At 41.0% G+C, this 72,089-nt stretch overlaps 4 protein-coding genes across 6 annotated transcripts in view; 2 read left to right on the forward strand and 2 right to left on the reverse strand.

The window, feature by feature from the left end:
• Window positions 1–5,309: 5,309 nt before the first annotated feature.
• Window positions 5,310–12,561, reverse strand: rab5ab (RAB5A, member RAS oncogene family, b). Its single transcript, XM_080039702.1, has 6 exons — window positions 12,380–12,561; window positions 10,569–10,789; window positions 9,294–9,445; window positions 8,264–8,386; window positions 7,857–7,950; window positions 5,310–7,203 (listed from the first exon to the last, which is right to left on the reverse strand). Exons 2-6 carry the CDS (start codon window positions 10,732–10,734, stop codon window positions 7,088–7,090), a joined length of 651 nt encoding a protein of 216 aa, XP_079895828.1. The 5' UTR covers window positions 10,735–10,789; window positions 12,380–12,561; the 3' UTR covers window positions 5,310–7,087.
• On the forward strand, window positions 12,410–18,414 carry efhb (EF-hand domain family, member B; the record flags this gene model as incomplete). The annotated part of the gene is made up of 13 exons (XM_080039642.1): window positions 12,410–12,472; window positions 13,249–13,308; window positions 13,869–14,012; window positions 14,235–14,403; window positions 14,551–14,664; window positions 14,813–14,942; window positions 15,067–15,147; window positions 15,244–15,311; window positions 15,406–15,560; window positions 15,822–16,020; window positions 16,198–16,413; window positions 17,655–17,836; window positions 18,268–18,414. The coding sequence occupies 13 exons, from the start codon at window positions 12,410–12,412 to the stop codon at window positions 18,412–18,414; spliced, it is 1,728 nt and encodes a 575-aa protein (XP_079895768.1).
• Window positions 18,415–20,582: 2,168 nt separating this feature from the next.
• LOC307259318 (m-AAA protease-interacting protein 1, mitochondrial) lies at window positions 20,583–25,419 on the reverse strand. Its single transcript, XM_080039117.1, has 5 exons — window positions 24,906–25,419; window positions 24,383–24,454; window positions 23,845–23,971; window positions 23,238–23,382; window positions 20,583–21,175 (listed from the first exon to the last, which is right to left on the reverse strand). Exons 1-5 carry the CDS (start codon window positions 25,314–25,316, stop codon window positions 21,091–21,093), a joined length of 840 nt encoding a protein of 279 aa, XP_079895243.1. The 5' UTR covers window positions 25,317–25,419; the 3' UTR covers window positions 20,583–21,090.
• Window positions 25,420–55,562: 30,143 nt separating this feature from the next.
• The window catches only part of satb1b (SATB homeobox 1b), a 62,747-nt gene continuing 46,220 nt past the window's right edge, over window positions 55,563–72,089 (forward strand). For 2 of the 3 annotated variants that reach the window (XM_080039781.1, XM_080039783.1), the window contains exons 1-2: window positions 67,884–69,187; window positions 71,174–71,412. In XM_080039781.1, the coding sequence (XP_079895907.1) occupies window positions 71,199–71,412 (214 nt within the window). In that variant the 5' untranslated portion in view covers window positions 67,884–69,187; window positions 71,174–71,198. Of the gene's footprint in view, window positions 55,737–67,883; window positions 69,188–71,173; window positions 71,413–72,089 lie in introns of those variants that run through there. The other variant, XM_080039782.1, reaches the window with a different exon arrangement.

Raw genomic sequence — 72,089 nt, forward strand, 5'->3', positions numbered from 1 at the left:
TTATACATAGTTCATAAAAGCGAATTTGTTGCCACGGAAACTGTGGAAAGGTGGGCTAACAGCTGAATTCAGTTTGAGAGACTTTGATTCACTCAGACGAGCAGAGATGGACTTTATTGCTATTGCAGTGCATTGTGCAGAGTGTGAGATGTGAACATCATACAGTATATCAAAAAACCCTTTTCTAACAGCTTCAAAATTCGGTCAACAGGGAGGTTCTTCAGAAAGTTCCCTTTGTGAGGTGTTATTCTCATAGAAGTAGGCTACAACTTTTGATGAAAATAACTTCAGCATGCTTCAACCAAAGTGATGGATGATCTGTGGTGGTCTGAAGTGCACTCAAAAGCAACAAAAATTAATGTCCATTTGGATTCCTGCCACCTGGTAAAAATAAGTCTTACATGTTCAACCTCTTGGCTCCGTTTTGAAGGAAATATCTTGATGAATGCTACCAAAAAATTCTGCAGACGTAGAGTATGTGTGAATTTACCAGCTGGATGCTAATTTTGTCCCCTTGGCCATTTAGCACAGGACGAGTAGAATGCATCCTGTTTATCAAAGCTTTCTCTGTGCAATAAAGTTGGAAACAGGTTGATTAGAGAGAGCTAAACCAGTAAAGTAAAACATTAAGAAACAATGATCTGAAATATGCTACACTTAAACAAAAAGAAAAAAAAACATAGAACTGAGCGAAAGCCTTTTCTACTGCCTTCCATAGGATGAACCACGTGTCTCTCTCTGGGCAGAAATGTGAAATTTCCATGATCTGCTGTTGCACAAATGATGTGGTCTGCCTTAAAGATCAGGGGTTAGAATCTCCCAGTGGAAAAAAAGATGGAAATCTCAAAAAATTGTGGTCGGGGAAATTTCACTTTACGTTTGAACTTCTCATCAAAGAGACGTGATTTAACTTCCTGGACAAAGTAGATGGGCAGCTCTCCCAGTAAAGCAGCAGTGTGCGACAAAGTGACTCAAAGGGGTCCAACATTTGTTTTAAGCTTTCTCTGGCAACGTAAAGGCTCCGCTGAGATGAAAGAGAAAAAAATGCCAGCTCAAAAAAGTTGCCTCGTGCATCTCTGTGGTTGGTGGAGGTTCTCAAAAGTGACAAAAGGGGCAAACTGTGGGAAGGCAGAGTGACATGTAGAAAGATGTCTGGGAATGTCATTAAACAAATCATCATCCTATAGGTTGTAAAAATAAGGTTGGAGACATCTTTCCATACAATCAACTGTACTGTAAGATTATATACTAGCTTGCAAAGTTTAAAACAATATTTCTATTATTTTCCAAAATTGGGGGCTCCATCAACTTTGAAATAACACGCACAAAACAAAACATTAATACATATTTTTGAACTGAAATAATAAAAAGTAAAAAAAGTGGATAAATAATTACTGAATATTTTCTCAGTATTACGTTTAGTTTTATTGATCCAGGTTCAAGGTCCATGTGTGCTCTGGAAACAGCATTAAAGAAAAACAATCTAACCATAAGCCCCATTTAGTAGCTCTTCACTGGATTTAAAAACAATCATATCCCATAATCGACAGCTTCATCAGCGGCTGGACTTTGCCCAGTTGTCATGGAATTGTGTTCCATTTTTTTCAGGGCACTTTCCGTCTGCTGATGAAGACGTGATATGATTTAAAAACTCAAAAACAAAGCTCCAGATGTTTTATGTTCATTTTTCCAGTTCAAACATTTAAGTTGCCACGTCAATTCAATGGAGGTCAATGAAGGTGAAGATCTCTTTATGGTGCTCACAGGGTTTCGAATTTATAAGATTTTTAGTTTTTTTTTTAAATGATATATTTTTAGAAACAGTGCCCCTGTCACTCAAGGAAATCCACAGTGAGAAAAGTTGTCATGAAGCAACTACTGAAGACATAGTCCCTCTGAGAACTTTTGAGTGTGTTGTGTGGATTATCAAAAGTTGGTAGAAAGAGATGAATTTTTCAATGCTGCGATCACCAGAAACTAAATCTTACTCTCCATTACTGGGGTTATGGCAAACATATCAAAGCTGTGCAAACCCACCATATCTACTAAAAACAAGTCAGAAAAATGTGTTTGTAATTTGGGGAAAACTACTTTTTAATAGAGGACACTGGATGATGAAGGCTACAAAAGGTATTGGCCATTGACAATGAGTGTAATTGGTTATTGATCGTTGCGCCGTAAAGCCTCATGACTCCCATCTATCTCTCGCGTTGCGTCAAGTGGTGTGTGGGCCGGCGTGCTGGATGAATAGGCTGTGGATGAGGTTGTAAAGACTGCAATTGACGTTAGCAGGAGGCCGTTTGTGTCCAGAGATTTGAGTCTTGGCCAAACACGTAATCAGGCCGACAGAAAGTTCAGAGGACTCGTCTCTTGAGAACAGGGGAGAGTGTGTGCAGTCTCAGGGTGGAATAGAGCCAAGAGCTGAAGAGGGGAGGTACATATCGGCCTTTAAATACGGGGCCTGGAGCTGTAATTATGTGAAATATGGCTCACATTTTAATGACTTATTTCACTGACTTTTACTGTTTGTCATTTGTACTGCCGGTTGACTGACTGAACTATATGCTGGAAACCTGTGTAGTTCAAGGGGATGAATAAACTATCTATCTATCTATCCAACCATCCATCTTACAGTGCTCGACCTAAAAAGTGGAAAATGCGGCTAGTAGAGCTGAACTAATGGTTTTCATTATTGATTGACTGAAGAACACAGTGACTTTCAAGATCAGTTTTAATCATCATGGCGAGAGTCGAGAGATATAACTCAATCTGTACAAAGAGTTGTATGTCTTCTGTGACTCTGGAGGAGCTGTGTGAAGTGAGCAATGGCCTCAAGAAACCACAAGTATGGTATTTACAGTTTTTCTCAGTCGCTTTGGTGCTTTTCTCACATCACTATTAACATTTGCACAGCAGTTAGTGCATTTCTCAAAACAATTAGTGCAAACTGCAAAACCTAGTTGATAACCTGCAAAAGTACGTCACTTGCTCAAAATGGATAGTCTATTCCTCAAAAGCAAATTCATGTCAATGAAACTGCCAGTGTCATCAAAATGAGAAGTCTTGACACCATCGTTTATGAACAAGATAGTCAAATGGCTTTGTCATGTTTTCATTATGACAGTTTATGCTCTCAGTGTTTTCCAACTCTGTGACACTATACCTGAAAATGCTAAAGACAGCACTATACACCACTTGAAAGCCATTTGAAAACTACAATAAAGTTACACATTGCTGTAGTTAGGGGAGTAAGTGAGTACAAGACACTGAATATGTATATTTCGCATTTTTACTGTATATGCTATTTGCAATTCTACAGCATTGTGCAAAAGAAATACACTTCAGTCACTTACAGTATCTCACAAAAGTGAGTACACCCCTAACATTTCTTCAAATATTTCATTATATCTTTCCATGCGACAACACTGAATAAATGACACTTTGATACAATGTCAAGTAGTCAGTGTACAGCTTGTATAACAGTGTAAATTTACTGTCCCCTCAAAATAACTCGACACACAGCCATTAATGTCTAAACTGTTGGCAACAAAAGTGAGTACACCCCTAAGAAAACATTTCCAAATTGGGCCCAAAGTGTCAATATTTTGTTTTGCCATCATTATTTTCTATCACTGCCTTAACCCTCTTGGGCATGTAGTTCACTAGAGCTTCACAGGTTGCAACTGGAACCCTCTTCCACCCATTCATGACGACATCAAGGAGCTGGTGGATATTAGAGTCCTTGCGCTCCTCCATCTCCCGTTTGAGGATGCCCCAAAGATGCTCAATAGGGTTTAAGACTGGAGACATGCTTGGCCAGTCCATAACCTTTACCCTCAGCTTCTTTAGCAAGCCAGTGGTCGTTCGGAGGTGTGTTTGGGGTCGTTATCATGTTGCAGTACTGCCCTGCGGCCCAGTTTATGAAGGGAGGGGATCATGCTCTGCTTCAGTATGTCACAGTACATGTTAGAATTCAATGAACTGTAGATCCCCAGTGCTGGCAGCACTCATGCAGCCCCAGACCATGACACTCCAACCACCATGCTTGACTATAGGCAAGACACACTTGTCTTTGTACTCCTCACCTGGTTGCCGCTCCACACTCTTAACACCATCTGAACCAAATAAATGTATTTTGGTCTCATCAGACCACAGGACATGGTTGCAGTAATCCATGTCCGTAGTCTGTTTGTCTTCAGCAAACTTTTTGTGGGGTTTCTTGTGCATCATCTTTAGAATAGGCTTCCTTCTGGGATGACAGCCATGCAGACCAGTATGATGCAGAGTGCGGCGTATGGTCTGAGCACTGACAGGTTGACCCCCCACCCCTTCAAGCCCTTCAGCAATGCTGGCAGCACTCATACGTCTATTTTCCAAAGCCAACCTCTGTGTACAACAGCAGAGAATTGTATGAAAGCAACTGATACCAAAAGCATTTGCAATTTGTTCAGAGGAAGGAGAAATTGCTACTATGATGTGCTCAGATGACTACATGTTGCGGAGGTTGAACTAATAGTTATGATAATTTTCATTCTGATCTGAGAAAAGCACCAATGCAACTGAGAAAAACTGTAATAGAAAGCACGCAGGCTTTCTGTGTGGTTTTCAGGCCAGAAAGGTCTAAAACTATACCAAGCTAAAGCATAGAGAATTGTAGTGTGCCTTACATGAGACACATCTTAATTAAAGTCAATATGTATTTGCCTGTGCTGCACTGAATTTGACCACTCTTATTGAAAAATCTCTTCTTTGTGGAAGTGCGATACGTTGGAGTATTCATTTTTTATAATTTAATTGCTTAGTGTTTTAAATTGCATTCAAACTTTTTTGAACCATTTACAATTTTCTCCAAACTGCTTGTTTCACACGAATATTTACAATGCCGGTATCAAATGTAGAATTGAACCAACTGATATTGATGATCTTGTGATTTCCTCTGGCGCCACCATGAGGCCAACATTTATGGCTTTGAGTGAAATGTGATTTAGTACACACATTCATCTAGCACCCTCGTGAGGTCAAAACTGTCATCTCTTTGTGGCAAAATACCTGCAAAACTCATGAATGTCCCATCAGCCTCAGCTGAACTGTGTATGTTTGTTGCTTATTGGCAAAGTTAGCAATGTTTTACTATGAAGATAAACACGAACACGGTAAAATTACGTTCTAAAATCAGCCTGTTAACCTTGAAACTCAGGTCTGTACAGATATTGTGGATGTAACAAGAATCTTGTATCTATATCGTTTCAAAACTTCACTTGTAACATGTGATGTCACACTGACATATCCAGAGCAAAAAGGCGTACAAGAGACCTCTTTATTGAATTTATTAAGTTGTATTCAGACACTCAAAAACTGTTCAGCCCATCACTAGTAATGCTGTTTTACATCATTAAAATTCATTGAGCTGTAATAGAGACCACCAGTAAGGTTAATTCTGCCACCTGCTTATAGCTGTAGGTTAGCAAGTCCAATACAGTCCGTCATATAAAATCGAAGGGCAGTCATTAATTAAAACATGATCAACACTGTGCAATGCAATAAAAGTTCCTTTCAAACATGACCATGAACCATTTTTTTTTTCTGAGAAAAAGTAACAAGACACCAGAGAGGGATTTTGTTAATAATAACACTACATATACCTAAGAAGACCACCACTGCTTAACATTTGACCAGTTTGTGACAAGGTCTAGGATGAAAATATAAAATAAAATAAAATAAGCAGACCTATTATTGAACTGTACAATTGTTCGGAATCTCTAAATAATTTCCTGGCGAGCCTGTGAGCTCTGCAAGCTGTGTTAAAGAAAGGAGGAAGAAGACAACATTGCACCCTAGAACAACATTAGAGTATAGATATTTTTTTTCTCCACAGACTTATGACAATGGGTAATAGTCCAATTTTCTGTTGTGCTGTCTGCACTTTTTTCAGGAAACAATCCTCCCCCCTTTGATTAAGAAGGATCCTTCCAAACTGATACATGTTGACTACAGGCCTGACTTAAAAACAGATCGGATTTACAAAGACACAAGTCCAACATTTAAACAGTTGTGTCCAAAGTCCAAAATTTAACATGGGAATTCTGTAGTGGACTTGGTGCAACATGAGAGCATTTGTTAAATAGTGAAAAGCCTGATTTGAAATCGTCATACCAGCCACACCTAAAGGTGTAACCCAATTATCCCAATGTATCCCACACCACAACGACTATATATGGCAATGTGAACTGAAGTCCATATTGCTCTGTCTGCATATAATGAGAAGCCAGATGTGCATCTTCCATACTCTCCAAAATACAACTTTTTTTGTGTGTGTGTATTTTCCAACTTTTTCAGAAAAATTGGACATTGCTAAATTCATTTTCCGCACTTATCCATTTTGAGTCTTGGATGAAGACCTCTTCTTGTGTAACAGATGTGAGAGAGGAGGGAGGGATTCTTGCTTTTTGCACAACAGTCATTTCCTGGCGCCGTCTCCGAGCGCTGATGCCTCGCGACAGACAGGATGAGAAGCCAGGCGTCTCCAGATAGGGAACAATTTGTTTTTTTTTCTTCTGATTTGTGAGCACAACTAAAACCCAGCGCACAAAGAGCATTTTACAGGCAACGTCATTCGCAATCCAGTCGACCCTGTGAAGTGGCAAATGAGGGCTACACCTTCTCATCAACAAATCACACTTTTGGAAAATTTCACACACGACACAATCACACATTCACGGGGGGTTCTCGCTTGCTCGTCTTTTTCTTAAAATGGGGTTTCGTCTTTCAACTGAATAAGACATACATTTTTTTTTTTTTAGGCGTTGTAGTGATACATGCATCCATTATACTGATATACACTTCTTAAAAAAAGTTATTTAAAAAAAAGAAAAAAAACATAAACGAAAAAAAAAAAGGTATTAGAAATGCAGCTATACAGAGTCTTTTAGCTATTCCAGGGGAGTGAGGGAAGCCAAGGAGCCCCGATGTCCAGACGTTGTCCAGCGGAGCGGGATAAAGTGAGAGAGAAGGAGGGAGGGGAAGGATGGTGTGTGTGTGTGTGTGTGTGTGTGTGTGTGTGTGGAGAGGGAGAGCAGGTAAAGCTGGGTTAGTTATTGCAGCAGGTACGGCCTGTGGGTTGAGCCGTCTCTGTCAGGTCCACTCCTCGGTTCCGCCCGCTGCTGGCTCCGGCCGCCTGGGGCTCGTTCTTCGGAAGCTTCTTTGCTGCAATGACACGGCAAAGAATGACATGGCAACACATGACATGGCAACAAGATTATCGATTACATCACCGTGAATACATGAGATAACCGCACCTACGATTACATCATTCATTCTTAAGAGAGGCTTATGGTCAGCCTATTACAGTCACTGTATTGAACTTGCAAATGCAATTGAACTTTGTCCTAGTCGGAAGTGGGTATGAATGCATGTTTTGAATATATGGAGAGGGAAATGTTGAAGCTAAAACAGGATGTTAATTTGCCCTTTAAATATACTTTTCAATATTTATTTTGAGATACGAGTACAGTCTATGACAACAAATACAATCCTAAAATAGAGAAATTAGCCAGACCAATGCTGTTTTTCCATTCTCAGTATTTGAATAAAAAAACAACAATGAACTGTCTTTTTTTTTTTTTAAACAAGCATGTAACACTAACAATTTTGTCTCACAAAGATCCCTTTAAGGCCCTGCACCCACTCATTTATTTTGAATAACTTTGGAATTACGTCATGCCACTAAACTGTTTGCTGCTAATGATAATAATAAAGATGTCCCTGTCCCGCCCGCCTTAACAGGTGAGTGAGGGAGCTGTCAATCAAGCCCAGTCTGTATATGGAGTGTAAGATATAAGATAAGACTAGACACTTACCAATGGCCATGAATATCTCGTTCACGTTCATAGAGGTCTTCGCTGACGTTTCCATAAAAAGCAAGCTGTTGTCATCTGCGTACGACTGTGCGTCCTGTGAAAGTGAAACCGAGAACAGGAAGTTATTAGTTAAAATGACCTCACACTTTAACCATTGCCCATCCATTTATAACAAGTGGAAAGCACCTTGCAGTTTGCATTGGAAAGAAAACTGCATGTGGAGGAAGCAAAGTAGTAAGTTCCAAGTAGTAGACAGGACCGGGGCCAATCAGGAAGACAATGCGTTTCATAAATCAGTCTGGGAATGTTTGATTTGAAGTTTTAAAAAGAGGCAATTACACAACTTCCTATCCACTTCTATTGACCTCCAGACTAATATATTAATCAGGATTTAAAAGAACACAAACCTGGAAGTCCAGTGCTCTCTTGTTTGCGAGATCAGCCTTGTTCCCGGCCAGCGCTATTACAATATTTGGACTGGCTTGTCTCTGAAGCTCTTTAACCCAGTTCTTCGCCCGTACAAATGACTCCTGGCAAACAAAACAGGGAGGGGTGGAGTGGAAGGGGGAGGAGGGGTTGACTCAGTTTAGTGAAAATAACAATGAGATCCATGTGACCATGGGGAAAATGAGTACAACAGGAGCCTCCCCATGATGCCTAGGCTAATAGGCCTTAGCTCATCTTTTGACCAAGGCCCAGAACACAGACTCAATCATCAACAATCATGATAATCATGGGATATGAAAAAGATTGAAAAAGCTCCAGAAAGGTAGACTGAAAGCAGCTTTTTGTACAGTATGAGAGGCAGGGTTACATTGCACTTTAGTGTAAGTTATGCAGTGCACACACTAACAAAAACTATTTGAAGCTAACCTTTGTCTAGATTACTCTTTGTTCAATACTTTGTCTTTAAAATAAGATTTATTCAAGTTAAGAAGCGTCAGGAGGCCCTTCATACATTTCTATAACTGTAATCCGTCAATCCCCTCGTCCTATTTTTGTGAACAATGTTTTACAAAACAAGTGAGCACAGTCTATCTTTCAGGTACAGTTTACACATAACAAAAAACTACAAATGCTACTGTCAAGGTTGTTAGGGATGTATGGGACTCTTGCTGTTATAGACTATGTGGAGGTTAACAATTCTTATATGTTCTCTTTATTATCAGAAATCTATCAGCACATTCTGTATAAATACATATATTTGAGAGTTGTGATGTTTAGTCATTGATGTACTCATTAGATCAATATATATTGTCTACAAACGTTGTTTTGTGATGACTCATCTTTAAACTTCTCAAGTTACCAAAATAAGGTTCTTTTTTTAGAACAATGCACACCTCCACTATCCTCTCATCATTAATAGCAATGTTGTTCCATCTTTGGTTGGGGAAGGCAGCGATGGTAACAGAGAGAAAAACCTGGCACGGTTCTCACCTCATTTGTTATATCGTAGACCACGATGGCTGCCTGGGCACCTCTGTAGTACATGGGAGCCAGGCTGTGATAGCGCTCCTGACCAGCTGTGTCCCAGATTTCAAACTTGACTGTTGTGTCGTCCAAACATACCGTCTGAGTCAGGAAGGCAGCTGCAGGGGCACAAGGCAAAAAGAACAACCAATGACAAACTGCGCCTGTGGCCACTGAGGTAGACAGAATGTGTCACTGTCAGGGGATTTTTTTTTTTTTTTTAAGACTGATGTTGGAAGCACACACCAGAGGATTATCAGGTCGACTCTGCTGGTAATATCAAAATAAGGATGGGACCGATATGATCAAATATGGGTTTCAATTCCAATATGGCTGCAATCCACTCATTGGATATCTGAATGATGCCACTGAACCACATACCAATCCAAATTACATTTAATTCATTCATGATTTTAACTGTGAAAGAAAGAAAATCTATAATAAGACCATTTATGTGACGTAGCATTGCACACATTCATTTGAATGTTTCAACCTGTTTTCATTATTGAATATTTTTTGCTCTTTTAAATTAGATTTGCTGCTGGTGTTTGCTTGAGCCTTCATAATCTTAGAAATATTATCACCACCAAGAAAATAAATAAATAATAATAATTATGATATCGGACAGTGTGGGTATCGGCCAGATATCAGAATAAAGTTGCGAATGAAAATCAGCATCTCTATATCAAACAAACTTGTTACATTGAACATCCACAATCTAGATGGTACTAAAACCAATACTGTCTTTATTTAGAAATACCCTGTTCACATTCAGTGAATCAACCACAGTAACACATGGAAACTGCCCAGTACAACTCATGACAAATGACATGCTTTGGGTCAGAAACCTTTAGGCGTTCACTGTCGACTGATGCATCTGTCCAACTGTGGATTTACTAAGACTGTCTTTTTATGTTATTTTTGGGTCACTTTTTTTTGGTTCTTCTGCTTTGTTGGTGCCCGATCATCTCTCTTTATGATCAGTACCGTCTGCAGGTGTTTGTATTTGGCCTAAGGTAAGTCTAAAAATGAAGCATTGGAATGTATATAATTCCTTACACCATAAATTATCCAGTGAGTTTTGCCAAAGGGCAATAAGTGAGGGATTAGGTGGCTGATAACAGACTGCTTTGAGCTCATGTAAGCTGCTGGACATACCAAGCACTGGGCAAACCAGATGTCCAGGTATTGGTGTGTAAAATGATGCCAGTGATATACAATTTTCAAGCAACATAAACATACCTCCGATTGTGCTCTCTTGGAATTCGTGAAACTGTCCCTTGACGAAGCGCAGTACGAGACTCGACTTCCCCACGGCTGACTCTCCCAGCAGCACCAGTTTGAACTGGCAGATCTTGTTGCCTGCGTTGGGCCCATTGGGTCGCGTGGCTCCGCCTCTACCTGCCATGTCACACTGTCCGGTCTCAGGACGCTGACGGTCTGCGCTCAACGGACGAAAATACCTGAGCAGGAGAGGGAAAAAAGCAGAATCATTCAAATCTAAAAATCAATTTTTCCAAAATAATGTCTTAAAAGCGTTCCCAAAAAAAGCTGGTTAATGTATAAAAAAAAAGACATGGTTAATGTTGATGAAATTATTTCTTACAACTCATGCCAGTGTACTGTTAACTCAAAACCATTCTTAATAAAATCCAGAATACTTCTCTTTTCCGGACAAAAACAAGGACTGGAGTTCGGCACATGCATTTCATGCACTAAAAAGCGAAGTCATCTGTTAGAAACTTAAATGTTTATGCACAGAATGCCACACTTTGTTGGCAGAGATATTCAAGAATTTCAACCTTACAGTTTTAAGCTGTTGTTGTTCTAACAATATGTCTTTTGAAACCAACCAGTAGAAATCCATAGGAAGACATGTCACAAGTGACCATGTAGGGACATGTATGATGGTTGAAAACTGTACACATCAACTCAACAAGAGATTCCCACTAACTACAACACTTTCCTTTCCAAACAGTAGTTGCTTTCCATAACAGCTGAGCAAATAAGTGTAACAGGTACAGTCAAAACATTATAGGGTTGGGCAGATACAGTCCATTTCCGTCAGTTATACACACATATTGAACAGATACACCTTTCCTAGTTGCCAAAGTTTCTGAACTGTACCAATTAATGGCAACTTTTAGAAATGCCAGAAAAAGTGAACCAACTTGTGTAGATGTGACAATCTGTACCAAAGAAACTCCTGGCTACTGCTGCTTGTAGCTTTAAGGTTTGTGAGTCAGGCTGTCACAAAGTGGATTAGTATGACACGGGTCTGAAATGTTCCAAGGTTGAGTTACAGGAAGTTTTCCTTAAAGATTTAGGGTGAAAAAAATAACTATTGACAACACAACAACACATTCTTTGTCAAAGTCGCACTTTTCTCATTACGATCAAGTCAACAGAGAGCCTTAGTTCAAATACAATTGGTCAACGTGGTCGAAATCGCATTACGACACACAGTTAACCACAAATAACCTGTTATGTTGTTGTTGTCTGACAGGAATTAGCAGAGTAACGACTGCTATCGTTAGCAACATAGCTACATAACAAGTTCAAAATATATATCTCAAAGATATATCTGCCCGTAAAAAAGCAACATTTAGCATATGTAACGATAGCACCAATCTAGGGAGAATCGCAAACACCTAGATCTAACATTTGTACAACGTTTTGGGATTTGCCAACACACAGATGATGCAGTTTAGGGTGTGTACACAGCTAATGACAGCGGGCTAACCGGAGCTGCATGACGTTCATTTAGTGAACTACCAAATAAATCACTGGACAAAACAGAGTGGCATATGTGTCGTTAGATTAAAGATTGAGTTGACGTTAACGCGTTACGGGTCTAAACATGACAGCTGACCCGGATTCACCAGCCGCAGCTACAACGTTAACTCACTGTGCTAACTAGCTCGGCCCTTCTAGTGTCGGCTAGCTGACGTTAGCTCGCCCAGATAATAGACACTGGGCAGGCTAGTACATTTAGCTGCGGCCGCTTCGGGAGGAGCCCTCTGGATAGCCATTAGCTAATATTAGCTACTCACCTTCCACAAAGAGCAAGCTAGTTAGTGCGAATGGCGTCCGCCAGGATAGTGTTTGAGGCGTTAAACAGTGAATCGAGCGCCCAGCCAGCTACTGTAACACTGGATCTCATAAAGCTTCGCGATGTCCCTTTCCCACTTCTCTCAACTTCCCTTTTCGCATCGTACGAACTAGAACGGCGATGACGGATCGTATGACTGGAACTGACAATCTAACTACGTCATGCTGCCACGGACCAATCACGTGGGAGGATCTATTCCCAATTTACTGGTGTGACATTCTCCAAAAAAATAAAATAAAAATCGTGTGGGTCTGAAAATGTGTGCAAAAAGATAACAAAAATGTAGAAGTGCATGGAGATTTGTAAATATGTAGAGAAATGGGATTAAACAAATATCATATCCTAAATTGTTTTAAAAAAGAAGGACTTAGTAGTTATTAATATGCTGCATAAATTTATGTATTTTTCATCAAAAGTACATAAAAAAAAATCATCTAAAATAAAGTATTTTTTAAAAATTTGGAATCGAATGGCTGGTGTTGCTAGGAAACGGAACACAAACAGGACAGGTGCACTGCTCAGCTTCTGACTGAAGCGTTTGGTGCAGCAGAAAAAAAGTTGTGTCAAACTTTTACCAGACCTTTGGTTGCCTCTTGCAGCTTCATGAACTTTAAGGATGAATATGATTGAAGGAAATACCTTGTACAAACCGAAATATGATATGTGTCCACACATTCCGAGGGTAGGTCGGCTTTAAGGCTAGCTAACGTTGTGTTAGCTTACTTCTGTATACGTGTAAAAGCTGTGGGGTGTTTTAAAATTAGCCAACATCTTCGTCTTTTACTGTATATTGTTTTCTTTTAACACCAGGCTGGTAAACTACAACCTGCTGGAGACAAGGCTGTGGCCTGCTTACAAGAAATTAAAGGGGTAAGTCAATTTTCAGCAGTTTAGTTATTTATTAACTTAGCTTATTTATTTTTCTCTGTTTGCTTTTTTCGCAAATCAAAGTATGCTTGTATTTTGACGCAAATAAACACAACGTTCTCGTTCTGTAATGAATATACAGAAACACCTTTTTACACCTGTTTTTGCTTTGTGTTCATACACCAGGACATTCTGGCAAGAACTTTACAGATTTGATATTGATCTTGCTTTTTATTTTATTATTATTAAGATTTCAAATTAGTGTACGAAAATGTGTGGCTTGGTTTGGTCAAACTCCCAAGCAAAGAAGACCAATTTTTTAAATGTATAAATCTGATATTTCTGATAATGTTATTGCCAACATTTGTCATTCATAAAATGTTAGTTTATCTATAGAAAATAAATATTTGTTCTATTCTATTATTTTACTAAATCGACAAACAATAAGGCATCATGACACCTACCTGTTTGTTTATAATCCAGTGTGCCCCTACCCTTGGCTCTTGTAACTACACTGTCCCTATATGTATCTGTGCAATTCTCTAAACAATTTTACTTTTCAGCCTCCAACCCCACCAGCGGTAAGGAAAGTCCGCAACAGCACCCAACCTGAGCTAGGGGCTCTCAGAGTGCACCGAGGGAAAGCAGATGATCCAGATGTCGCCAGCACCCTTGTTCATGGCATCAGTACCAAATCTTCCATCACTGTGAGTACCATACATAATCTTACATCATGTGTTACATGTTGGCATCTTGAGATGCTCCCGACCTGCTACATTTTTACGAAACTTTGCTGAGTATTTGTTCTATCATGCTGGACATGCCGTTGTTGCACAAGCTAACTTTGCATTTCTATAAAAACAAAGTTTACAAGACACATTCCCAGAATATAAATAATACGTTCTCTCATTTTAACCGGATTCCAACAGAGCGCAAGCTTGCTAAATCCTCCCCCAAAGACCTTCTTCCAAAATAAGTTGGAAAAGCTCAGTGAAGCAGTGCATGCCTCCAGTCATAAAGCTCCCCCCGGAGTGTCGCGGGCTCAACATTTGGGATTTGCGAACGACACAACTACATATGGCATTAAAACAGTGAAAGGTAAGTGTACCTTTAAATACAATAGAAAATAGGTTTCAATCTGGTAAGACACACATGCACATGACATGCAAATGTTTATCTACTTTTGTACTTTTAGTTTTTTCTATATTTACCTTGACTTATTTTCTGATGTTCCTTTTTGTCCAGGTTTGGATGATGTGCGTGGAATTATTAACCCTTCAACAACAGCAGAGGAGCTGGAAAAGGAAGTTCAGGAAGGACACAAGGATTACATTTATAGCCACAACGCCTATTTTGTTGGTAAGAAGAATGGAAAATAGATATCATGTATAAGGCTTTTACTGTCATTACAAAAAACTATTTGTTGAATTTTGTTTATATTTAAAAAAAAATTATTCTGTGTTGACCCTTTTTTTACCGCAATTATAATCACTTTGCCTTACATCAGGTGAGCGGAAAGATAGGAATTACGACTGCAATCACTACAGTAAAGACAGCAGGTTTGGGATCCACACACCTCATTTCAACGATGGCCGTAATATATGCAAAACTCTACATTGGCTGGGGGAGACACAGAAGTAAGTGTTTGTTTTGTTCATTTTTACATTGGCACTACAGTATGTATAATTTAATTTGTGTGTATATTTAACATTAGGGGGGAAGACATTTTCCTGAAACAGCCCTCATATTATTTTGTCATAGGTTTTCCAATCCAAAGACTGTTTGGAAGAGATCTGGGAACAAGGACCCAGGAGAGCCACAAATTGGGAAAACGATCAATCGGTACGTTTCTGTTGCACTACGAAAAATTCTGTGACTTCTCACTACTTTACTAACTAGTGTTTGACTTGTGTTTTCTCATTAAACCATTCTTTTCAGGAGAGGAAATCCCTTGAATGTTCCACCAGATCACGCCTTCGGAAAACGCTTGCCACTGGATGAATATGGTAGAGTTCATGTAACAAATCTTCAGATTAAGTGTGTCCTGAAAAAAACAGTGGTTAAAGTAATGGAATGACACTTTGTCTGCTTCCTGTGCAGGTGTGGGAGGGTTAATCCACCTCACGGAGCCGGACATGTTCATGAGAAGACTAGACCGCCAGCGCTGTCTGGTCAACGCAGTGCGAAACCACCTCAAGAAGATCAACTTCCGCCACTTCTCCTCCCTGCTGAATGCCTTCAGACATTATGACAAGGTACAGCTGGAATCACTGCAGGTTGATCATAAAATAATAGGAACATATCAAAGAGATCAGAGCACAACACTTTCACACAGTGGACATTTTCTCTTATCATAGCAAGAAAAGCACATATGTAACGCAACAGTGTTGTTGTAATTACTCAATGGGGGAATTCCTCTTGGGGGCAACAGAAGTTACACACTATAGCTTTAAGAAATGCCCCGTAATTCTTGATTAGCCTTTCTATGTGTGTCTTTCTGTTTATGTTCACACCAGAAAGGCAAAGGGATGATTGACAAAGAGGACCTGCAGGCAGCGTGCAAACAGTTCCAGTTGGGCGTGAGCGAGCAGGTTCTGGATGACATCATAGAATACTGTGACATGGACAAGGACGGACTTATCAACTTCCTGGAGTTTGCTAATTTCCTCAGCTGGAAGGGCAAGATGGTGATAAACAATCGTGTTCTTAGGAATGGTCAGTTAAATTAATTTTTAGTGTATGGGATGGGATGGAGAGCAATCTAGATCTTTCACCACTAGAGCATGTCAAAATACTCCTATATTACACACTGTACTTTTAAAAGTGACTCATTCAGTAATAGATTGATTGTGGAGGTTACAAGTTGGGGCTAATTTATTTTGTCTCCTGCAGTGCATGAGACCTGCGTGGCTCTCTCCAACACAGAGAGGAAACCTTTGTCAGAATCCACAACGCTTCCTGCCTTGATTAAGCCTGAATACCTGGAGCCTGTAGAGCGAGGTACCAAACTGAGCCTCAAGACCCTGTGTCGACCCAGGTTGACCAAAGACCATTTCAAGACCTCCTCCTCCCTCATCGGGGCTGGCAGTGAAGGTCCCGTCACAGCAAGTAAGTCGGAAATAGAGATGTGTAGTGAGGTTGTGTTGCACTAGATCAGAATTCACACTGTTTATAACCAAACAGGTAATATCTGTTAGCCTGGTGCTACCAGACCATCGTACTTCATTTCATTTGTAGAAGAAGGTCTGGAAGTGCTGTAATTGGCAAACGTTCACTCACTTGGAGGCGGGTGTCTGTTGAAGTTTAAAACTATTGGATCTGCCCATTGCCACTCTGGATTAGCCAACCAATCGCATCACGTTTGGTCAGACGTATGTCATGAGCCGGCTTCTGGTGGTGCGTTTCAGTTGTACAGGGAACTCGGAAATTTCTGACTTCACTACATATTGTAGTTTATGGATCTACCGGTACCTGGCAACGGTAACTTGCTCGAGCCTAACGTTTAGTTATTTGGATGAGAAAGGTTGTAGGCGTCCATACTTTCCCGAGCAGATGCACTGGAACACAGACAGGTCGGAACTCGGAACTACCAAGTCGGAAATTTCCGATTTCCGAGTATAAAGGAACGCAGCATTCAACTGAAACTGGAAAGCGACTTCGATGTCATCGTTCTCAGCCACTCGCTCTGTTCGCTGATTGGACCGGCAGAAATCTGCCTGAGCAGGAACCCATGTTAAACACCGTACACCCAGACTGACTACTGAAGTGAAATGAAAATTGAGCGGAAGTAGGTAGGCGGGCGGAGCCAGGCTAAATATCTGTGGGTGTCAACATGGTATATTTCATTTCATTTAACTTTTATTTATCCTCGAGAGACCAATTGAGGGGTGACCCTCATTTACAATGACGTCGAGATATTGAGAGCCACATTATGCAGAGTTCAGAAAAAAGTGAAGTTTAAGTAGGAAATAACCAAGTTATGCAGATATTTTCTTAAGGACACATTAAAGGTGGATCGGCTTTTCTGGAGAATGTTTGTTGACGAATGTTTTTGGGTCGAAAGTTAACCAGTAAATATTTCTTCACAATCCGCTACCTGTCCATACTGAATTTGATTTTCAGAGCACACACAGTACGGACAGGTAGCCTATCTTGAGGAGATATTCACTTGTTTTGACAACAAGCATTCTCCAGAATCACTGACTTCACCTTAAACTACTGTGACTGAACTTGATCTGTTTTTCAACTGATATGTAACACTTTGATAAACGCTAATTGAATGTACATATTTTTAATTCACTCCAATATGATGAAAATCCTCACTCATCATGTGATCTCTGTTTACAAAGGCTCACGGACCTGTGGTGTGCCCTCTGTGCGGTTCGACCTTCCTGCTCCACTCATAAAGAGAGTCAGTGACCACGCCAACTACGGAGACACATCCACAGCTCGAGATCTCCTGCACCCGTCATTCCATTCAGCTTATGGTGTTCATGAAAAGGATTTTTTCTGTCCTCGCACCAAGAAAGAGGTGAGCACCGTGCACAAATCAAAGGCATAGTCTATCTTAATCACAAAATAAGAAAAAAACCTCAAGTAACTCATTTTATAGGTTTTTATATTCATAGAGTCTCGGCAGCAGAAGTTCATAAAATGATAACGCGATATCATCATATGATCACAATAAACTTTCACTGACAGTTGATAAGGTGTAATATTGAATAATCGCCAAGTTGTTCTTAATATAAATGTACTCTTGAATAATTGTAGGTAATTTTGAAACCACATATTGTATGTACTTTCCATGTATACACATGCTGCTTGTAACGAATATAGTACGAGACTTCGTTGTTTAAGATCAATATAAAATAAGAGCCAAACGGTAAATCTCACTGTTATATCTTGACCATATTTTAGTGAAATAGGTTTCTAATACGGACACTCTCATCCTTCTCTTCACAGATAACAGAGATCTTCAAGAATGTGGGTGTAGATATTTCTGAAGAGACATTTGAAGAGGCCTGGAAGCTGGCTTCCATGAAGTATCCGGACGGCGAGGTTTGTGTCGAGGTTTTCCGTGACGTACTAAAGGAAATAAAAGCAATGTAATACTTCTTATAACCATCTATGACGTGTCCCCTCATTGTAGTCAATATTAGTTTGATGGGGATGAATATTAAGTTTTCACACGATAAACATAATGTAAAAATACTTCTAATGCAGAATAGAGTCTTTATGCAGTTTTGCTTATGCAAGTAGGATGTTTTTTTTATTTATATAGCTGCTCCACCATAGGGGAACAACCAACATGTTTGTAGCATTTGAAGTAGCCATTAATGCATCATGGATCACATTCTACACCAATGAATACACTTTACCTTCACCGCTTTGAAAAAATAACACATGCAATTCTGATATAAACTAGGTTCATATTTTCTTGCACAGCAGGTCAGCATTCAGGTAAATCACTAAACGCCTGTGTTGATGGTACAAAGCAGAATGTCTTCATCACTGTCATTGTTCACTCGGATTGTTTTTTTCATTTTCCCGTCTCAAAAAAGTACAAACACACAGTGGAGAATCTTCTGCAGATGAGACTGAAAAGTAAATAAAAAGTTTTGGTCAAATTTTTTCTCAATGAAGTGCCTGCACAAAAACAATATTCACAAAGGGATTTTAGATGCTTTATGTTGCTGTCAAGCCAAAGTATTCAGTTGTCGGCACAAGACGCGATATTAATCACACCACAAACTCAGAGATAAACATGTCAGCAAACAAACTATGTTTTTCCTCGCTACATGTCTATTTATGGAGAATCAATTTCTCTATTAAAATGAGAATTTCATGTACAGAAAACAGCTTATTTGTCCTGTCAACGTTTTCTTTGTTGGAAGCAACATTTCATATGTTGTTGGTACACCTAATATACTGCTGTGAAATCGGTTTAATTCTTTAGCTGATTGCTTTGGACTTAATAATAGCCAATGTGACTGTCTATGCTGATGAATGACCCACGTAAATACTGAGGCTTTTGTTCAGCGTACCTTGTCATTTTTTTCTGCCAGAGTATTAGATGTAATTTTCAAGCATATTTACCGTCTAATTCTAATTAATCAACCTTAAAATGGGTGTCTGACAGAGATAGTACAATTAATTTACGGCTTCTTTGAGCTGAGACACGTGTAGACATGCAAATAGAAACACTGACTCTTAAAGATGTACAAGGAATTGTTGGCAAATCTGTTTCGCTAACAAGATTAATGAAACCGGTTGGCGCATATCCTCAACTGATCCACGTGTCGGAACACAACAGTAAAATAACTAATGAAAAAACCATTCGCTTTTTGTGTATTCACTTGTTTTTGTTTTCTTGTTAATTTCCATTAAACCGAGTGATGCACAGGCGTGGCAAACTGTTTAATGTGCTCTCACCATATCCATGAGCATATTGACATGTGCTAAACTAACCGCACTCATTTAATCTCATTATGACTCCACTGGAACCAAAAAATAAAAAACCCACGCAAACTTCTCTCAGACCACATATATATACTGTGCAGCAACAAATTTGAATAATCCCCAGCGTGTTTCATTATGCATGAATTAGCGGCCGCTAATGACAGAATCCTCTCTGTTTGTCAGATATGTTGTCAACATTAATAATATCGCAGCAAGCTTTAGCAGAATGGGATGACACACGGGCGGTATTCACGAGCATGTCAAACGTGATGTATATGGCAAGTTCCTGGCACTGACCGGGCTCAGTCACGGGTTGCGTTTGAGTTAGTTTGGAATTTTCCGGTAGAATTTGTCATATTTTCACTTGGTGTAAGACTTGCGTTGTGATTTCCTCGATCCATAAATAATAATAATAATAATTAATTGAGTACTTTACTTGACAGCCATGTATCATAACTTACACAATCACCTTCCTACTTGCTTGTTATCACCAGTAGCAGAACACTAATATATTTGATCCCTTATAATGATGTATGAATCATGCGCAGAGAATTCAGTCACTGAATACAGGAAATGTAGCTTTAATTCTTATGCAGCCGGTTGCTGTTGAGACCAGAAACAGTGTTGAAAAGTTCCGGACTAGCAGTAAGCAGGGGATGGACTTCTTTTTTTCCACTCTTCCTCAACCTAAATTAAGCATTTATTTAATCAATATATAAATAAAACAAGAACATAAAAAAAAAAACTTTCCATTGTGTCACCTATTACAATAGTTGTACTGTTATATTGACAAGTTGTGGAGTTGGTGTTGTAGTTGGTAATAGCTGTGGTAAAGGAAGGGTTTGAAAAATAACGATCGGGAGGGCTTTGCTTTGGAAAAACGGAAACATAAAAGTTCAGTTTTCTTTTTATGACAACACACTCAACAGATAGTTTTAGCGAAATACAGTTCAAGAGTCTTCCTCAAATGACTTCATTGATCTTTCATATACTGTATCCAAGTTAAAATAAACCTGATTGCATTCATTCAGAGAACAGGGTAAAATGACTACAGCAGGCTTGTTAAGGCTTCAAGGAGTCTGAGGACGAAGTTCAAGTAGGAACATAGATTTATTTATACACGTCTGAGGTCTTGAGGTGATATGGCTCTGGGTCCCGTGCCATCTGGTGATAATAACTGTGTCAATCTGCTGTTTGCTTTATCTGAAGTCCAGTTTAATGTTGTCCTTTATGGAAAAGTAGATTCAGCTTATTCAAATCACTGCTTCCCCGTTGTGTCCCGAGTCCGGACAATTGACAAATTGCCGTTTGCAGTGTCACGCCAAATCACTCTGCCGTTTTCCAGTGCCAGTGCCAAACAGTCTTGACCATCCAGTCAGGAGAGGCTCCCGTCGTCAATTCCCGTTCGAATCTGAAAGAAAACAGAGGTAGACAGTAGATAGCTTGTACTCATTTTAAAACAGGAACCGCTCCCAGAATGGTGTCATTTATGCATACCCTGCGTCTCCTCTTAAAAGGTGCACTATAGAGTTTAAGGGGAGGGGGATATGTATACATTTGAAGAGCCTGCAGTTAGTTTACAACACATATTTTCACTACATGCAGTTCTTGGTACTGAATAATTACATCATCAATAAATCTAAATTATTTTGAGGCACTTGGAACCAAATGTATGACTAGAAAGTCTTTGTCAACAAAACTGTGGGCCCTGCTGCAGTAAACAAAAACAGTGATACACTTAACTGTTCGGTTTGCTTTCTAACTTCAAAAGGTGTTCCAGGGATCTGATTTTCCTGTCAGCAGAGTTTATTTATTCAGTTATGAGAATATACATTACAAATGTTCAATCCCCTGACTCACCCAAAGTTACATGGTGCACCTTTAAAAATAAAGATAGGGAATCCTGAAGGAAAAGGCGGATTTACTAACATTCAGCTCAAACTAAGTTCTGCTTCCTGTCTCACCTTGAAAAACCAATGGAGGTGCTGATTCTGTAAATGCCTTCCTTATCTGGCCAAATTGTCTGTTAGCTAGCCTTTGGGATAACACTGAAAGTGTAACAGGCTTTCTCGGAGGGGATCCTAAGACCCTCAAACAATAGGAGAGAGAATCCGGGCTAACTAGATAGTTGCAGGACCACATGGTATGGCTTTTCTCTACCCAGTGCCCACCTAACAGGATTACTGACTGAAAAATGGAAAGAGGCTTTGATTGTTAGGTGCGCTGGGAGAGAAATTATTTCCCCTTTCTGCTGCGGTGGCAAATTATATCAGTGGCTCTTTAGGCCCCGGATCAGAACTACTGGATGTGTTGCACTGACAGAATTTTACATAATCAAGAACTGGATTCTTCACTTTTTGATAAGCAGTCAAAGTTCCAGAGTACATAGCGTTGCGGGCTTGTCCTAGCTGTTAAATGTGATGAAATGGGTGAACTTCATGTTAATTTTCAACACGGATTCATTCAAATGTGACATTCCAGCTAGGAGTCACAGTTATTCCTTGCACGGTATTTGGCACCTGGTGTGTTGGCACTGCTTAGAGCAGCGAAAAGATATCAAAAACAAAGAGCGTTTTTCTGTTCTCTCACAGGATGAGATATTATTTATCCCTGTCAAACAGCGATCACTGATCAGGCGTGGAAAGATGAGACGTTTGGACGGGACTTTTGTTAACGTGTACTTGAAGTGTTTTTGCTGGATCCTGGACCCATCCAGTTGGCATTAATGAAGATTTCAATATAAAAGGAGGGAGACAGCTGGTCTGATTGTTATTGTGCTAGCCTTGTAATATAATTAAAAAAAAAGTAACCTATGTTTACATTAATCTGACGGCCTTCCGTGACTACTACAGTGAATACTGTCAAAAGAATTGTCTCTTGATCAGCTTACTATTTTATTTTCTTCCAATCTCTACCTACTTCTATTAATTTGTCTTACTTTGAAGTGCATTAGTGGCACTCCTCCAGTGAAATAAATGTGTCACTTTCATCATTTCCCCATGTGAGGCATTAAATATTAGATGAAGTCACATCCACCCACACATGACACTTTGGAACATTTCTCCCGAAATTATCCTTTTTCTGAATATATCTGAAAAACATTGAACTCAGCTCTCACTGTCAGATGTGGCTGTTACCCGCCCAAAAAAAAAACAGGTGTGCCATATGTTGAAGAGCTTGCAGGTAACTTTGAGCTTTTGCCAACATATAATTATCTCTCTAAGTAAATATTTGTACCGATTTAATTGCGTGCGCTATATGGAGAAACAAACCAAACAGCAATTTTGGCACACAACACCCGAGCAAATTAATGATCAAAAATGAGCTTTGAGCAAAAAGAGTCAGCGCACACACTCTGCATGAAATCGATTTAAAACATGTTGACGCTAAACGAGGAAAGATTTGATTGTAATCCATACTTTTGGACGCATGTCATGTTTGCTACGTGTGCGGCTGACAGGCTGAGTGCTTACTCATAGACCGCTGTCACTATTTTCTTCTGTGGGCTGCCATCGTCACTAGAGGACACTTTGAAGATCTTTGCGCCCTCGGGGTCGTCGGGGCCTTCGACTGCTGACAGGAGCCAAAACCTCATGACCACGAAGCAGAACTTTCTACCTAGAAGTACGGAAACAAGAGAATCCAGCAGAAGAGTGAGAAGGAGAGAAAATATATTCTAATCCTTTACAGGCGATATTTCTCTGCGATTGCAGCCCTGGTGCATACCTGTTTACAAAGCCTAGGCTTTGTATTCACACCATTATTTTTCAGCGCACATACTATGCGGCTCTAAGATGTTTACTGATTTTGACGTCAAGGGATTTTTACAACTAAGCGTTCTCTAGAATGGCGGACTTACCTCTTGGTGCACCTTGAAAATAGTTATTCTTTAAAAATACACTATATTGGCAAAACTATTCACCATCCAAATAATTGAGCCAATACGTTTGGCAATATAGTGTATATTGTTTTTGTTACCATTTGATCAAATAACTAAATGGTGCTGAAAGCACGTGTCATTCAGTTTTCTCAGTCTGTAGGCTTCATGTAATGCTTGAGGACTAATAGTGCAACATTCACCGTATTCATCAAAGACAACGGACACGTCCTCCGGCAACACAAATATGATGTCATCCATTGCGACAGCAAGCTGCCGTCTCTGGGCATCGGTGAGAGACTTGCACTTCGTCCCAACATATTCTATCATCTGAAATGACAAAAGCGATCATTAAAACAGAAACAAATAATATCTGATCCTTGATTGTTAGACCCTAGGCCGAATTATTACATTGTGGACTACCACTGTTTTAGTGGTTTCAGTTGATTTCTTGACTGTCGATTGTATATTGATGTTTAAAGGTGCAGTGTGTAATATGACATCATCAAGAAAGTTACTACTTATGGATAGATATTATAATTATTTTCTTCCAAGTCTGCTATGAAAAAATTCCCAAAATTCTACACACTGCAGGATTAAGTTGAAATTGCCCAAAAATAAAATAAACTTATTTATCAATGTAGGTTATTCCTTCTACTGGCAGGCTGTGAACGCTCTGTAAAGCGCTTGTTTCCCACATTTGAAAATGTCTTAAGTTTAAGTGTGTGTGCGATTTGTTACCTCATTGGACACCATCCCCACTAGCCTGTGGTATCTGCCACTGGACATCATGTCGGATACATGGACCAAAGCCTGGGATGGATGAGGAAACAAATGAACAAGTTATTTATTCTCCTGTACTGTGGATGTTATTGCCTCATGGCATTCCCCCTTTGCCATATCCAACTCAAATGTGTTTTGGGCTGCACTGGTCTTGCAAACTGTTCAAGCCAGACTGGGAACCTTTGCCTTGGTACTAGAAAATGATTGACAACAATAATAACAATATTATTTTTTTAAGTGCATATCTAATTAGCCCTACTATAGGTTTGAAATCTATGAAACCCCCTTTGGCCACATCAAAGCCCAAGTGTTTACATCTGAGGAATCACAGGAAGCGTTCAAACGATTTTCCATAAAAAAAGTCAAAATAAACGCTATTGTTCTGGAGATAGGAGGCCTTTTATCAACACGTGGAGAAAAGTTGCCTAACAGTTAACTATTTAGAGTAATAAGACCTGTTTGTGTTACTGCCAATAGTTACCTGCCTAACTCCTTTGTGAAACTCGTCTGAGTTTAAGTCTAACTCAAAGTACAGATCGATGAGCATCATTATCCCTTTGCACCGGATCCATGTGATCGGGTCTGGGATGCCGACCACGGAGACAGCGGGCTGTGCCCCGGAGCTGCCCGGTAGTGGCCCGTCTCCTCCTCCAGGCTGCGAGCCGTACAGTCTGTGTTTCTGCCCGGCGAATACGACCCTCCGCCGGCTGCACATCCTCCGGCCCTCCCAGGTGAAAGGACGGACAGAATGTACACACGCCCCCGCCCATTGCCGGTGCATGACAGTTTGGTTGTTGCAGGCCGGGCCCCTCTTCCAGCCGCAGACGCCGGGTTGGCGCGCCGCGAGCCCGCCGAGCTCCAGGCATGCAGCGAGGGTGTTAAAGCGCTGCATCAGAGCGAGGAGGAAGCGTTACAACCACGAAAAAGCCTCATAGACTGTATATAAACAACCTCCATTATCTCAGTTGCCTTTGGTAACCTTACGCAACTCACCCCATGCCCGTACCCATAATGCTTGTCGTGTTCACAACGTACACACACATGACTGCTGCCTTCAGGTTCGGCTGGAAATGCAGGTACAATCAGACGAAGACTTAACATTTTGGCATATAATCTTCGACTTCTGAGGATATTGGTTGCTTTTTTTCGTGTTGAATTTTTCTAGCTTCTGTTTTCTTGATTATTGTTTTATAATTATATTAATTCATGTATTCCAACCTTTTTAATAAATATATTGGTTTACTGTCTTTGACCATCAGCTTGCTGCTGCCATTGCTTCAACTTGTCTTAGCTGAAGATGACAACCAGATTGTTAGGAAATAAGGAGAAAGGACGAGATTCAAGTATGGAGGTAAGCTATGTTAATGTAGGCTACTTATGGCATTTGAATTTACATGTGATTAGGCCTATGTGAGGGCAGCCTGAACTTTCCTGCAACATAAGCCTACAGTATCGTTTACCTACACAACTCTACTCTCGAAACACATTTGAAGTATTTTCTACCACAATTCACTAAATATGTATACCTTATTTACTATGTTCAGTCAAAAAAAATCTGTCAAAACACGGTATATGCACTGATTAAGCGCTTCTTTCTCTTTGACGTTTGGTTAACCCAGAATTTACAAGGATCACTTAAAGGCAGCAAAGTGGCTTTACTGACAGCATCCACTAGAGGGCGATACATATCTATTTATCTGCCAATTGTGTCAAGTCTGTGTTCGTTGTTAGAAAGTGAGGAAACTAGAAAACAAACTTCAAGCTTTTTTGCACAGTGCGTGCATATTAACACAATACAATAAAACATTTGAAATGCCACAAACACACACCATCGAACCAGTAGTTCCTACGGGCCAGCAGTTTCCACCCAGCCTTTGTTTCCTGCGCAGGTGCCAAAAATGATTGTGCGAAAATGTGAAATTTGATCAGCAGACCAAAACATCATTAAGTTCCCGCTGTTCTCGGTGATTACAGGTCAGCAACGTTTTCCTGCAACTCTCTCTCTCTCTCTCTCTCTCTCTCTCTCTCTCTCTCTCTCTCTCTCTCTCTCTCTCCTCAGCGCTCGCTCGCTCGCTCACGTGCACGCAAAAGACACCTGCGCGCGGCCCCGCCCACCTGAAGTTATTCCAAACTAATTTTATTGATCAATAATTACCCACTTGTTGCTTGGTTATTTAAAATCGCGCTCAGACACGGAAACCTTTCCCGGATATATCATAGTAATTACGCGTGTAAGCTGAGAACGCTCTTTGCCTCTGCAGAATATTAACGATCTCTTCACTGGATGAGAATAATTGCCGAGATAGTCTGGAGATAAACACACCAGTGGAGAAGAGTTAACAGTTGATAATAATGCAGACATTTAAGCATGAAAGAGTGAGGAGGATGAAGAAAGAGGGAAGACAAGACACAAAGAAACACAATGGAATTAACTTTTGGTATGTTTTCATAGGTGAATAATTAACATGTGATCTACGGAAATTCAATTAACCTCACACTACACTCAGAAATGATACAAATCTGTATTTATCTAGAAAAAAAACATCGTAGGAAGAGAAAACACACTTTAATGTTTTTTATTGTAAAATGTATATAGGCCTACTGCATTTAAAAATAGTTTTAATTCGCTGTGCCAGGTCAGTTACCGCGAGCTGCAGGGCCCTGCTGAGGTAATGTCCTCTGATTGTGGGAATTTGCAGTTTCCCATTGGTGATTGGTGACAGACAAATTGCACATGGTGAGCTCATTCAAATATTATTTTTGCATTAATGTAAATGTGACTGCATTTTGGCAAAACAAATCAAAAAGTTTAGTATATTTTTTCCCCCAAATTATATCAACTATTTAAGATAATTGAAATTAACTCAACCGTTGATTAAATTATATATTGTTTTTAATTTTCAGATGTTTATGGGGGTGCACTAGGCGAAAATTCGAAATATGATTGCAGTAACTCCTGCATAGTGTCAAACAGTCTTACACTACACATAGATGTGATTCAGTGTCAAGAAGATGATGTGCGTGTGTGTGTGTGTGTGTGTGTGTGTGAACTGTCACGCTACAGTCTGCGTCTTGAATAGACCCTCTCCTCTGTTGTGCCACTGTAAGGCACTGTTGTTCACAGCTGAACTGCTGGTTAACAACAGGGATGAAGATGTGGAGTTGAACAAAAAAACCTCCAGAGTGATGAGGCGGGTCACTGGTGGAACCCGGTTTATCAGTTATGAAGAGACAGCTTCTTCAATTTGACTAGGCTCTCTGGAATATCAAATTTAAAATTTTCTGACATTTTATAGAATTCCGAAAATGGGATTTTGGATGTCTGAAAATGAATATTTGAGGTTGTGGTGTTAACTTTAGTGTGAGGTTCTTACATGTTAACATGGTGGGGGCTTAAGATAAAAATTAACAGGATAAGAAAAAAGACATGTTTCAGAGCCACAAAATTATCACTGTATCTAAAATAATTCCTTTTTTAATTTAAAATGCACAATTTTCACCATCAGTTTTTTAAATGTAAGTTTCTGAAGTCTCTGTGAAAAATGTATCCTTTGTATAATGCCCTCAACAATACCCCCATAAAACAAATTCCATCTTCAAATTTTTTAAAAGAGAAGGACACTGTTAGAATAATGGACTCAAAACAGCATATTTAAATGTTTGTCTTTCTTCATGATCAGGTTTATAAAATGACTTTCCTGTTGGAAAAGTGATGGCATGTTAAATCTGTAAAAACAACTAAATTGTTTTTGTAAATTTGAATTTAATCTGGGCTACAGGTATTGGATTTTGTCTACTGGCAGGGAGCCACAAACAATAGCAGGCACAGGTGTTGACCAGAAAAAAAAGAAGAGAGAAAAAGAAAAAGGCAGGAAGTGATTTGAATTATCATTGTAGAATGTGTTTGGCATCTCTGCAGATTTAAACAGAAACACAAAGTTGTATGTAAAAATGGCTACATGGGTATTTCCAAAATTGATATTTCTCCATTTCTTTTTCTCTTTTTAACTCTCAATTTCATAATGGGAGCATGTTGATCAAGAATACCGATATCTTTGACTTAAGCGCGGGGTAATGAGAGACATTAGCACAAATGCTTTAAGTAATAGTTCCTGATTATTTTTTCTCACTCAAATTATTTTTCAACTTGTTTTTTTATCTTTGCATAAATTAGAAAATCTGCTGAAATTTATTATTCATATGAGATGTGATTAATATGCAAAATTATGCAAATTAAGATGCAATTAGGCTCCAATTCTCTAGTGGAATTTTCCATTATAATTTAATACAAAGTAACAGAGTAATTGGTGTCACGTGTAATTATGGTTACTCAAGTGCACTTTCAGGCATGCAAATGATTCGCTATATGTTGGTTATCCTATGCAAATGTACCATGTGGTGCTTTAACAAGTTGAGGAAAACACAATGGGTGCGTGGTGGGTCCCCAGTGGGGATTGGAACAAGGTAAAAGAGACCGGGGCGTATTTTCCCTAAATGAGAGGAGTTGGAAAACTTTCAGCGCTCAGATTATCACCAGTAAAGACTTCCAGTTACTTTTTCTTCTCTCTTTTTTGAATTTGTTGATGAATCGTGGAGAGGCGTAGGTTTATATCCATCACCAATCAATTAATGAGGAAAAAGACTGTTTTTGGATGTCACTTTCGACTCCTGTTGGAGAGTAATATAAGGAGGTTTCTGACATGTAACTGTTGCTTCAAATGACACAATTCACAAGAAGTATTGAGCCCCACAACCACTACCCCTCCCCAGTACAGCCAGAGCTTTTCATGTCTTCATTACAACTGTGCCCTGTTTGATCAATGACACTGCAAATGTCACCAGCAATCACAAAACATTATGCACTGGAGGACAATTACGCCGCGGCTTCCCTGTGACACAAACTTTGCAGTCGGCATGCCGGGCGGGCGAGGAGAAGAGAAGAAAAGCGATTATGTAATTGATATCTATTTAGATGGAATGAAAGTCCTGTAAACGCTCGGAGCGAGAAACGAACGTCTCGTGGAAGCAATTCCTTCTTGGGAGGCAAATTGATTTTAAATTGTTACATGGCTGGTTACATGTCCTGACATCTTGCTTTGCTGCTCTCTCTCTCTCTCTCTCCAACACACAAACATACACAGATACCCTCACTTGAACACTCGTGCAGACACACACACACCCTCTGCTATCTGTCTTGTTCATGATCAACGCTCTGAACAAAGACGTCCTCCCTCCCTCCTCGTGCCCCCCTCACCCATCTTCTCTCTCTCTCTCTCTCTCTCTCTCTCTCTCTCTCTCTCTCTCTCTCTCTCTCTCTCTCTATGTCTCTCTCTCCGCCTCCACTCTGTGTGCCTGCCTGCCTGCTTGCACTACTCTCTCAAAGAACATAATCCCTCAACAAAATGGAAACACAAAGGAAACTTGAGCTCAATCCTATAAACGCGCGGACACAGCAGACAATACGTCCTCCCACCCGTTTCCCCCCTATCCCCGTCCCCCTGCCTCCCCAACAGCCCCAAATGCCCTGTGGCACAGATCAGGCTTTTATCAACCCTCCCTCTCTTCTCCTCCTCCACCTCCTCCTACATCCATCCATCCCTCCTTCCCTCCCCGATTAGCAGCACCTCTACCCCGCCCGTCCCGCTCCTCCTGCCACCGGCGTTTCCCATACCTCCACACGGACCGTTCGGGAGCAGCGGGAGGTGGAAGTGGGAAGGCCTTTTGGTGATTTAGCTGCCTTCTGCTTATAGACATTCTTCTGCTTTTTTCTTGGGCGTTTTGATTCCAGGGGTTTTGGTGAACTGCTACATCTGCTGTTGTTCATGTATGCCGAGGTGACATGTTGTAGTGTCAGAAAGTTCAAGTGAAGCCTAAAGCAGTTTGTCAACTTGTAAGTTTCAATTTCAAGTCAAAACACTTGACTTTGTTGTTAAAACATTCATTGATTCTCCATTTTCTTCTCAAGACAATCTTTTTATGCGGATGACACTCAGGTTTCCATAAGTGGTGCTCAGCCGCAATAACCAACAAGGCCTCAACAATTAAACATACTGTACGTTGTGCATTGTTGGTCCATGCCCTCTAGGGGACACATAGAAGCATTTTCTGATCCTATTTAATTTGGCAACACCTTCTGAAACGGTCGCACAATCTAAATCTATGTTATGATGTGGTTTGGTTATAGATTTTTGGGCAACAATTACTCATTGTTGAGGGAAATATCATCATTTGGTTGTGAACGAATCATTTGTTTAGTATTCATTACTATAGTAACAGGCATTTGATTATATGAAAAAGTAACGCACTTTAGCTTAAATGTTTGGAAACCAATTGTTATCATAATCATAACAACAGTCGGTTGATGCTTGCAAAGAGGAAACGAACAGTGGAAAAAAAGCAGAAAACAGCTTTCTGTATGAAGATCTCTTTACTATAAAATCAAATATCAATTTACTGTTATCATGTGTCACAACACTGAACTCCTTAGTTACTAGGCTGTGTGCCCATTAAATGCAATGATAAAGATGTGTGCAAGGTAGATGTGTGAACTGAAGATGGCTTGTGGTTTTGGCAATGTAGGTCAGTGTCAGTTTCCACTCTTGACTTAACCGCTTTGCACCCGTTTGTTTATTAGAGCTCATCCCAACGGGCACCTGAGCACCAGCTGAGGCCCGGCCATCTCCCGCTAACAATGATTCCTGCTCGGAGACTCAGAAGTGAGAGAGCCCCCTGGAGGTGGAAGTAAGGTGGGTGACTATATTTTCTCTGGTGTTTTCACCTTTAAATTATAGTTTCAAGCACATAGTTTAAATGGGGAGAGAGAGTAGACATGCAGTAAACGGCCCAGGCTAAAGTCAAATCTGGGTCCGCTGCGACTATAGGACTAAAGCTTAACACTACACGCTCTACCAGTGAGCCACGGGAGCGCCCCAGGTTTGTTTTACTCTAATCTGGTTTGTCGGTGGGTGTAGGGAGACGGTGCTATGGAGCTGTTTGGCATCATTCAGCACCGGGACTCTCATCTGTGTTACTGTGTGGTCTTCGGAGAACCACTTACCGCCCCCGTACAAGCTTCTCCTCCAGTTCCAATGCTTGGGAAGGTAAGGCAGCCCCCCTCCCCCCACTACCCCCTTTACCCCTACGATCTGCTGATTAAATCAACGCTACGCAGGGCAAAAGCGCGATAGCAAGAGGCAAAGTAGGGCGCATTCACTCGCTGTCACAGGAAGAGGAAGTCGCTTGATGTACCTTCACCTGTGCATGTGCCTGCTGCCTCGCTTGGTGCTGCTGCTGTACAACTGGTTTTGCACAGCTGGAGACGAGAGAGCGAAGCGTGTTGAGATCAGAGAGCAGAGCAGTGCGGCTCACGTGTTGCGTTTCCTGCGACTTCGACTCTGTCAAGTAGTGACCATCTGAGGCCCTTAGATCAAGAGAGACATTTCTGCCTTAACTGACATTACTAACCGCTTTAGCAAAATGCTGTGTTTATTATGCTTGACTGACAATCACATTTGGCCTTTCATATAATTGCAAATATTATGTCCTGAACAAAACCTTATAAGAACAAAGTAACAAACAAACATCATGAATGTGTGGATAACCAGGTAAGTTGTTGCAAAATGTGTCCTGAAATGTGGCTCAATAATGAACCTATATCAATTTTGGAAATTTAGCAAATGAAGTAGTGGAAAAACAGGTTGTGATTATTATATATATTTCCCCACATTTAACATGCCAACGAGCAAATCCCACAAACATCAGAGATCTGGGAATGGCGAGTCCTTCTCTATAAATTCTATAAATGTCTGGTCTCCTTTCATGGATTACTGTCATTTGCCATCCGCTATTGTGAGCGCCTGCCAGACTGGCTTGCCATTTCTGGGCCTGTGTTTCCAACCTTGATATATTTGCCAAATGAATATTTGAAGCTGTAATTAAATTTATCCCACCTCTACACCTTCTGTAAGACGGCCACCTTGCACATTTCTCACATGCCATATTTCAGCTATTTTCTGTGTGAAAAAAAAGACAAGAAACACAGCTTGTTGCCATTTTTTTAATGATTTCGAATGAGGATATTTTTTTACTTGAATAAATCTGATCTCAGGACATTCATAATGAACCTGCATGCATATTTGGATGTAAATAGACTCTGTGTGGCGAGAAGAGCCTTCAGAGCTGTCACAAGCGTCATAAACAAACTTCATAAAATGTCTGTAAATATGATTTATAAAAGCAAATGAAAGATGACATCATGGCTGAATTTGATGCATTAAACAAAAAATCAGGCGCTGCTCCTAAAAAAGAAGTTGCGATTTCCAGACAGCCGAAAGAAGGTGCTTCAAATCAGCATAAATGTGTCCAAATGCAATGACAGAACTCTTCTCATTAACATATGAACATGTCTGCGGTGGAGTTATGTGTCCTCTCACATTTTAAAGGTAAATCTCAAAAGACATTATAGTTTAGTATATCGGTGGGTACAAGAGAGATTTAAACTAAAGGAAAGGTAATGTTTAATTAAAAGACTACACACAGAAGGATGCGTAAACTATTGTTCATCCTGAGACACAAGGCCTTGTCACATGCAAGAAACTAAACAAAAGATGATTTATTCATGATAGGGAGCCATGTAGCTTCAGCTCTGTATTTTCTGTATTTTTACCTCAAAGAAATACAGATTCATGGATACACACTTAAAAAAAAAAATCCAAAACACACCAGAAGAGCTTATTATTATTATTTACAAAATGTTACATTGTTCTGTCGAAAATGTGTCACTATATTTTTCACTTTTTTCACTGGGCTCCACTGTACCTAGCAACATGCCTGTTTACAGAGCCAAGGCTGTATATTTATTACACTGGATTTTTTTTTCAGCTCACACACACTGAGCATTCTCCAGAATCACTGACTGCAACTTTAATGTCTCAGATGGAACTGAAACTCTGGGCTCAGTCACAGTTGTCTTGTCCCATGGTATGTCTCTCCATCAGTGGATCTAACGATTGTCGTGTCCCGTCGTTGCCCTCCGCCTGAGTCCTGTTAGTTACACTTTAAGGGAGCCCACTCCTCATAATTAAAATCACCGACCCTCCCCATAACAACCACTGGTTCCTCTGCACTTTTATATTGCACTTGTGGTGACATAATTCATTAGTGTTTGTCCAAAGAAATGATTTAGAGTCTTTAAAGTGCTCCTCCATGCAGAATAGCTATTAAAGCAGCCATATGCACATATGCTTCAAGCGTTAAACGGTTTGTTGAAGTCAGTCGGGGTACAAGCGATGATAAACATAAATTATGACTAATACACTGCACCAGTGGCTTTTTCGAGAATAAAAAATTACTGACACAGGGAAACCACTTTGGAGCAGCAAACCCCCCCCGCCCCCCCTCATCCGTGTGTGCTGAAGCGAGGATGTAGGAAGCACAACACAAATGGCTCGGGCATCACCTTGAATATTCAGATGGGTAAGCTAATCGTTTATGCCTGGATACACTGTTGTGATTACCTGGCTCTTCTGGCACCGCTTTCTGAGCCCTCTCAAGGCGATGCACCGTGCCTTTTGTTTTCATTTACTACCATTACAAAAGTTTAGACCACACACAATAAGACTATCACTGAAGTTCACACTACAAATTTATACCAATACATTTTTTTTCTTTATTTTTTTTTGCTTAAAAAACCAAAATAACTTTGCACAGTGATCACACACTGTGCAGAGTGCTAGCCAGCCGCCACTTTTTTTGATGACAAACACCCTCAATGAGGAGTGTGTGTCTCAAATGACAAAAGATGAAGATGAGTTTACCACCTAACAGCTGGTGCAAATGAGCAACATTTCTGTGACTTTTACACCAATGCTGTCACTTTGTGCATGTTACTATGTTTACACTGCTCTTTGATTAACATTAACAAAATATACAATAATTCACATTGAAAATGATTATGATTTTGGACTTTTTAAGAAGTGTTTTTCATTGTCTCCTTATCCTAATTTGAAGCAAAAGTTAAATAAAAAATAACAAAAAAACTACTTTTAATTAAATAACAGAGCATAAACACTTGTAAGTGTCCTTCAATGTTGAACAGGGCTTACATGTTTTTGGTCGATTAATCGCATTGTTGATAGCCAGGAAATTAACCAGCAATTGCAACTGCTACAAAAAGTAAAAATGTGAAATATTGTTTTGTTCCAGTTGTTCAAATGAAAGTATTTCATAGTTAAAACAATCTTCAGTTGCATTCCTTAATGTGGAAGGAACACGTGAACCTTGTTGAGCAAGCTGCTGCTGAGTTTCGTTTCCATTGCTATTAATGTGGACCCCAGCACCCGCACCTATACACGATGAACGGCTCCACAGTTCACAGTGAACCCGGCCTGATGTATTACCATACACCCTGCATTCATCACTTTGTTTCCCCCTTTTGTGTTTCTCCTTTTTTTAAAGCGAACTGCAGGAATTATTAGCGGCTTAGCACCGAGAGGAGGCCCCTAAGTAGCTCTCGGGGTGTAAGCCTCCCTCCCAAGTCAAGGCCAACAGTGCGCTGAGCCCCCAGCCCCATTCAGTTGAAAATGTACATGTCATCGGGGACACGCAATGATCCCTCACTTCTCCATGCTAAATGATCATTTTCTTTTCTTACACTCTGTCTTTTCATTCAAGTAAATCCACTCCCCTAAAAAAAAAAAACTCACAGAAAATATTAACACGCCATCAAACAATGGCCCCTCAGAAATCATGAATCAGCAGATGATTCCCAATTCCATGCACACAACAGGGGGATTGTATTGTGTGTGTGTGTGTGTGTGTGTGTGTGTGTTCAGACGGGTGGGTGGGTGGAGGGGGAGACTACTGTTAGCACCGATGCTCTCACAACCAACCAAAATTCCAAACCCCCGGCATCAGTACAGAGCTTATGATCAGTGGGAAAGCTGTAGCGAGTGTCGGAGCGGCGGAGCACCTCGCCCAGAGTCTCCAGACGGCCCTGATTTGGGAACGCCGTGAAATCCGTGGCACCTCTCCTGGCTTTCCTTCCTGGCTGAACGGCTGCCATATCTTGTGATGGACTGAGGCAGGAGAGAGCGAAAGCAGCCAGGGATGAATACGGCTTAATCTTTTACCCAGGCCACATGTGTGTGCATGATAACATGGTTGCTTTCTTCCCGCGCGGGGTGATTCTCCGCCAGCTGCCAGGTTAGCTGCCTAGGCACAGCCGTGTTTCGGTGCGATATTTGCCCGCCGTAAAAAGAACTATCGCACCTAAGGTGGGGGCTAATGCATGTTTTTGGAATTGGCGGTAATTCCTGACACATTTCGAGAGACAGATAGGGTGTCTTATACAGCAAATGACAATATATGTAAAGACACCTAGCTCTCACACCCCCACCCCTTTAAGTTCCTAATATTTTTATTTGTGAGGAGCCTCCTTAACACCAGAGATGGAGGTTATTTTTATAATAAAATGGCGGTTGTTGTGATCAAAAGCAGCTGCTAGACAGGCATCAAAATACCTAAGCACACATTTAAACGGGGGCCCTAAGTATGCAGAGATAATAAAAAATGCAATCTTAGCGACATAACATCCGGACCAGGTTCCTTTACAGAATAAATATAGATCTAAATGTGTCTCCGCTAAATAGCTGCTAATTTTTCCAATTTAGATTTTGCTGAATTTACAGGCCACAAAGACAAAAGCAGCTTTATCCCCCATTCTTTCAAAATGTCTAAATTTGTGTGTGTGTGCGTGTGTGTGTGTTGTAATGCAGGTGCTCTTCACTCGCATACATTTTTTTGGGTAGCATCTCCACCATTAGCTCTAATGCAATCACTCCAGCAGCTTGGTGTAAATTTCCCTCCTTTCTTTCCTCCTCGCATAAACTTTCTCCCCCTGCGCTCGTCTGCCCGGCTACACAAAGCCCATTTATTATGATTGCATTAACATAAATGATTTTATAACATCTGCTTGTCAATAATTATCCTACAAATTCCAGTGCCCTCTGACCCCGGCTCTGAATGAACCCCAGGTGTAAGGCACTGTCTGGCTAATGAGTAGCGCCTCACTAGCGCATTGTCCCCACGTCAGTGCACACAGCCACCCAGCCTCTTCAATTAGAGCCCGCCACACGCCTTAATATTAGCCCAAAATTAAGGAATCATGCGCTAATTGAAAACATTGCATTCAGGAAGAGAGGGAGAGACTATTAGCAAATGTTGAGGATATTTGATCTAATATCCAAACGGATACACAAATGGTTATTTATCTTCCAGAATTAAATGGAGCGAGTATAACGCAGTTTTTTTATGACCCCACATTTTTATGACTTGTAAGTAAACACAAGTAATAAATAAATGCTTCATATCGCAATACATAACCCTATTATGTAGTTGTAAGCAGAGATAAGCACAATTAACTTTATTATTTTTCTTTTGTAAACAACTATAACTTAATGAATGATTGATAATACATAACATGGTTGTAATCACTTTCTCATAAATATTTTTTATATATTCATACTAATTATTTCTCTGTGACAACTGAGGAAACTCCACACATCGATTAAGGCCAGGGGAAAACTTGTAACATACATTAATGCCAGGTTAAATATGACCAAAACGCTGCTTCTTTAATACATTTTGGGTTGTCTGTGTATGGGCGTCTACTGATTGTTTACTATATTTCAGTCATCTTTGCATCTGTCTAAAAGGTCTGCATTAGATTATATTAAAAATGCGATGTTATTGCATGATGTTTTACAGGCTTTGCCTGAAAAATTCAAAGCAAAATTGATACTTGCCAATGTAAAAATATAGTTAAACATTATGTATGAATAAAATAAATAAAACAACTCAGCAACAACAGTTAAATCAAATTCGCCAATTCCAAAACACAAACGTAACTGATTGAGATCTTAGGCCACACAAACAAATCCCACTCAATCATAATGATAGCAACTGTCTAATAAGAAAATAAAACAAATGAACGGTACGGTCACTTTAATGCCACATGTGCACATTACAAACTATTATCCAAGCGCTCAAAGACAGTGAAGTGCATCAATCTATTACGCCAGTCTTTTTCTCCCTGAGCAGCAGCCTAGTTGCTCTACAGCAGACACAACTGCAGTGTCAGATGAAGTCCTAATTGAAAAGTTAATTAACTTTTTGAAGTCATCAGCTGTCATCCCTGCAAATCAGGCTCTAGTCTGGCCCCCCGAGACCAAGTGTGTATCAGTCTTAATGGCTCGGGACCCAATGCTTGGCTACGTGGGAACATTTGGTCATTGGAAGTACCATTTATAGAGTATTGTTTAATTAAAGTCAAATTAAGAGAACAGTATGCAGAATTTAATTTCTGGTGTGAATCATTGTCGAAAACAGAGTGCAACTCAGATAATCAAACTTTTCATTATCCTCCGCTCCCTCCTGAGGTGCCTCCGCCAGTTCTTTGTCGACGACTCCCAAAGCATAAATGAGAGGAAGCTACCCACAATGCATTGCATATCTAAAAGTTTTTCTCTCATACGTCAACTTCCTTCTTTCGAAATCTTTTTTTGTTTTTAACGAACAAAAGCTTCAATTCGCAGCCACGTCTGGAGCAGATAACTGTCTCAACACAGTGTTGCTTTAAAATGCCTCAGATATCATGAAGGCCGCCATGAGAACATAAATCCAGTCAGAAACTGTCAAATCTCAACAGTTATCTCTATGGTAGTTAAAGGTACAAATGTTAATCTGTAATTTTTTAATTTTGAAAGGTAAACTACATGTGGTGATAAAGTTACACATTTCTCTTTAGATTATCTTTTTGATATTGTGTGCCTTTTTGTAAAATGTTGGGATAGTTTTGAAAAGTTTTGAAAAAAAAAGAATGTGACAAGGGGCCATTTTTGAAAAGTGTGAAAATTATTGGAAAGGGAGGACATTTTCAAAAGTAAAGTCACTCTATTTGGCAACTTACAGTGTAGATGTAAATATATATTTAAACAGAGGGAGGGAATACATGCAACAAAAGGAACAAGTCGGAATCAAACCGGTATATTGGTATGCATCTCAACCAATGGAGTACTGGATGTTCCTCTCACCTTTAACCATTAACAGCAAATAAAAGTGACAACAATAGTTGACAACATACAGTGGCTACCAGAGTCTATTGGTATGCTCTTTATATTGTCCTATGTAGTTGAATACATCAAGTTGTAGGTGAAGACACATTCTCTTCCTTTAAAATTAAATGATGATAAATTATTACTAACGTACACTAGTGCTACCAGCTTTTTGATATTTTTTTTTACATTAGCTGGGACTTACTTCCACACCCTTTCTTTCCATCGCACTCATGCAATACATTTATTCTTCTGACAGTCTTGTTACAATCACACAATTCTTTCTCCTTTTCCACCCAAAACTGAGATCTGAAATCAGTCCAATGTTGTCAAATTAAGCGCGACAAGAGTTAAAAATTCAACCATACTGCTGCGTCAGTTCTAGAGGTTGTTGTTTGGAAAACGGAAGCTCCTGTGTTGTTTTCTGGAGGGTCAGCGCAGGTTTAATTGATTCTCCTTCTCCCTCAGTCTCTTATTAGGGCCACAGCTCCTCTCCATGGGAACTGCTAATTGGTCCTCCCCAGTGGCCACTTGGAGAAGCAGGCAGACGTGGCCCGGGTAGACACTCCTGCCGGTCCACAGGGACGGCAGCGAATAAGAGATTCACGCCGACTATACGCGGCTACTCAGTATATCTGCTACTTTAGGGACGATATTCTGACGTCTACCTTCCTTACCATCTGGACAACAGATTTACTGACGAAACGACTGAGACCAGAGAGACTCGACGTGAGGGTTCTGAACAGAAGACCTCTGTATGTTCAGGCTGGTGTGTGTGTGTGTGTCTGTGTGTTTGTACTTCTATCCTTGTGAGGACCAGTTTGAGTTTTAGACGGTGGTTTACTGAAGATAGTTTTGGAAAGTGAGGACATGTTTTGAAAAGTAAAGACAATTCATAAAGTGAGGACGTTTTCAAAAGTAAGGATATTTTGAAGGTTTTTGAAAAGGGAGAGCACTTTGGAAAGTAACATTTTCTAAACAAACACAATTTGAGGACATTTGAAAAGTGAGGATATTTTCCTGAAAGTGGAGACAATTTCAGGAAGCTAGGATGTCTATGAAAGGATACTGAAAAGTGAAGAACTTTTACAAAGTGAGGGGATGTTGCAACATTTGGACATTTTTGAACCATTTAGAAAATGTAAAAGACAACTGGAAGTTTTTTTTGAAATGCTAGGACATTTTCAAATAGAGGAGTTTCAAAAAGGACCTTCAAGAAGTAAGCACATTGTTTGACAGCCAAAGGGCCTGAGGGTGAATATTTGCTCTTTAGTGTTAAGGTGTGGTTCAAGGTAATGCATCATGTCAGTGATGCTGCTGAAAAGTACAACCATTTGGGAGTGTGTGTGTCTTTGTGTGTGTGTGTGTGTGTGTGTGTGTGTGTGTGTGTGTGTGTGTGTGTGTGTGTGTGTGTGTGTGTCTGTGTGTGTGTGTGTGTGCGTTTGTGTGTGCGCGTGTCAACGAAAAATAGCACCAGAGTGTGGGAGTAAATGGGATGATAAAGGTTGTGTGTGATGTGGGCATTGTGTGTTTTCGTATGTGTGACAGTGAGGTTACATCAGAAGGGATTGAGTTGTGGGTTTGCATTTGTTAATCTAGGTGTGTATGTGGTGAGTGTTTTTCATTTGGAAGAAGTGGGAACTCTGACTGTGGGGTGTTTGTATGTACCTGTCATGTTAAACAACGTCTGTGTGTCAAAGTGTATGTGAGTGCATTTGTCATTTGTTTTAGGTGTGATACCTACCTGCCCGTGTGTGAAAGGACATTTGCATGTGTTTGTTTGTGTTGCTGGCCTAGATGTTTGTTACTCAGAATTTAAGATGAGCAGATAGACAGCAGACCTCAGTTGCTCTTATTTTCTCGCTTCCCTTTAACCACATGAGAATGTTCTTTTTATTCCCTATCAAACTGAAGCGTTACAGCGTCTTTGCATCCTGTGCTCAAAAAAAAAAAAAAACAGCACGTTTCCCAGAATATGACATTTAAATCTTTGTAGGTACATTTTTGTAAGAGAGCTGGAAGACAGTGCAGGAGCCTCTGTTCTTTCTGCCTTGGGTCCAACGGATTTTATTTTCACGCTTAAAAAAAAAAAAAAAACTTGAACAACTACAGAGAAAAAAAATGGTTTCATGTGCACATCTTGAAATATTCTCACGGTGCTGAAAAGGCTCAGGATGCATTATTAAACTTTTTTTACAGTAACTTGAATAATATCAAAACATTCACACCATTCTGACTCAACAAGTGCCCGCGGCTATAACTTATTCTCTCAGTCTCTTTGTTGTGGCACCTGTTTTTAATGAAATGCTCTGAATTTACCTGAAGCGTTTGTCACCGCTTTTTCGGTTTCGTTTTTCGTAGACCATCAAACGGAAATCAACTGAGAATTAAAAAGGTTTTCCACTGGCTGCTTTGACATCTTCAAAACATATTGAACAAATAGAAAAAAAAAACTACAGTTTAATGTGGTTTGAATATCAATGCGAAGGTGCAAAAAGGAACTCCTCTGCAAAAAAAAAAAAAAAAACGTTTCCAAAAAGATTTTGAGCAAAGGAACATCCTGTGCAAAAAAAAAATGTGTGTGTAATATCAAAACACACACAAAAAATCTAAATAAATCATATCAAAACTCCAGTCATAACAATTGTAAAACCACAGGGAAGTTACAACTGTAGGAAGAGTGGGCTTGAAAATGAATCAGGCGTGAAGTTTCTCAGCGTGAGCACAGAAGAAAAAAAATCACAGTGGATTCCAGAGAGAGAGAGAGGGAGAGCCCGGGAGTCAGGATTAGCGTTTGAAGGCTAAATGGTGTTATCGGTTCTGATTAAGGAGCATGTACGTGGCACTCGCTCCACCTCGGAGACAGCCATGGATGTCAATAGGGCTAATTGGCTCATTAGAACAGGTATTTAACTGTGCTATAATCATTCTGTGTCATCACTTAAGCCCTGGTGGAGCACGAAGTGGCTCTGGCGATTGAATACCCCCTTAACCTCTGGAATCATTTGAGATGCGAGATGGAGAGGCTTGACAGAAAGAGTGAAGGGTTTCTCATGATATCTTATGCCGTGTGCATTTTTAGATTCATTATTACTTTTATTTAATTTTCCAAGAAAAATATGAAAGGAACATTCAAACAAGTGAAGAAGCAGCATTTTTTGTAGACATTATTTAATGGTCTTGCTTTCTATCACTGCGGTTAATGCAATGAACAGAAATCATGACATCCTATATGGCATTTACCTGGATTTATTGCAGGCACGTGGCTGCTTTCAGTCAGTGGTAAAGCTGAACATTATCAACACCTATAAAGACTAGACACCCCACATACAACAACGGATTTCCCCCAAAATACGCCAGTGTTTAAATTTTGACAGTCGTAAAAAGAAAAAGCACATTTTGAACAGCGAGGTAATTACAGTGGAGGGCACTGAACGGCAGGTGCGGTATGATTACAGATCTGGCTTAAGGCAAGTCCCCCAAAACCCTGTGGAAACACAAATTATTGCATGTGACTTTAAAAAAATCTGTTAAATCTATATATGTGTCGTATATGTATATATAAAAAAAAGAAAACCAGCAAATAACATTGGTAACTCATGTTGCATTTTACATGGAAAAGTCAAAAAGGAAAATAAAATTAACTAAAGAGAGTTGATTTGGAGAGTGTAGGCTACCATACACAGTAAAAACACCCAGGATCAAAACACCCCATTGGTACTTGGTAGAGTTAACCCAGTATATTGTGTCAGGGCTTAACTGACCCACATAGGGCACATTTTGTGAGTGAATAGCTCTTTCGGTCACAAAACAATTGTTCTGTTGGTTGACTGATTTCTACCCTTCTACCACACATTGGGATGGGGACGGTCCAAGTTCCAGTCCTCAAAATGATGCATGTTTAAAATTAATGGTTCCAGGGGGCAAAATAACCCCCTAAACACACCTGGACGGAATCCATAATTGTATCTATCAATAGTAACTGGTCCAGACCGGAACAGCATCTGTCCAACATGGACCCGTCCTGACGTCTAAATCCACACAACTCAGATTGACTTCTATTGCATTTATATTTAAAGCTCCCAACAGCTTGCATACAGCTCAAACACAAACTCAAAATCCAATGGGGTGTCCCGTTGGCCTACTGGTTAAGAGCCAAATCAACATCACATCGCCAGTATGATTCCAGGCATAGACCTTTGTTGCATATCACATCCCTCTCTCTCTCTCTCTCTCTCTCTCTCTCTCTCTCTCTCTCTCTCTCTCTCTCTCTCTCTCTCTCTCTGTCAATGTTTCCTGTTTATATACAAGGTTGATAGAGGGAAAAAAAGCCAAAGAATGACCATGTGTTGAAATGTGCTTCCAAAACATATGAAGAACCTAGATAACCAAATGTTTGGAAAGACAGAGCTCCCCTCATTTTGGTGCGACCACCCAAGAAGCGTTGTTGCCAAACTATCATTTTCCCAACAATTATAGCTTGTGTCTACCCCTTCATTCAAATAGAAGCAGAACATAGATTTCATCACAATCCCACTAAAGATATTTGATGTGTGGTCATGTATCCACTAATATAGGTTTATCTTTATGCTCTTAAGTATTCCTTGAAATCTGTAGTCTACATGTAACACAATGGACTTCATCAAAGTCAAATGGAAAACAAAACTGCAGCACAACTAAAAAATCTGAAAAGTTGAACCCATACAAATCTTCCCAGTTTGTTTGTTTTCCCGGCTGCACAGTTGGAAGCTCGTGCCATCACTGCCATGGTCTCCGCTTTAAAAAGGGGGGAAGTGTGTGTGTGTGTGTGTGTGTGTGTGTGGGAAGGGGGGTGTCCTAAGGGCCTGTGGAAGCTGGCATGGCGCTGACCACGCCGCCGTTTTCTCTGAAAGGAATGTCTGGTGTGGCATCAGTCACTGCTGGCATTCTGGATAGGGTCTGCCAGTCCCTGCTCATTGTGCCACCGCTGCATGGCACACACACACACACACACACACACACACACACACACACACACACACACAAACACACACACACACAAACCCATAAACGCGTCACACTCGGCTCCCACCCTGTGCATGGCAGTGATAGGCAGAGGACGAAGAGCGCACATCCTTATCGACGCCAATCCAGATGAACCTACAGACACGCTTCCCCAACACCCCAGACCCACTAACTGCACAGTTGGCCATCATTAGACTTCTTTTAGCTATGACAGTCCTAAGGCTAAGGGGAGATGGGGTAGGGGGCTGTGGGGGGTGGGACACCATTGCCAAGGTGCTCCCCTGATTTGCTACATTTCCCAGGGCTAGGGGCCCTCTAGGCTTACTGGCCCAATGGAGACATAAGCCCCGGCCCTCCCTGGAGGCTCTCGGGCCAACCAAGATGCTTTGGCATGGCCCGAACCGCCCAATGGGAGCCATCCAAGAGCCGTGGATGGCTATGATATGTTTCCACCGAGGGCAATTTCAATCATGAGGAATTTCGATGGATGAAAGGAATGTGTTTTTTCGCTGGGGGTGGACTGAGAGAGAGCAAGTCAGGCTGCTGCTGCTGTCCCACATTACCCAGTCACTGAGTAGAAAGGAGAAGGTGTCCTTCATGGATAGAGAGGGAATTTGGGGCTTAAAAATTAGGATTTAGATTTAGAAAAAATAAATACTTGATGTAAATTGTGTTAAAAGGGTCCTTCATCTAAATGAGCATAAATGTTTTATTTTTCTTCTAACTGACGTGTATGAAGTGGAATGTAGCTATGCATTTAGATCTGATTTTAATTGCCCACATTTTGAGATATTGGTATCTGAGATTTCCACCTTAAACTAGGGTGACTGTTTAGTGTGTGCTACTTAAAGGATCGAAATATTACATTTACAAAAGTACAATAGCAGCAGAGTCCTCTTTACTCTGGGTCATATGTGAACTATTACTTCAATAGAAAGTAGCTCAGAAGAAATCCATTGACATTGTGTGTTTAATGGCCCCATTATTTATCTTAACATCTTGTTTCTTGTGACTCACTGAGTTAGCTGGAGGACTACAGAGGCCTTGGTAGTTTATCTACTGCAGGAATATTTGCATGCATATTAATTTATTTATTAATATAACAACTTAACTTTAGGACCCTTCAAAGATATTCTATCTTAGATTAGATTAATTTATTTGTCACATACACAATTGCACAGGGCAATGCGTAGTGAAATTCTTCTTGTAAACCAGTCCGGCTGTCATTCAACTATATAAAGTGCAAGATTAAAAAAATATTGGGTGGGATTGGGTGGTGGGCTAAGTGACATTGTCAGTCTGGTTCAACAGTCTGATGGCCTGGGGAAAGAAACTCCTCCTCATCCTCTCTGTGTTGGCCCTCAGCAGACGGTAGCGTCTCCCTGAAGGCAGCAGGTTAAACAGACTGTTGTTGGGGTGGCTGACATCACTGGTGATCTTTTGGGCTATTGTTCTGCATCGTTTCATGTGAATGTCCTGCAGATTTGGGAGGCTGGTCCTGATGGTTCTCTCAGCTGAGCGGACCACCCTCCTTAGAGCCAACTGATCCTGCTTGGTGGCGATTCCCATCCAGGTGGTGATACTCCCGCTCAGAATGCTCTCTATGGTGCAGGTGTAGAAGTTCCTAAGCACACTGAGTGGGAGTTTAAAGTCTTTTAGTCGTCTGAGATAGTAGAGACGGTGACAGGCTTTCTTCACAACGATGTTGGTGTGACAGGACCATGACAGGTCCTGTGTGATGTGAACACCGAGGTATTTAAAGCTGTCCAGTGTCCACCCTCTCTACCAGAGCTCCGTTTATGCTGAGAGGTTGGAAGCTCCTCTGCTGTTTCCTGCTGAAGTCCACTATAAGCTCCTTGGTCTTGTCGACGTTCAACTTGAGTTTATTCTCCTCACACCAGTCCATTAGATGCTTGATCTCAGAGCGGTAGGCAGTCTCATCATTGTTTGAGATCAGGCCCACCACAGCTGTGTCATCAGCGAACTTGACCATGATGTTGGAGTCAAAGGTGGCAACGCAGTCGTGGGTGTAAAGGGAGCACAGCAGAGGGCTCACCCACAGCCCTGGGGGGCACCGGTGTTGAGGGTGAGGGGGGATGACATGTAATTGCCCACTCTAACCACCTGCGATCTATTGGTCAGGAAATTAAAGACCCAACTACAAAGGGAGGAATGCAGGCCGAGATCTCTCATTTTAGTGACCAGATTGGAGGGGGCTATTGTATTGAACGCTGAGCTAAAATCAATGAACAACAGTCTGACGTAGGCCCCTTTCCTGGTGTCTAAGTGTCTACTCACCTATTTCTGTGTTAAAGTTCTGTTGACACAGGATTTTCCCCTTAAATTCTTAATTGTGCAAAACTGCTTCTCAACAAAAGACTTCCAGTAGCCTGGTTTATTTTCTGTCTGAAAACATTTCCGATAATGAAGAGGGCGTAGATCCATGCACTTCTGGTAAAAACAATGTCATTTTTCAACAATCAGTTCCCACTAAAATGTGTCCACTGTAATTAAAATAAAATTATACGTACATCATGAAAACCACATTATAGGAGCTCAGACCGTCATTTGTAGATTTGTAGTTGTTCACATGCAATCAGACTGAGCATTATCATTGCGTGTACATTGTGTGGTGTATCTCAACAAAATGCTTCTCAAAAATCTGATGCCATTTATTTGCGAATTCTGTGTTGTATCAATGTTTCTGCATGGAGAGTTATGAACCTTAAGCACTATCAATAATCTCGCTCTTACCCTTCATAAAGACTGTCATAACGTGTCAAATACATTTATAAAAGATGGCACACACGGAAACACCCCCCCCCCCCCAATCCCCCAACAGTGGGTTAAAGGCACACTGATGAAAGATTACGGTAATTTTTAATCTAGACGTGTTGTTTTTTTAATTCGCTCTGACTGCCTTGCTTTGATGCGTTTGATTAATACGACCAGGAAATGTTTGTGAGCAAGACATATACTGCGATTCATCTGCAAAATAATCCAATCATTACCAACTAATGACAGGGTATGGGAGGGATGGGTGAAAAATGATATGAGCCTGCCTCGGCTCCCCAACATGCATGAGGGCCCCATCGACGCAGAGCATTGGAGGCCCCACCTGTCACAGCCATGCCGTAATTGCATTGTGGGTACTCTTCTCTCCTCGGCGCGCGCTGCTCTCTTCCCTTTCCGCCACAAACACACACACACACACACACACACACACACACACACACACACACACACACACACACAGAAACAGCTCGTCTTAATGAAGCCGTCTGACGAGGTGGCAATTACAGACTTCTGTCACTGTCACCGGGGGCAACAGTGGAGGGTGGTGGAGGGTATCTCACCCCCGAGGGTTCTCCTCCACACCCTGCTGTGTTCCTCTGGATGGCACGGGGGCTAAGCTGCTGTCAGAGGCAACTCCAGAGTGCACACGCTGGATTAGAAGCTTTACCGTAGGAGAAGACTGTTAGAAATGAAGTGATGTGTTGCAACGTATGTATGGAAATGTTATAAGGATTGAAGGAGGATCACGGGACACTTGAAACGAGGGCATGAGGAAAACGTGCGAGGGATCTGGGTTTTTTGGGAGATAGGGGAGAGAATTTATTTAAATCAGTGGAATTCCCTCACAGACGAGTTGAAGGGTCAGTTGACACCTAAAATAATATGTTAGAAATTGTAAAATTTTTACATTAAGATCATATTAATGATCATACATTTTCGCTTAGGTCTTGAGATGTCTGCTTCTGTCTGAATACAACAGAGGTGAAAGGACAGTTTTTTTTTAATAAAAAGTAATTTGAATGAAAACTGTTCTGAAAGAAAAGTGGGACATGTGTTTATGTTAAATAAGTGACCCTTAAACTCAATGCAGATCATTGAATATCATATACTTAAATGTTTGCTTTCTGCTAATTGGTCCATTGGTTACATTTTTAGCATTTGTTCCGACTTAATCATTCACATTAAGTGGAACCTCAGTGTTACAGTTCAGGTTGTTCACAGCCTCGGTGACAGAATTAAAACTGTTGCAACAGTGTGCAATAAATTGTGCTCTCATTTCAAGCACAGGTGCCATTATAACTTGGTCACCAAACATTGAATTACCATAAAACCTTAAACTCGCCCAATCTGCTGTGAATTAAACGTACATTAAGAACGCAATTACCAAGCTTTGCAAAAAAAAATAAAAAATGTCTGCAGAATTATACATCCATGTGGTTGTAGTGGAACCAAAAAAGTAATGGTGGCTAAAAGGGAAATGTGCATATGGGGCTTAAAGGCATTCCAATTCTTAATGGTGATGTGATGTATGCACCAGTACGACATAGTATCACAGGCCTGGATAAATGATGTAGTCGAGCTATACCCAAGTTAAAAGGCACACGCGACCTAATAAAAACAACTGTAGAAAGTTTTACCAAAGTTAATTTAGATGCAGGCAGTGTTTGGAAATGTAGCTATACCTTTCAATTGAAAATGTTATAATGGGGAGGAAATGCTGCTCTATAAAATCAAGACATCAAATACCAATTAATATATGTTTTTATTAATACTATCTTATCAGACAACTAAAATATTTAAACAAAAAACTAAGATATTTCTTAGATTCTGCAGTTACATTCATGCAGACTTCCTCTCATTAATGCCGCTAATAATAGCAACATAATGTCATGATCATATATAGTCAATATACATTAGAAGAAATTAGGTGTCCTATTCAAATCTCTCCAGCGAAACACACTGTACACCTAACAACAACATGTGTGTACTTAACATTCCCCACGCAGCGGTTGAACAGTGCTGTGCCTTTAAGTATCTCACTACACGGACTCCAGTTAATTGAATTAGAGTCTCGATGCTGTGCTCCAGTGTTTTGACGTCTCCAACGAAGCTTCAACTTCCACCGTGTTTGCAAAGTAGTTCACGCCACACACACACACACACACACACACACACACACACACACACACACAACCACACAAACTCTCTCCCCTTCACTCAGACCCAGGTGTGCCCTAGTGCCTACATAAGTTGCCATGGTTACATCATGCCTACCTGCCCTATATATAATTATGTGGGATACCATAACATGGTACACAAAACAATGTAACCTCAATACATCCTCTGATGTGGGATGTCTTGCTTATGTATAGGATAATATATTGTCTCCTCTTAACATGAAATGAGCACTAGTATCATCATGATTGCTCTTTTTATTATAGTTTTTATATAGCTTTAGTTTACCAAACAAAATCTTGTCAATAGTTTGTCATTCAAGTTGAATCAGCTTAGAAATGTTATTTTTCTTTCTTTTTTTCTCCCTTTTCTTCTGATATTTGTCTTAATATTGATTATTTTTGTCACAAACTCCTACCTACCTGCCTCCTACCTGCCCCCATTTCTTTACATACCCTTTATTTACATACCAGTTTACATAGCCTAGGCTGTGTATTAACACCAGACTATTTATTCATTGCACACACAGTACGTAGAGGTAGTGGATCATGAGGAGATATTCACTGATTTTGACAACAAGCATTCGTCAGAAGCGCTGACTGCACCTTCAATGGCTGCATGTAAATTTGGTCATGAAATAACCTGTTTGAAACTGAATGACAATGACGACCTTGTTAAAATAGTAGACTATAACAGGACTCAGCGATTTCCCCCCAAAAAACAGTAAAGTTGAATAGATCATTTTAAATGGACTGAACTTGATGAACTGTTACCTGAACTTTGAAACTATTGAAGGCCTCATTAGTTTGGATGGGGCCTTGACCCAATGACATGTCAGAGCCATATTACCTGCGGTGGCTCATCAGAAACCATGGGCTCACTCAGACATAGACAGACCATTGTTTTTTTCCCCAATAGCAGCCCTGCCCTGGACATCTAGTACGTCGTCTGTGATTGAATAATGAGTGCACAATCAAATTCAGCAGATGCAGAGGTCAGAGGAAGTTCAAACTTTAACTGAGTTTCTCTTGAGATTCCACATCTTTCTGCTTCTTGTAAGTCCTTCTGAGCAGTGAAGTTATATTGATTTGACAGAAAGAGTTGATAGTGATTTGAAATGACTCACCGTTAAAAAAATCCCCCTAAAATATATTAGCACGGGGAGCTACTTTAGTTTCTCTCTCATCTTTCTCTGTCTCTGTCGGTGATTCATCTTCAACAAGTTAGTGAAAAAGAAATGTCCCTGTTGCCTTTCCACCTGGTTACAACTGACAGCCGTGGCTAAATCCCACCCACGTATCTCACACTAAATAACCAGTAATGAATCCTTTATCACCGCTATCCCTGACACTCCGAGCCTCATTTCTCTTGACAGTCGGCATTAAACTGTGATTGACAAACTTCAAAAAATGTCGCTGCCCCACACACATCACCCACACTGGCAGCGGTACGAGTTAGTATGTAATAGGCTCTATTAATAAAGCCAAGCCATGCGTTACTCGACTCCCTCTCTCTCTCTCTCTCTCTCTCTCTCTCTCTCTCTCTCTCTCAGCGGCCACCCTCTCATGACTGACTCTTTACCGGGGATTCAGTTGTGTGAGGTTGGATCAGTCTAATCACATTTGTTTAATTAAGCACAGCTAATAGACTCTCCAGGAGATAAGGGGGTGTCTCACACTGTGACTGCCCGCATTGAGATGCATGTCAAAACACAAGCGGCCTAGCCATCTCTGTGGGGCTGCACTGGTTGCAAGTCTGACTCAAACAAAGTGGAGGTTAAATACTGAAGGTGACAGACAGATGTCTTACAATAACTTTTCCGTTGTGGTAGTTGTAGTGTGAAGATGACTTTTCTTTTAACATCTTGGACTTGCTTGTTCCTCTTGATGCTGCTATGACAGATCGCTTCTGAAATTTAAAGTCCTTTGCATGCAGATAGTGTCTTCCTTGAAGTCAATAATACAATGATATATGCTTTATGATTCAACATATGGTCACATCAGAAAAAAAGCCCTTACCTTAGCATTTCTTCACACCTGTTGCTTGGTTTCTCCTCTGCCCACTTGAAATTGTCTGTAAAGCTGTTTCTTTGAAATGAGCTGGGAATTTACAACATACACCGACACGTCATCAGCCATTATTTTCGGCGTCAATATAAGAACACACGCGGCACTCCAGTGGCGTAGTGGATAGAGCGCGTACCATATTGGCTCTGGCCTTCGTTGCAGTGGTCGCGGGTTCAAATCAGACCCGTGGAGCTTTACTGCAGGTCATCCCCCCTCTCTCTCTGTCTCCCCATTTCAACTCTGTACTATATAATAAAGCTTGAAAATGCCAAAAAACAACAACAAAAAAAAACATAATGTGTAATATAAGAACAAACTTGACTTATAATCAGAATATCAGCGGACAAAACTAGTTTTCAAGTATTTACAAGAAGAACGCAGCATTGTCTTTATTTTTTGAATACATTAATTTAATTTTCACTCTTCACCGTTGCTCTGTAGCCCTCAATGACACAAGCAAGCTCATAACAAAACTACAGGCCTTGATAAGTCATTTTAGACGTTCACAATATATAAACCGTGGGACGTTTGGGTGATTCCAATACCCACTTTGGAAGATTAAACTTCAGTAAGCGCCCAAATAAATTGCTCAAAAACTCATAAAAATAATAAGGGGTACATCTAGTGACTGTAATGACTACGTATGTTCTGTATGATGAATGAGGGATGGACATTAAAAACGTTGAGATGACTTTGTCAAGACTACAACGTTCATTTATTTCAAAGCAACGCCAACAAAATCTGAATTTACAGACACGTGGCAAGCACAATACTCCTCTCATGGGGGAGCTGTGGATGTATAGGTCAACCGAACATCAGACTTTAAAACAGGACTCTAAACAAAATAACTATGGTTAATAGAAATCATTACATTAAGGGATGAATTGCTGCACACGGAACCAACCAACCAAGAAAAAAAAACTATTAAATTACAGTAAATGTGGAGGACACTGCTGTAGATAGGCAACAGTTGATACACATCTTGTCAGTTGTCAGGACTTACTTAATTTCCCTACTGGGGATCAATAAAGTCTTCTGTTACACCTCTAGTTCAAAGGCAGTTTTTAAAGTGGTTTAACGATGGCCCTGATTGAATCCACTTGATCATATGTCTGTGGTCTAGAGAGATACGAATATTGAAGTGATTGAGATTCAAGAAGATAGGCTACAAGACAGATTTATTAACGGGGAACTAAAGGAAGAATACTTCCCAGTACTGCCCTCATAGTTTGATTGACAGTTCTCAGGTGTGGGCTTTTCTGAAACGCCTCGGTAGTATACCTGAAGAATGAAAACCAGCAACTTTGCCTCTAACATATGTGCGACTGCCGCCCGTGTTCGACTGACTCTCTCCACATGCACTAATGTACTAAAGTGACATTAAGCTGCCACAGCTGACGTGAGAGTTCACACCACACAGTAATTACACTTCTTGGCTGTTTTTTTTTTCTTTCTTTCGCCCCAGTTTGACTGACATCCCATTAACATCTGGAGGCCTGTGCTCCGCCGTGGGTCACCTTTTATTGTTCCGATTGGCTCTCATCTCCACTGTCCTCCTTTGGCAGCGCGCAAATGAGGATTAATAGTGTTTCATTTCAGAGATGAGCGAGCGGAGTATACTTCTGTTTCTAAATTCAAGAGGATGCTAAATAGAAGAGCAAGGAAAGGGCTGAGAATAAATATTTTTTTTTTTTCATTTTTTCAATTTATGCCGAGGTGATCAAAGGAGCAAAATAATGTGGAAATCCAGTACTTATGAGGAGACAAGTGTTGGTCTCCACAGGAATCCTTGTTAATCTTTTGAAAGGGTTGGGCAATTATACAGAAAAAAGCCACTGAAGACAGTTGCAAAGGCTAACCACAAAACCCAGAGCGAAATAAAGAAGAAGCGACGGGAGCATTCCAGATTTAGACGAGACGTCTGTCTTTTAGCTCTTGGGCATCTTTCTGAGACAAATTACTTTTCAGTAGTCAATAGCCTGTAATTAAAATATACCCACTTGATGGAGAGGCATACAGTGTCTCTCTATTTAGTTATGGGTTGGAAAGATTAATTCTGGGGTGTGTAACCCTTGTAATTTTCCAAGTGCTGTTTATTGTTTTCCAAGAAAAAAAAAGAAAAAAAAAAGTGCAGACGATTTTGAAATGTCTCAGCTCAAGGTCTGCTTTGATTTGTTTACACTTCACACACGTTTGGTTCTTTTTTTCTTGCGCCTTACACATACCCTCTTTATGTTCCAGCAACATAGATGCACACTAGCAATTTGCATTAACATCTTGGAACTCATCCACAACTCGCACCCGGCCCTGCTGCACGAATAATCTGCTCTGTTTGAATGCAAGGGGTCAGGGGTTTGCTGTTTTTTGAGATCGAAAAAATCATAAATATTGGCATGGCCGTCTCTATACAGCAGAAACCCAAATGTTTAAAAAGAGAGAAGGGTCACCATTCCCCTCTCCTCTCACTCCACTCTCTGTTGAAGATGACACTCACTGGTCCCCCTTGTGGTCAAAGTCACAACTGCAGCTGTGTGTGGGCTTTCGAGAGGCAGCAACATGAATTGTTGGATAAAACACACACAGGCTCCATTGAAATCACCAGCTGTTGTATGTAATGATGAAAACATCCCTAAGTTAGCATGAATTTATAATTATGCAGAAAGCAAATTTGAATCTCTTTTACTGGAACTTTTCAATTCCCATTCAATCTCCCAGGAGAGAGCATGGGTGTGAATCATATGTAGAGATTGTGTTTGTGTGTGTGTGTGTGTGTGTGTGTGTGTGTGTGTGTGTGTGTGTGTGTGTGTGTGTGTGTATATGTGTTAGTGTGTGTGTGTTTTTCTGCGATTTTTTTTTTTAAATGCAGATTAGATGCTTCATAGTGAAACTTTTGTGGAGTCCCAAAACCAAACTTTTCTGAGAAGTATTTGTACCTTTCGGCTTACTATAAAGGCTCCAATCCTTCTGTATCTCCTCTGATAAATAAACTCGATGCGGACAGTCAGAATCATTATTTTAAGGCTAAAACCTTCCCTTCAAATATTACCTTCTGTCATATGGTTTAGGCTTATTTTAGCTCTTTCTTTAACCCCACTCATTCTATTTTCAATGGGAATGTGTAAATGATGTGTAAATGTAAATTGATAAGCGTGTTATTTATGCTAAACTCGGAAAGAAAAACACATTCCTATTGTAAGTAAACAGCTGCATTACCTGTGGGCTTGTGCACACCTGCTAGTGCAGAGCAGTTAGCCTGTGTGCAGATGCAAACTGTCAATCATTTCACAGATACACACACGCACACACGCACGCACACACACACACACACACACACACACACATGAATATGAATGTGTGCAAGGGTGCAAACGGATCCAAGCACACACAAATGACACAAATAAATAAGTGCATTCAAAGCACAATTTGTGATGCACACACATTGTGGGCTCACCACATGTGCAGGAGATGCACACACACATGCAGGCAGGCACACACACATTTAAAATATCTGATTTGAAAATCTATTACAGGAAACATTAATGTACAACATGTTGACATGTACAGGGATCGCCATGGAGAGAAGTTTTCTCACTCACGTTCACACTCTCTCTCCTCATTGACTTTTATATGTTCTTCATTAAGGCTATTTAATTTAATTTACCACTCTCTGAAACTCAAGATTTTTTCCTCGTCTAATTTAAGACTTTGGCAGTGAAAAAAAGCGACATATATTATACACTTTTCACGCAGAAGTCAATATAGTTACAGCCGAAAATCTATTTAAATAGCACGAAAACATGTCGAGACTATGGTGAATCTTTAATTTTTTTTTGCTTTCCGTTATCACTGTCCTCTGTGCCTCCGATGATTCTGCTTCAGGCTTTGTCCTTAAATATGTACAAGAAAAGAGAAAAATAAATCATATTATTCTTCTCTCCGCGTAAATGTGTACACATTTGCATTCCTTAAGCGATGATTTTTATTATATTTTTGTGGAGAGGGCCCGCGGTAGGATTCTTAAAATGTGATGGAGAGGCTGTCTGTGCGCGCGTGTCTGTGTGTGTTGGCCGAAGTTAAACTAAGTTGAGACAGTAAAAAAATACCGGCTTTCACTGATAACATAAAATGAGTCTGGTTTATTAATGGTGCATTAAAAAAATAGTCAGAATAATTATTATTTCCCATTTAAAGCCTCTTGTTTAGATTGGAGAAAATTAATGGAACAAATAGCTTTCGGCAAACACAGCTGGAGGACGCAACTGCAGCATTTGTCTCTCTTTCAACAAGCATTGTTAATATTGGAAACTTTATTTTTGAAATTATTCTTAATATTATTATGTTTGCACACTTTGGCATTGAAAACACATTTTAATAACCAGCTCTTATGTCGATAGGAGCATCTGATGTATAGCAGACTATATACCGGGGCTTTATGGTTTCATATTCCGCTCAGGTGTGCGGGGAGGAAAGCTGGCAGGTTGCCCTCCGCTGTTAAAACAACAGGCTCTGACTCTACACTGAGCAAAACGCAATCGACTATTTACCAGACTTTTTTTCTTTTTCTCCTTCTCCATCTTCTTCTTCTTGACATGCAAACATGTGGCGTGTAAATATGAAAATGAATGAGTGTAAGAGCTCTCCTGGCAGCACTGACTCTCTCTCTCTCTCTCTCTCTCTCTCTCTCTCTCTCTCTCTCTCTCTCTCTCTCGTTCCCCGGAGAGCAGCGCGCGCGAGAGAGGAGCGGCTGTAAAAACCAAAGTGGGGCAATGAGACAAGCTGCGCCACAGCTGGCAAATCATCGATTTGAGCATCAGAAAACGGGGAGGGGCGGTTCGTTTACCTGCCACCCTCTCAAAGCAGCAGCCCTCCTCGCATGCCGCCACTCTCCTCTGCGCTCCATCCGCCGTGCAGTGCAGTGCGCTCCCCAACTTCAACCCCTATTACGCCGGTGCGGTTTTTTCTTCAAGACAAATCCCCGTCTCTCTCTCCCCCCCTACCACCACCACCTATCCTCAACCATATAGGACTTTTGACTTTTTTTCTTCCCCTCCCACAGAGCAGCTGCCTATTTTTGGATCTCTCGTCGGTCGTGGAGCGGTGTCAAGAGGTTGTTCAACTTTTGATGGAAAACAAGAGGTCGCGCGACTGCTGACTTTAAAGGTACGGTCCCATCGTGTAGACTATACACACGCGTTTGCCATAAATTATCTCGCTGTCATTCTCACTGTGTCGCTCTTTCTATCCAAATGTGTCTACATATGTTTTAGATGTGCTTTATTTCTTCTCGCGACTCGTACAAATAAAGTGCATTTAGAAGGATATACACCACTCGGCTGTAAACGAATTAAAAGCATTTTTCAGACCGATCTTCCAAATCACTTAAACACCCACACAGCCCCAAAAGTGGCTGCAAAGGATGTTTAATGTTTCATAAAGTGGTTTAAAAAAATACAGAATATGGATTGCATGCATGATGGTCAATATAAACGCACGCACGCATTCAGATTATTATTTTTTTTTAGTGTTGCCATCTAATTATACATGTTCAGAAATAGGCCCTGTGTCATTTCTGCACGAATAGGCAAAGCACTCGTGATATTGGCGCGGGGTTAAGTACATCCATCTCCTCTAATTCATTTAACAACTTATTCCGCGGCGCAGCAGAGGAGCGAGAAGTGATGCTGCCACCGCTGCTCATGACCTGGTCACTGTAGGAACCAAGAGTTCTTTTTTTCTCCCACAATATGAATCTTATTTTGAAATATTTTTATTTTATTTTTTTGTGTCAGGACTTTTGACAGGAGGGGCCTTTGCTTTCATTTCTTACTCATTGCACAGTCACACCACTGTCTGTTGACAAACCACAGCAGTAATGAAACTGCTGACATGTCTATTAGAAATGCTGAAGCTATACTTGCAGCCCAACTGCCCATCTACTTTTACTACTTTTTATTAGGGGGCCATTAGAGCCACTTCATTTATTCTTTCCATGTACTTAATATTGAATTACGTGTCAACTTGCTCCAACACTTTTATTGCTGTGGGGCGTGAAGCACTTTGTGCAACTCTTAAAAAATAAAATAGACACTGCAGTGACTCAAAAGAGATAGCATAAAAAAGGTTTGACGCATTCACAGGGAAACAAATAGTTAATGAATGTATTTCTCTATCTATCTATCTATCTGCATGACTTGGTGTGAGGCAGCCAGGTAGATGAGATGATACAGAGATGGTGTAGAAATGCTGTTTGGTCTGCAGCCTTGTGGCTTTAGTCACAGTGTTGAGAAAGTCATTTCAGGTACGACCAGACTTGTGCGTTTGTTAGATTGTGTGTGTGTGTGTGTGTGTGTGTGTGTGTGTGTGTGTGTGTGTGTGTGTGTGTGTGTGTGTGTGTGTGTGTGTGTGTAAGGGAGACAGAGAAACAGAGGACAGTTATGAGAACATGTATTGTCATCTTAACACTGCGTGGGCAACGGTGTTCTGTGGTTTACAGGTTTAAGAAAGAAAAATGGTTTCACTCTCTGCTCCTTTAGAAAATAGCTGACATTTCACACACCTGCTTTGGCCAGTGGCTTTAAATTTGATATTCAAGATTATTAGTGAATAGATATTAGCACAAATACACTCATTTACATAGACTAGAGTTTGTTACTGTAGGTGTAATCTAACCTTAAGATTACTGTTAACTATTACATTTGTTAATTTAGCAATGATGCAAAGTGTGAAAATTATCATTCACAATCAAATCCAGTGAAGAAGTTTGCGTTTAATCAGAAACTTCATAGGGCAATTATTATCTTGTACCGATCTTCAGTCCTACAGCGTTGTCGCCAGTGGTTTATTGTCTTGCTGTTGTTTGTCAGGAGGTGGTGTGCTATTGTTCCGCTCACATGCGATTATGGAGGTCAAGCGTGGCACCTCTCTGCATCATGGGAACAAAAAACAGGTCGTGGCACAGCAAACCGGTGAGCGCTCCCTCCTTTCATCTCTTGCAGATCTGTGTTCAGTTCAAGGTGCTGTGGCTTATCTGGTCAGTACCTCTGACAGCGCAATGACACACACACACACACACACACACACACACACACACACACACAGCCCTTTTCCTGTCTCAGGCTTTGCCATGTGTGACTTCTTGTAAGAAAGTCTTCAGACAAAAAAGACAAAATCCTTTCAACGGCCGCTTGTGAACGATGAAGCATAAACTTTCTCGGTCTTACTCACCGGCTCTGAGTCCTTTCATTAGAATCACACATTTTGTATCTGTTTGTGGTTGAGAAAGTGGCACACACATACACACACACAGACACACACACACACACACACACACACACACACACACACACACACACACACACACACACACACACACAACAATACGAAAAAATGAAATGCTTGCATACATATCCACATGTAACATGTAGGCATGTCAAGTCTCTTTGGCCAAAATTTCCTTCAGATAAACTTGTTTGGCAGGAATGATAAGAATCAGAGAGGGAGAGAAAGAGAGAGAGAGAGAGAGAGAGAGAGAGAGAGAGAAAGAGAGAGAGAGAAAGAGAGAGAGAGGACAACTGCAGTGGCGTATGACTGCCAGGTCACACAGGATCCAGTAGCAGTAAAGCCTAAAACATCTGCCGCCGCTTATTAGTGTGTAATTAATTCCTTCTGAATGCGTTGCTGTCGTGTTCACGGCTCTTACAATAACCATACTGTGATTTACAATTAGGTTTGGAACTGGGAAATCACCTAAGTGTTTCCTTACCTTTCTACCTGTATTACTCTTAACTTGCAGGTTTAACCTTGTTACACTCACCCCCCCCCCCCTCCTCCTTAGAGCTCAGTTTGGTTTTCATGACAACTAATCGAAACTAGTGCACGCTGCATTCACTGTATACTGTAGTAGTGAAATGGCAGGAAATGGGCTCGTAATGCTCACAAATAGACAAGGCATGTCCTGTTGTCTTTTTGCCTTTTAAATCCCTGTAACACTTTGCATGGCAGCTCCTTTTTTAACCGTCACTCCTGGGTTGCCAGGTTCGGTTGTTGTTCCAAGGGAAACAGTGGAAGGACTACGAGTTCTTCTACGTATCACCGTTTTAAACCGTTTTACCCCTCCAAGCATAGACGGGGATTAGCTAAGCACAATACAGTGGTTGCCAGGTTGGCGTGCCGAGCTCTCAAAATCGAGGTCTTAGCTTAATGTAACAGGCGATGGAGAGCAGGTTGTCAGACAAGGCGAGAGCAAGCGACAAAGTTTGTCTTTTGACCCTTCGAGACCAATTAGTGTGTAACATCGGAGAGCGAGGTTGTGATTGTGTCTCGTTGTTGTTTGTTGCTGTGCAGTCTGCTCCGACGTGATGATAATTGTGCTTCATCATTTTGATTTGAATATTGAAATCTGCTCTGAATCATCAGTTTTAATGCTTACTGCAAACTATAAAAATGTTTAAGGAAAGTATTATTGCTGCAGGGTAAAAACATTTTTTTTAAATATGTTTTATATATTTATACATGTTTGCAGCACACCGCTTTGATTTCTTACAATGGACTATTTTTATTTTATTTCCCGTAGCAAAAGATGCAGATTTTTTAAACCCCCTGAACAGTTGAGTATATGTGCTGGGAGTTTCAGTCCCTTGCAGAGACTGATATCTCGGCTAAAACCATTAATCGTCTTACTTTACCCACCTCGATAATTATCGCTACAGTGGCAAAATAACAGCTCAGCAAACAGTGAAATTATACCTGTGGTAGGGCGCAGAGTAAATACCTGTTTAGCTGCCAGCAAATGTATTTATTAGACTGTCGCCAGTAAATAAGAGGCCTGTCTCGTTTTTTTAATGTGTGGCTCTTTTGGGGATTCCACCCCTCCACACACACACACACAGACACACACACACACACTGTCTCACACACTGTCTCACACACTGTCTCACACCATCCCTCCTCTGTATGAAATAGCTCTGTTATGATTGCTAATAGAGGAGAAAGATAACAATGATTTGCAGCATTTTTTTTGTATGACATGTTGCAACTAGTTTGTGAAAAGAAAAGGTTGGTGTGTTAATAGGGACCGCTGCTGCATTCCACGGCTCAAAATATGTAAGAAAGCCCCCCCCCCCCTCCCCGCCCCATTCTCACGGCTACAGACAGACATACCACCCTGGGTGAGCGCTTACTGTGTGTGATTCAGGAGTTATAACTCATTTTGTCATTATCTGGAAAGTTCTTTATAAAAAATTAAAAAAGGAGAGAGAGAGAGAGAGAGAGAGAGAGAGAGAGAGAGAGAGAGAGAGTTGGAAGGGACAAGAGGGGGGGTTATGTTGTCCCAGCATGTTTGACTGCATTTATTCTGGCATATGTTTAGCATACTGTTGATCCAGATTCCTTAGGCTTAGTGATAAAAGCGTCACATTGTCTTTGGGTGCTGACAATCAGCCCCGTTTTTGCCGAATGGGTTGGCGTGTCCTCGCCCGGAGATAAAAAGCATAAAGTCCGTCATATCGGTTTTGTCACGCTTTTTTACTAAAATGAAATCCCTCCTATGTTAGATTTCTCCCGTTGTTCTCGTTATTTACATGGCTTCATGCTACCGTGGCAAATGTCATTTAGGAGAGCATATACATTGAAGTTTTCACAATTCAAATCACATTATTATACTGTACATACATACCATACATATATTTGTATTTCTTGAGAGGGAAAAAAATAATCATTGTCTTTTATTCCGACGCTTGTCTTTATCCAATCTGTGTAGGTTTTTCTGAATCCTTTGTTCATATATGAAAAAAGAGAGCGATTTAGAGGAAAGCGCATCCTGCTAAGATCAGGTTGTTAATACCCACCCACATACTCCAATGAAACAATTTCAACAGATACTGTATTCTCTGTCTGTCTGTCTGTCTCACACACACACACACACACACACACACACACACACACACACACCCTTGCCTTATCAACTGTTTTGTTCGTCAGCGGATGCACGATGCAATCCTTTGACAAGGGATTAAATATGCAAAAGAAAAAAATATTTAGATAAAGAACCACATCCTTAAGTCTGCATGTCTTATTCAGTACTTCTGCCTGTGAGCCTCCATATTAAGAGGGTGCTTTCTCCCTCACATGCACGTACAGTATCCCAACTCTCCTTTCATCTCAGCGTATAGCAAGCTCCACTCTCTCACACACTGAGACCAGTAACACCATCCCGTCACCTGCATTCATTTCTTTAACACTCCCAAGAACTCCCCACAAGGCCTTGGTACTGTGCCCTTCACTGTCTCTCCCCACAACCCAGCAGGACGGGGTCAACCTTACAGTCTGCCCTCTCTCTTTCTCTTTCTCTATCTCTCTCTCGCTCTCTCTGCCTTACACAAACACCACTGTCTTTTCTAACTAACTCTATTAATTGTTCATTTGTAGCAATCCACGAGGCAGAAATTAAGATCTAAATTATTCGGTCATGTGGTGACCGGACCAGCAGTGATAGAAAAGTAATTTCTCAAAAAAAACAAAAAAAAAACTCCCTGTGTCTGATGACCGTTGATGGTTTTATGACTAATTAGTTAGTTATAATTCGATAAAGGGCGTAGAGAGCGTGAGAGGGACAGGCCGCCATAAACAAAAACAAGAGTCCTCTCAGGGAGCTATGCACTTCTAAATCTGTTAATAAAGATTCATGTTAGTGGGACTGACACAGGCCTGAGCTGACTCTACTCGATGGGAAATATGCCCAATGTGGACCCGATAACCCCAAGGTTGGCTGTGGTGTTTAGCCCTCGTTCGACAGTGCAAAAACGAAGCTCGCTCGCCGCCACCACTGAGCGGATATGCATGTGTGTGTGTGTGTGTGTGTGTGTGTGTTTGAGCCGTGCATCTGCGTGGGAGTTGCATTGTGTACAGTTAACACCGCAAAATCGTAAGGGTGGGCGTCGAGAGTGCAGCAGTTACGATGTGAGAACGAGATGTGTGTGAGTGTGTGTGTGTGTGTGTGTGTGTGCGTGTGTGTGTGTGCGCAGCGGTGAATGTCTTATACACGTCGACGAGAGAGGTGGAAAAAAATAAAATAGCTATGTTTGTGTTCTGCGGGCGCCACGCACAGACCCGTATGTGAAGGCCAACTGGCGTTAAGGCCTTTCCTGTCAGCAGACCTGAGGTGACGAGAGAGACCACTCGCGCCGGCTGCTATTTCTGTCGACTTCATGTGATTATAAAAACAATTAAGCACTTAGGAGTCGACTCTCAGTTCATTACATCCCCCTTGTTTCTTTCTTTCTTTCTTTCTCACTCTTCTTCTCTCCCTCCTCCCACACCGAAAAAACGCGGACAGATGAAAATTGTAGAAAATCACCTTATTTCACACAAGTAATTGAAAGCCACGTCGGCTGTGTGTGTGTGTGTGTGTGTGTGTGAGAGAGAGAGAGAGAGGCTAATGGAAAAACATGAAAGTGATTTGATTTGGAGGATATGTTCCTTTTTGAATATTCGGTCTATCTGTGTCTCGCCTCTTAACAACTGATTAAGTCAGTTATTGTGGCTTAATCACCACCTCGGCCCTGTGACCTCTTTATATGGAAGTCAAGATGGGTTGTGATATTGTGCAACAGTTTTGCAGGAAGATCAGTCGAATAAAACAAAACACAATAGAGTTTCTTGGAAGACAGTGAGCGAAGTGAGACCTTACCCGACAACTTGATGACGCATTACTCTACAGCAGAAGTAATCATTCAGTATGTTGGATCTGTAGACTTTACTTCTATATTAACAATCACAACATTTAGTTTCAGTAGCATGTTCGGTTGCGCTATAGTCTGGAGCCTTTTAACACATCTTGAAACTTGTTTTGCCCACATAATGACCTACATGCCGACAGCACTAAACAATGTGTTCAGAAAAGTCAAATGCCTTCCCTCTAGGGTGAATTAACTCCTAACTGTTAATCTATGAAATATTATCTTTACCTCTGCATCAATACAGCACTTTTGTTTGGACAAGAATTCTGATCTTTTAATACTCATTTAACAGCTTGTCGGTTTTGCACGGCACCTACTGTACACCACCCTCGGATTCCTTTTTTTACTGCACGTGACATCTTGTCTCATCCGTGCACCCACACTGACGCAGGCGTGCTATGACACGTTTCCCCCGACAGATTATTAAAATCCTTTTGCAGACACTAATAATACTATTATGTTTATGTGTGTGTGTGTGTGTGTGTGTGTGTGTGTGTGTGTGTGTGTGTGTGTGTGTGTGTGTGTGTGTGTTTTATTATGGCAGACACTTGCAGAAAAGAGCTCAAAGTCAAACCGGTGACGGCTCTTAGCCCCATGCTGCTTGCGTTATAGCTCAGACTGGATGCGCAGACTAATTTGTATTGGTAATCCAAATAATCGTATTAATGCCCATTAGAAGCATCACAAGGGGCGAGCATGAAGACATCAACACCTACGTACGGTTAGCGACGGTGCCGGCTTCCGCCTTGACACAGAAAATAAAGATGTTTCAGAAACAATGTAACATTTTATTATTAATCTTCAATCCTTTCAGCCCTTTTTTCTGTTGATTATTAGTGTCTTCTAAAAGAAAACAGACATAATATTTAATTCCTCCTGAGACACACACACACACACATGTGGTGTAGAAAGCATCAGGCCAGATGTGATTGTGTGATAAGTGTATTATGGTGAGAACATGCTGTGCCTGTGGTAATGCACACTGTAACGATGAAATGTAACTGCGGTGTAATGCTATGACTCCTGACATTTAAATACGAGGTGTCTTTTGTTGCAATTTAGCATCCGGTCCGTCGTGTTTCTCGCGTCATTTTTTCAGGTTTTTTCTTTACAAACGCAGCCAAACGGGCACAAAAAAATATTTTTCCTCAAACAATTACACTCCCGCGTAAATGACGAGCTCACTACCACGTATACTGTATCTGCCCGGCACAAAGCCGCACAGGCTTGTGAAAAACCCCACCTTGAACAGAGCTAAATCTGTATTCAACAGCGCATGATTATAACACACAGCACACTGGCTAGTATTTTTAAGCAGGCTTTTCTGTGTTTTTCAAAAAGCCATTTTTCCCTCCTCTATTCTGTGCGATACAAAACGGTATATGTTAATTGATAATCAGCAGTGTTGATTCAGTGGTGCATTCAGTGCAAATCTGTGCCCTTCTGGATGTCAGAGGGTTTTCACAGGAGCGTCATGCCAACCCTAGCTGGCAGTGCCGGCACCTGTTGGCTGGTGCCAAGGCCTGGCAGGGGTTATCGATGCTCTCTGATGGCGCCCGACAATCACAGTGGAAATGACTGCGGCTGCTTGCGTCATGCCAGAGAGAAAAGAGCATTTTGCCTGACAATGGCTCTGCTTTGCTACCGTCCCTCCTGTTTTTTTTCCAAAAAACGCTGCTAACCGTGGCCAAGGAAAAACAACAACAAAATAACAGAGGGAAACGGAACATCGTGTAAAACATGGTAACGGGGAAAACATGTAGTGATGCGATCCAGTGAAGGTGTAGGTGATGCTGAGGTGTGTGTGTGTGTGTGTGTGTGTGTGTGTGTGTGTGTGTGTGTGTGTGTGTGTGTGTGTGTGTGTGTGTGTGGAGGGTTGGGCTGCAGCCTGTTTGAGCAATTCATGTTTCTACATATCACAGTGACACCAATGAACCACAACAGAGGACATTTTGGAAAATATATATAATATAATATAATATAATATATAATCGCCCATACGATTAGAGAGAAATTACTACCTTATATTAATTATTTATTATAAAAAAATTGTCCCTCCCCAAAAAATGTTTTACGACAATTTAATCTCGTTTTAATGTACAGTACCTATCACATAGCAACGAGCTAAATGTAGACATTAACTTCAATATGATTCATTGGTCAATTTCACTTTCAAATAAAAACCTGTCATTTCGTTTGTGACTTTGTGAACATCTTAAAGAAGGACTCTCTGAAAATATAATAATTTATCAACAGTTTTGGGTCTTTTATTCAGATGTATTTAACCACACTTAACACCACAGCTAGTCCACGCTAGATAAGAAGTGATCACTGAATCTGTGCTTCGGCCTCTGCTCTCGAATTAGAAAAAAAAAACACATCTTGGTCTAATACAAGCAGGTACGACGACTCTTCCATTTCCTGTCAGAAAAAGCCACAGACGTGGGACCCTTTTTACAAGTGCAGCCTCCCCCTCAAGACACACAGCCTCCCGCTATAACCAAGTGTCAAAAAATGTGCAAGACATTGTTCCATTTCAGGTCCGAAAGGTTGCATTTCTTTTCCGTTAAAAGCTTCTCCGCTACAGCTGGCCTTCTGCACTGAATTCCTAATGCAGCCTTTTTTGGATGCCAGTGTATTTAAAAAAAAAATAGCATACTTTTGAACCTCGCATTGGGTGGGTGGAACAATGATTTGGTTTCAGAAGCAATGGGGTTGAATGAGAGGTGTAAAACTGTACTGTTTGCTCCTGCGTAGTGAGTGATACAACACTACATCACTTCTTCCGCCATGTGTTCTTTGATCTGATTTCGAAATTCTTTTAAAAAAGGACTCTGGTCTGATTTCCCCTCAAAACTGCAGCGTAAAACACCTTCCGTAAACACTGTATGAAGGATTTTTCTCTTTGCAGTTGTTCCGTAGAGTTTTTGTCACGTGACGGCGGTTCCTGCCTAGCTGACAGGCTCACGTCTGCGGTCTTGCATTGTTTATGAGACAACAGCTTTGTGTGTGTGGCGATATATATATATATATATATATATATATATATATATATATATACCATCACTGTGTTTACGGTCTCACGCATAAAGGAGTCTTATGAGCCCTGCAAAGATCTCTCTCTAAGCATTCGGCGTTATGTTTCACACAGCGCCTGACCTCTACGCTCGGCTCACTCAACCTCTGGCTTTGCCGTCGCGATAGGTGTACAACACGCTTCCTGTTTTCTGATGGTTTCCTGTTGTTGTTCTTACACAACCTGGACAGGCGCGCTTGTTTGATTTTTGGCTCATATATCGCTAACAGCAAAAAGCTAGAAAGTTCAATCTATTGCAAACTGGTGATGAATTAATGAATACTTCTTTCTTCTTTGGTTTTATGTTTAATTGCTCTTACCCTGAATAATTTTTTATATGATATCAGTATCTATATATTTTACTGTGTGTGTGTGTGTGTGTGTGTGTGGGTGTGTGTGTGTGTGTGTGTGTGTGTGTGTGTGTGTGTGTGTGTGTGTGTGGGTGTGTGAGAGTGAAAACCCATGTGGTCTTGACAATGAACTTTGCCCCACACACTCACACCTTTTTATAGGAGCTGAAGATGGAGAGCTAAAAATGTCTGCACCTCACAGTAGCAGACAGCATTGATGTGTTTATTGTCGCCTGTCTGTGTGTTTATTTGTATGTGTGCGTCCGTGCGTGCGTGTTTGCGTGGGCATGCGTGTGTGTGTGTGTGTGTGTGTGTGTATCAGTATGTGTATGTGTGTGTGTGTGTGTGTGTGTGTGTGTGTGTGTGTGTGTGTGTGTGTGTGTGTGTGTGCGCGTGCGTTTGCATCTGTGTGTTCACCAGATATTAGTCCAGGCTCATAAAGTCAAAGTGAACCAGTTATCATTAGACCACCTTAAGGTTAGGTGCAAACACCATATCGGGCCTTTATTGACAATATCAACAGAGATTACCTTATCTTGATATGTTTTGCAGTTTTGGTCGGGAGCGACAAAGCCCGCCAGCAGGGAAGGGTTCATGAAATAATTACAAACTAATAACAATAGCTTGAGTGGAGAAAGACCTTCCAGCTTGCTATTGTTTGCAGAGATTGTGTCGCTCGCCAGCCTGTAAACATGCCTCCTCTGTTCTCTCTTCCTTTACCTCCTGTCTGTTCATCCTCCACTTTGACAGTTCAGGGTTTTGTTGACAATATCAACAGAGATTAGCTTGTCTAATATTGTGGTATAATCCAGTTTGACATAATACAGTGCGACGTGCTATGGAGGTAAAGTTTGGGAGATAATATATCAGAATGACAACAGTGAGATGGGAACAGTCAGCCATGTTTTTTTTTGTTTGATGAGAGCATAGTTCCCATGGATGTAGTGTTAGGACATTGTACCATAAATCACTTTTTATAATTTGTGATATATAGAGTTTAAACTATGTGTTAGCAAATGTCAAGTGCTAGCAGACTAATCTACTTTATATGGAAATAGAGGAAATACATGTACTTTGTCTTTCTTTGTTGATGATATTATACCAGGATATATGCATTTTATTCACAATGTAATAACTAAATATTAGACTGAGATATCTATTTAACATTGGTGTCTACTGCTAACCAACCTACAGACAGGGATATAACTCTCCATCCTTCCCACTTTTTAAGGCTGTCGTGAATATGTATAATGTATTAGTTCAATATACCAACTAATTAAATGTATACATTTTTTTTTGCATTATAGCCCATGTCTAAGAATGAATGCATATTCCTTAATTTAACTAGTACACTTTTTGATTTGTGAAGTTCGATATCAGTTTATGGCAAATGTGATGAAAGTGTATTACAGACTTGAGACATGCCCAGTGTGAGACATGCCCAGTGTGAATGGAAAGGGCACAAATCATTTGTGATGTTTGATTATTTCAGAATGACTGGAGGTCAAATAGTTAACCTTAGAATGTAAACAAGTTTGTAAACTAGGAAAAATATTTGGTCATAAAGTTAAGAAAATTTAAAAAAGGGGAAAAAACACAATAAATCAAGGCATAAAATTGCGCATGTGTGTGCGTGCGTGCGAGCATCTGTGTGTGTAACGGGTAATAAATGCAGGACCGCCTCACTCTAATCAAGCTGATTATAAATTCCTACGCGCACAGCCGGAAATCGCACCACCGTTTTGCTCTGTGTTGTATGTATGTGTGTGTGTGTGTGTGTGTGTGTGTGTGTGTGTGTGTGTGTGTGTGTGTGTTAGCGCGCGCGTGTGTGTAGGCCTACCCTATGCGTGTGCGTGAATGTGTGCACATGGCACATGCTGCGTGTGCTTAGGTGTGTGTATGTGTGGTTTCTCACCATGTCCACTTTCTTCACTTTATGTGTCTCCTGGCATGACTTTTTGGACTCAGATTAGGAGGAATCTTTATTATATGGACATGATCAATCTACTATTATATTAAAAGGGGGATTATTTATCCCTGTCTCTCTCTTCCACACACACACACACACCCCTATTTTTTTCTATTTTTTTTACCCCTTCTTGCCACCAGCACGCCACCAGAATTGAGGAGAATGGGGAAGCACCAGCACGAGCGGCAGTAGCGAGTAGAGTAGGCTATGAGAGGAGAGGGGGGAGTGATGAGTCAATACAACTAATAATTTAATGGGGACAGAGAGGGAGAGACGGAGTGCGAGAGAGGGAGAGAGAGAGCCAGAGACACACACACACAGAGCGAAAGAGAGGAGCTCCGTCCGGACGCCGATCCCCAACCAACCAACATCACACAGGACACCTCCTACAGCAGGCTATTACTCCAGCAGCTCTCCATATGCATCCACAGCGAGCCTTATTTATCCTCGACATCGGGAAAGTAAACCGCACTTTTTGACCCCCCCTTTATCGCTCTCTCTCATCTGCCTCCTTCCTCTCCTCCTCCTCCTCCCTTCTGCTTGTTTTATTTTGGCGAACCTGTTCCGACTGTCCGCATATCGTCTCTCCACATCGCCTTCCAAAACGCGATAGCAATTAGAACCACACTGTCTGTCTCTCGTTTCTTGTTATGTGTAGTAGCCTAGTTTAGGCTATTTATCAGTCAGTCTGAATGTGAAGCCAAGCCCGACGGTATTCGCTGTTTTTTCCTCCGTGAACACTGAACGGTACGGCGCGTATTATCATTACAACTGTGTCCGGGAGTGTGTGTGTGTGTGTGAGTGTGTGTATGTGTGTGCCGGGGACCTACGGCTCACTGCTCCACTGCTCTGCTCTTGCCCGCCCGATGTAGCGATTCGGATGTTGTGTTGTTCGTGCCGAAACTAAAAAAAAAAAGAAGCAGCTTGCCTTGAAGTCGCCTTTCACTTGTAACCGATCCTGCTTCACTTTGGGCTAAATGTCGCCGCCGTTTCTGACGGATACGCTTGCCGTTTTTATCCTCCAGTTGGACGGAATTAGCTAACGTTAGGGGGGTTTACGCACACACCTACACGCACACATGCACACACACATATGCGCGCACACATATTAACCGCTTACCAATGTTCGCCTATCACGGTCCATCTCGACCTCGCCGTCTCTGTCACAGACCTGGGTTGTTGTTTGCTCGCATCGCCTGTCAGACCTGTGCCAAGAAGAGCAAGAGAAAGCCTCTTTGTAAACACTGATTTTACCCTCTTTTTTTTCTTTTTCTGGGGGGTAAATAGTAATAGCCTAATAATCCTAGGCTAATAAAGCCTTTTGCTGTCATGCACATGCAGAGAAAACGGACAAAGCGATAACAAGAAGAGAAGACCTGGGAGTTTTTTTCTTTTCTTTTTTTCTTCTTTTTCTACCCTGGCCAAACTTGAAGAAGACGCGTTTGTTTTATGCTCCCCAGTGCTGGAGTGCTGCGATTCAGGTTGGTGTGGAAGATTTTTTTTTTCACTCTCTCTCTCTCTCTCTCTCTCTCTCTCTCTCTCTCTCTCTCTCTCTCTCTCTCTCTCTCTCTCTCTCAACTTGTCTTCCCTTTAAACTGCCTCTTTAAGGGGTGATGTGTGTATTTGAACTACTGCTACTGTTCTGTGTGTGACTGAGTGTGTGAGTGTGTGTGTCTTTTAAGGTCATTTAAAAATCCTAACCTGGATCCGGACTGTATCCGGGTCTGGATTCCTCTGCCCCCCCCCCCCCCCCCCACCACACTCCCCTATTTGTGGAGAATTAGTTGCCTCATTGCCTGTTATGAATGGGGGAGTTTGTGATCTTTCAGCGTGGGGGTGGATGATTTTGCCCTTTTCGCTCTTTGACAAACTGCATTCCAGTTCACGTTTGTCAGCACGGTGCGTTAACCTGCGTGCACAATCAGCCATAATTACTCTATTTTTTTTTTTGCATTGCAGTTTTATAACCGAGCGCATCTCCCTATGAAGATTGATTGTATCTGGGGAGTTCAAATAATGCACGGAATGATGAGCTGCAGCCTCACACACTCAGTGGCTCTGTGTGTGTGTGTGTGTGTGTGTGTGTGTGTGTGTGTGTGTGTGTGTGTGTGTGTGTGTGTGTGTGTGTTGAAAGCACCTGTGGTTAAAGCTGCCACACACAGACTCCACCTTTCCCTCGCCACTGTTTCTCCCGTTCCGCTCCCTTTCTCCCTTGAACTTTTGATGGATATGCTTTTCTAATGAGTCAGCAACTGTGTCAAACTTTTCCAAATCTTCCTCATTTATATTTACCTGTCATGCAGTTTGAGTTTATGAAATGCATGCTCACAGTTACAAAAACTGAATACAAAGATGAATTTACAAAAATAGAAAAATCTAGCCTAATAGAAAAAATATTAAATACAATGAAATAAATGACGTACTTCAATGCACTTGCAAAATCAAAAAAAGGTCACACCTGTAAAGTCATGCAACTAATATTATATGTGTGTGTGTGTGTGTGTGTGTGTGTGTGTGTGTGTGTGTGTGTGTCTCTGTCTGTCACTTTGATATGACGTTTGTAGCCTTTTTCCCTCCGAGCTGCGTCATGAATACATGTGAATCCACACCGAGTGACTCAGAAACCGTTTTACGTTACAGTTTCTCTCTCTCTCTCTCTCTCTCTCTCTCTCTCTCTCTCTCTCTCTCTCTCTGCATGAGCCAGCAGCAGAAACCTTGTTCCTTGAACTGCTCTGGACTCACTCAAGTGGAATCTCCCAGCAAATTAAAGTGTTTGCACTAAAAAAAACCCGTGGCTTGTTTGCCCCCAAATCGCATGAGAATCTCTAGCGGGACACCCATACATAATACATGCTGTTGAAAAATGGGAACATTACAGCCGCACGGAAACGTCGACATAACTCTGAAGCGAATTGACAGTATATTGCCGCAATGGGCCTTTTTTTTTTGTCAGAGGTTTTGGCTACTTAAAGGTGGAGTCAGCGATTCTGGAAAATGTTTGTTGTCAAAATCACATTAAGTCAAAATCATTGAATATCTCCTCCCGTTTACAGAGCCCAGGCTGTGTAGTAACACTGGATTTTTTTTTTCAGTGCACAAACAGTATGGACAGGTAGCACATCGTGAAGAGATTTTCACAGAATTTGAAAACAAGCTTTCTGCAGAATCACTGACTCCACCTTTAAATGACTTTTTGTGCTCTATAAAAAAATTATTTCTTCACATGTCAGAGATATAAACACAAGAGATTTTTTTTTTCATCTCTTCTCTTGAATCACCTTTCAGCTCTTCATCTTGCCACACACACACACACACAGACACACACACACACACACACACACACACACACACACACACACACACACACACACACACACACACACACACACACACACACACACACACACACACCCCCTGGATGTACAGCTGAATCATCCCTTGTCTCTCTCTCTCTGTGTCCCCCCCAGGTGATAGTGAGCCAAGGTGCTGAGAATGATGGACCATCTCAGCGAGGCGTGTCTGGGGAAGGAGACCTCTGACCTGGTGAACAGCCTGTCAGAGGCCAAGGCCCCTCCAGCCAAACTGCCCCGTCTGGAGCAGAACGGCAGTCCCCTGGGCCGGGCCAGGCTGGGTAGCACCGGGGCCAAGCTGGCAGGGGTCCCATACAAGCCCCAGGGACACCTGCTGAAGAGCTGCCACAAGAGAGGTGAGACCAGAGAAAAAGACTGTACATCAGAAGTGGTTTGATTTTGGTTTGATTTGTCATTCAGTCAAAAACACCTGAGTTTCTTTTTTTTTTTTTTTTTTGGCTTTTGAAGGCTTTATTGACAGTGCAGAGAGACAGACATGAAATTGGGCAGAGAGGGGAATGACATGCAGAGAACTGACCACGGGTCAGATTCGAACCCAGGTCTGCTGCGAGGCCTGAGCCTCTAGGGGGATGCTCTAACCACTACACCATGAGCCCCCCCCAAGTTACTTTCTTGTGCTATTTCACATGATTGAATAATTCCAGGGGGTTCGGACCATCTATTGAATTAACTGGTACATTTGAAGACATATGAGTTGTCCGCCTCCAATTTTTTTGATTGATTATTTGATTGACAGAAAAAATTAATTTGCCAACCAAAAAGTAATTTTTTCAAGCAAACATTTGCTTCTCAGATGTGAGAATTTTTGTTTTTTCTTTGTCTCTTGTGAAGGAAAATTAAATATTTTGGAGTTTGAACTGTTAATTGGACCAAACAAAGTCCCTCTCAGTTCTGGATGGTAACTACAACATGGTGCCTATGGTGAAGCTTTTTCATTGCCATTTTATAGACGACAATTCCAAAAAATTAAAATTAAAATCATCATTAGCAGCTGCCTAAATTTCTGACATCT

The sequence above is a fragment of the Ammodytes marinus genome (assembly GCF_949987685.1).
Source record: "Ammodytes marinus genome assembly, chromosome: 13".
Taxonomy (NCBI): Eukaryota; Metazoa; Chordata; class Actinopteri; order Uranoscopiformes; family Ammodytidae; genus Ammodytes; species Ammodytes marinus.

What these genes read in the sequence shown, in the direction of transcription:
- rab5ab (XM_080039702.1), bottom strand. Translation starts at nt 10,734, where the DNA reads ATGGCAGGTAGAGGCGGAGCCACGCGACCCAATGGGCCCAACGCAGGC. An exon ending in CCAAGAGAGCACAATCGGAG is followed by an intron (nt 9,446 to 10,568) that starts GTATGTTTATGT and finishes GTGCCCCTGCAG; the next exon opens with CTGCCTTCCTGACTCAGACG. An exon ending in AGAGAGCACTGGACTTCCAG is followed by an intron (nt 7,951 to 8,263) that starts GTTTGTGTTCTT and finishes TCACTTTCACAG; the next exon opens with GACGCACAGTCGTACGCAGA.
- LOC307259318 (XM_080039117.1), bottom strand. Translation starts at nt 25,316, where the DNA reads ATGCAGCGCTTTAACACCCTCGCTGCATGCCTGGAGCTCGGCGGGCTC. An exon ending in TTCACAAAGGAGTTAGGCAG is followed by an intron (nt 24,455 to 24,905) that starts GTAACTATTGGC and finishes CATCCATCCCAG; the next exon opens with GCTTTGGTCCATGTATCCGA. An exon ending in TGGGGATGGTGTCCAATGAG is followed by an intron (nt 23,972 to 24,382) that starts GTAACAAATCGC and finishes TTGTCATTTCAG; the next exon opens with ATGATAGAATATGTTGGGAC.